General features: G+C 29.9%; 4 protein-coding genes across 5 annotated transcripts; 1 reads left to right on the top strand and 3 right to left on the bottom strand.

The window, feature by feature from the left end:
- Positions 1-5,766: 5,766 nt before the first annotated feature.
- On the bottom strand, positions 5,767-8,733 carry LOC114189981 (rho GTPase-activating protein 2-like). Its single transcript, XM_028078713.2, has 4 exons — positions 8,255-8,733; positions 7,469-7,589; positions 7,021-7,371; positions 5,767-6,605 (listed from the first exon to the last, which is right to left on the bottom strand). Exons 1-4 carry the CDS (start codon positions 8,578-8,580, stop codon positions 6,039-6,041), a joined length of 1,365 nt encoding a protein of 454 aa, XP_027934514.1. The 5' UTR covers positions 8,581-8,733; the 3' UTR covers positions 5,767-6,038.
- Positions 8,734-28,977: 20,244 nt separating this feature from the next.
- Positions 28,978-30,560, top strand: LOC114192239 (peroxidase 3-like). The gene is made up of 4 exons (XM_028081892.2): positions 28,978-29,238; positions 29,414-29,605; positions 29,786-29,951; positions 30,082-30,560. The coding sequence occupies exons 1-4, from the start codon at positions 29,041-29,043 to the stop codon at positions 30,486-30,488; spliced, it is 963 nt and encodes a 320-aa protein (XP_027937693.1). The 5' UTR covers positions 28,978-29,040; the 3' UTR covers positions 30,489-30,560.
- Positions 30,561-36,474: 5,914 nt separating this feature from the next.
- Positions 36,475-38,355, bottom strand: SWA1 (transducin family protein / WD-40 repeat family protein). The gene has a single exon (XM_028081565.2). The coding sequence runs from the start codon at positions 38,289-38,291 to the stop codon at positions 36,708-36,710; it is 1,584 nt and encodes a 527-aa protein (XP_027937366.1). The 5' UTR covers positions 38,292-38,355; the 3' UTR covers positions 36,475-36,707.
- Positions 38,356-42,857: 4,502 nt separating this feature from the next.
- Positions 42,858-55,119, bottom strand: BSL1 (BRI1 suppressor 1 (BSU1)-like 1). 2 transcript variants are annotated; one of them, XM_085675881.1, is made up of 21 exons: positions 54,384-55,119; positions 54,246-54,306; positions 54,024-54,102; positions 53,846-53,925; positions 53,645-53,739; positions 52,923-53,022; positions 52,750-52,819; positions 52,402-52,503; positions 50,178-50,259; positions 49,887-50,054; positions 47,213-47,390; positions 46,901-47,093; positions 46,658-46,825; positions 46,246-46,484; positions 45,281-45,365; positions 45,089-45,187; positions 44,819-45,018; positions 44,535-44,610; positions 43,833-43,968; positions 43,619-43,758; positions 42,858-43,342 (listed from the first exon to the last, which is right to left on the bottom strand). In XM_085675881.1, the coding sequence occupies exons 1-21, from the start codon at positions 54,583-54,585 to the stop codon at positions 43,259-43,261; spliced, it is 2,637 nt and encodes an 878-aa protein (XP_085532007.1). In that variant the 5' UTR covers positions 54,586-55,119; the 3' UTR covers positions 42,858-43,258. The 2 variants fall into 2 exon arrangements, with proteins under 2 accessions (XP_085532007.1, XP_027935869.1); XM_028080068.2 differs by having other exon boundaries at positions 46,901-47,102; positions 54,384-55,117.
- Between the last annotated feature and the right edge of the window lie 16,970 nt (positions 55,120-72,089).

Raw genomic sequence — 72,089 nt, 5'->3', positions numbered from 1 at the left:
GTGATTCTTCATAATTGATGTTTTTTATAAATGGGTATGAACCCTAATTTTAAAATTATGAATTTTTAGTGATTAAATTATCGTGAGATTTACGATTAACTATGAGGTTTTTCCGTTGTATTATGAATTGATTTCAATTCCAATTTTTTAACGTTTCCGATGTGCCACTGGAATTTAATTAGAACCATTCTAGTGTGGCATTGGCATTCAGTTAAAAACAAATTCTAAATACCGATTATTATGAGGATGTCTTGAATTGAAACGTGAAATCAAATTTCTTCGATTATAATATTCTAATCGATAAAGAGCCGATGTTACTATGTTTATATATATATATATATATATATATATATATATATATATATATATATATATATATTTATATTGTTCATGGATAATGCAGATGTCTTATTGAATATTGCATATGTATTACTAAATAATGTTAATATTATTAGCATTATTATGTTTGCGTATTAGTATCATAAAATGTTTCTTTGGTGTTTGAATTTATATTTATATTCTGTTTTATTTATTACTCAAAGTATTAATGTTAAACATGTATTAATTACAGTTCTTGTATCTTTACATCCACATGTTACGCCTGTTCCAATATTCAATAGGTTAAATTTCTTTGATTGGAGTGAACATGTTCAATTTTATTTGGGTGTGTTGGATCTTGATTTGGCTTTCCAAGTTGAAAAGCCTACTACTATTACTGATATTAGTAGCAATGAAGAGAAAGTCCATTATAGGGCTTGGGAAAAGTCAAATAGGCTTAGCCTAATGTTTATGCGAATGAGCATATCAAATAACATTAAGTTTGCCCTTCCTAATACTGAAAGTGCAAAAGAATTTATGAAGTTTGTGAAAGAGCGTTCCCAAATCGCTAATAAATCTCTTACCGAGACATTAATGAGTACTTTAACCACCATGAAATTTGATGGTTCTCGTACTATGCATGAACATGTCATCGAAATGATAAATATTGCAGCAAGACTTAAGTCTCTTGGAATAACGGTGGATGAGAATTTTCTTGTGCAATTTATTTTGAATTCGTTACCATTTGAGTATGATCCTTTCCATATGAACTACGATATCATGAAAGACAAATAGAATGTACATGAATTGCACAATATGTTAGTTCAGGAGGAAACCATACTTAAGAATCAAGAAAATCAATCCATTCATTATGTGAAAAATCAGAGAGCTGAAAAGAAAGCTTATAAGAAACACGGAAAGGGCAAAAGACCATTAGAGATTGTTAAGGCCTCTAGTAAAGTTCAAAAGAAATATGACAAAGGTCATTTATGTGGGAAGTCTGGACATTTCCAAAAGAACTGCTCATAACATAAAGTTTGGCTCGAAAAGAAAGGTGTGTGTAATGCTTATGTATGTTTTTAATAAAATTTAATCGAAGTTCCCCATAATACTTGGTGGATTAATTTTATATGTATAACTCATGTTTCTAATATGATGCAGGGATTCCTTTCAACCCCAAACTATAAACCCAAATGAGAAGTTTGTCTTCATTGGGAATAGAGTGAAGGTTCTAGTTGAAGTTGTTAGGGCTTATCGCTTGATCCTTGACACTAAATTTCATTTGAACTTGATTGATACTTGTTGTGTACCTAGTATTACCAGGCATTTAGTTTATTTGTCTAAACTTAATGTTGTTGGATACTCTTTTACATTTGGGAATATGATTGTTTTGATTTATATAAATGTACTTGTATGATTGAATCTGATACACTTTAGATTGATTTATATAAATTGAATCTTGACAATTATATGTTGAAACTCTTATGACCTTGCACCATAATGTTGACATTAAACATAGTTTGATGAATAAACTATTTGCTTACTTATGGAATAAACATTTCAGACATATTTCCAAAGAAATAATGAAAATATTAGTAAAGAATGAAATCATTTTAGATCAATTTTGTTAATCTAAATGTATGTGTGGGTTGAATTAAAGGCAAATAAACAAAACACATAGAGAAAGGAGTCACGAGAAGCATACTTCTTGAAATTATGCACAATGTATGTGTGGATCATTTGATGCAAATTCTTTCAATAAAAAGAAATATGTTATCAATTTTAATGATGATTTTTCATGTTATATGTGTGTCTATGTACTAATGAGAAATCTCAAACATTGAATGCCTTGAAAACTTATATAAATGAAATGGAAAGATAATCAGATAGAAAGGTGAAAATTTTCAGGTTAGATAAAAGTAGTGAGTATTATGGAAAATATAATGAAAGTAGATAACACCCTAGTACTTTTGCCATGTTTCTAGAGAAATGTTATTTTTATGCTTAATACACAATGTCAAGCACACCATAACAATATGTTGTGTTAGAAAGGCATAATTGTACCTTAATAGATATGGTTAAAAGCATGTTACATAATTCATCTTTACATATATCAATGTGGATGTATACTTTAAAATCTATCCTATATTGAGCAGGGGTTCCTAGTAAAATCATTCAAAAGACACATTTTAGGTTATAGACAAGTAGGGAACCCAGTTTGGGACACCTTCATGTTTGGGGTTGTCAAGAAAAAATTAGAATATATAATCTGTAAGAAAAGAAACTAAATGTAAGAACAATTAATGGATATTCCACTAGTCATCTAGAATAATTAAAAGGGTATATATTCTACTATCATACCCATAATATAAGATTTATTGAAACTAGAAATGTTTAGTTCATTAAGAATCGTGAAACCAATAGGAGTGAAGTTTCACAAAATGTAGAGATTAAGGAAGATAAAGTACAAGTTCTATTAATTAGTAGTTTTTCTTCAAGAATTGGTGTTCCTCATGTTTTTGAACAACAATAGAAAAGAACAACAAATTAATAATGTTAAGGTTAACAACGAGCCTATAGTAGAACAACCACAAAAATACTATTAAAAATATCCCACAGAGAAAGAAAACCTACTATTTCAATTGATTATGTGATTTATCTATAAGAGTTAAAAAATAACTTAGGGATTGATAATGATCCAAATTCATTTTAAGAAAACATTAATGGTGATAATTTTTATAACTTGTTAGATGCCATGAAAGATGAGAGTAAATCAATGGCATAAAATGATGTATGTGACCTTGTGGAATTGCTAAAAGGATGCGAAAGAGTTGATTGTAAATGAATATTTAAGACTAAGAGTGACTCTCATGGAAATATAAAATGTTATAAGGCTCAACTTGTTTACTAAAAAATATGGCATTGACTATAAGAAAGCATTTTTCACCTCTTTCTAAGAAAGATTCTTTTGAATTATCATGACATTAGTAACTTGTTACGATCTTAAGTTGCATCAAAAAAATGCTAAAGTCGTCTTTTTGAATGAAAAATTAAAAGAGAATATTTGTATGGACCAACTAGTAGGATTCATTGAAGAAATCAATAAATGGACTTAAGCAAGTTCTCGGTAATGGTACTTAAGTTCAATTATCCTATTATGTCCTTTTGATGTAAGGAAAATATTATTGATCAGTGTTATATATCTAAGGATCAGTAGGAGCATGCAATTAATGATCTTGGTCTATTAAGTGAGACTAAGAAGTTTCTCTTTAACAATTTTGAAATGAAAGATATGGGTGAGACATACCATGTGATAGGTATATGAGTATTTTGTGATAGATTACAAAGACTGCCAGGTTTGTCTTAAAAAGCATATATTAATAAAGTTTTAAATAGATTCAGAATACATAAATATTCAACATTTCCCATTCCAATACAACAAGGAGACAAATTTAATCTTATGTAATGTCCAAAGAAAGATATGGGTGAGGCATACCATGTGATAGCTATATAAGTATTTTGTGATAGACTATAAGGACTATTAGGCTTGTCTTAAAAAGCATATATTAATAAAGTTTTAAAGAGATTTAGAATAGATAAATGTTCAACATTTCCCATTCAATACAACAAGGCGACAAATTTAGTCTTATGGAATGTCCAAAGAATGATTTGAAACATAAACGAATGGAAAACATCCCTTATCTATAAGTTGTTGAGAGTTTGATGTATGCTCAAACATGTATAAGGCCAAAACTAGTTTTGCAGTTATTATGCTTGATAAATACTAGAGTAATTCAGGATTGGATAATTGAAAAGTTGCAAAGGAAATTTTAAGATACTTGCAAGGAACAAAGAATCACAAGCTTAAGAGATTTTATCATCTTGAGGTGATTGGGTATACAAATTCAAATTTTGCTAATTTTATGAATACAAGAAAGTTTATATTTGGTTATGTGTATCTTTTACTCGGAAGAGCGATCTCATGCAAAATTTTGAAACAATGAGTCATTGTTGCATCCATCATGGAGGCTAAATTTGTGGCATGCTTTGAGGCCACAATGTAGGCTAATTGGTTACGGGATTTTATCTTAGAACTTGGAATGGCTGACAGTATTGTCAAACTGCTAAAAATGATTGTGAAAAGTATGTAATTGTCTTTTTTTTTTAAAAATAACTAGTATTCCAAAGGAGTTAAACATGTGAAATTGAAATACTTTGTAGTTAAAGAAGAAATTCAAAAACATAATATCAATATAACATATTAGCACTGATTTTATGATTGTTGACCCTTTAACAAAAGTGTTACCTCTCTAAGTGTTTACTGACCATATAGAGAATATGGACATTATGTCTACTAATAAATGTTAAATATTTAAAGTTATTATTATTGCCTATTTAACACTTTGAGCTTAATAATAAGTTTATGAAATTTATGTTTTTTAATTTTTGTATATACATGAATAAATTATTTTATTATTAATGGTTATAATATTAAGTTTGAACTCGGTAAGGATTTGACATTTTGGAAAGGATGTTGATTTTACATATAACCATAATGAATCTTGTTATTTTTTATCTTTAATTGTGATTAATGGTGGAATCAATTTATTTATGATCTTTTAATATACATTATGATTTATGTAATTATTATACTATAAAGTATTATAGCATCATATGAGTCAAGAAGAAAAATATTAAAATTAATTAAATAATGTAACTAATGTGAAATATAATAATGGGTATATATATGATTTAATAAAATAAAATAACGAATTGTTTAGTGTAGAAAGTTATCTTATAAATTTGACGGTAACCAACTTGAAGAGATTTGGCATAATACACATAAGGTTATGACTCTGACACTGGGGTTACTTGCTATTATAAAGAGTGAGAGAAAGAAAGGTCAAAAGTTGACGTAAAAAAAATAATAGTTATTGACATTAGAGTTATTTGTTATTTTAGAGTGAGAAAAATAAAGAAAGGTAAAGAAGAGACAAATTGGAAAAAAAAAATGTAAGAATTTATTTTCATGAATCAAGATATAATTTATTTGGGAATCATAGATTTTAAAATCCTTATGATTTAGAGTAGTATTAATGACTTAAGAATGTATGAAAACTACAACTTATAACAAGTTAAGCAAGTTAAGGACAAAAAAGTGCATTTGAACCAAATATTAAAGAAGAAAATGAAACATTTTCAGGAGTATACGGTGAAGGTAGATTTACTTGTCTGTTACAAAGTAAGAGTTGGCCTTCTTCTCGAATTGATTTCGTAATGATGGCCACTTTGATAGCCAACCAAACTTGTCAATGTGTTCCCGCTGATGTTCCAAAGAACAACACATATGATAGCAGTAGCAAGAATTCCAATCTTTCTACCATGTGATAGGTATTCAATATAGAATCGAGAATTCATCAAATTGTGATCATACCAAAAGCATTCATGTCAAGCTAAATTAATCTTCCTATTCTGCAGGAATTCACTGGTTTCACCTTAGCCTGTTCTTTCATCCATTTGGCATGGTTAGAATTGTCTAGTACAAGAACATACAGAATCAGGTAAAATTCAGCCCTAAACTGAACATAACCTGTCCACAATACACAACAAGAAAACGGTTCCTACTCCATCTATTAATTTACACAAGCAAACCTGCTGCTTGTAGAGACAAAATCAGGAAAACATTGTACTAAAAATCTCGTAGAAAACAAAACCAGTTCTTAGCTAGAAGCAAGGAGTGGTACAGGTGAAATAGAATCAGAATACTTATCGACCATCTCCACATCTTTGGTACTTGTACATCCTATTGATGAAGTACTTGTGTCAACACTTGAGGCCAAACCTGTCAGTGTTGTCCTCAAACAGGAATTCCCAGCTTTGTTATCAGTAACAGAGATAGAAGGTTCCATGCTATAGGCAGAGTAACTTATGGTGCTAACGTACTTGTCCAAATGAACAGCAGGTTCTTGTGAGAATCCCTTTGTGTTGTCATCCAACTGCTTCAATAAGCACTCCTCTATCTCGCTTAATGATTCAGCTTCCCCTTCACTGCTGTGGCCATAGTGAGCATCATAATCTGATTTGGTGCCTCTCAATTCACCGCTAGTGTCCATTTCTCGCTGACTGTCATATTCATCCTCTGAGTGGCGTCCCGATGAATGAAAAGACATGGGAGAATACCCACCTGTTGTTGTTTCTTCACGTTCTCGAAGTGTCTTCATGATTAGTGTCTTGAGGAAGTTCATCACTTGAACCGCATGCATCAGGGCAGTTAGAGGATCAGACATCTGCTCCAGAAAACAAAGACGAATTAAAACATGGCAGCTTGTTTTGGTAACGAAACTTAAGGTTTTCTTATGTGATTGAAGACAACATGTCTGTGTAATCTAGGATTTAAAACTGTTGTATTCCTAAATATCTGCGGTTTGAAAATGAATGCTTTGATTTTTAAGAATTTATGTAATGCTTAAACATTATTATGTTATTTATGTTTTTCTGGTGTCACGGATACTATTCAAGAGATCTATTTAAGGGGTTGATCCCTTTCGACAAATATTCTTTCACACAAACAGACAACCTTTCACCACATGCTCAAGGAACATGGTAAATATAGTTCGATTTTAGAGCTGGAATGTTGTTCCTATTTGAATGTGTTACACTTTAGCCCATAAATAAAAGTTCAATAAACTACTCTCTGCATACCTGAGTCATGTTTGGTGCAAAAACCATTGCAATATTTCTTGCATTCATTTTGTTAAATTCCTCCTCTTCTACAACATCGGCCATGAGATCAATGGCCCAGCTGAGTAAGGCAGACTCAGTTGGCTTTAGCTGCTTCACAAGATCAACAGATTCTTCTTCTGTGTTGCATTGAAGAACTTGCTCAGGGGAAAGTCCATCTAGCACTCCTGAAGGAAGTTCTCGGAACCAGGCTTTAATTAGTCCCGCTAAGCAGTGCACATCAATGTCATCAGGCACAATGCCCCTATTCAACTGGTCCCTCACATGCTCCTCTTGACTATTTTCTGGGTTTATGCGAAATATACCCTCAGCCTGCAAAGAAAAAACAAAAACAAAGTTAATCTGAAACTCACTGGTTGCAAGAGCTTGCTGTTACAAAAAAAAAAAAAACACATCATACACGCAGTACCTTTAAGCCTCTCTGTGAGTATAGCCGGTCCTGCATTAGCAGGAGAATAGTGGGGACACTGTTTCCTTTAGAATCATAAGAACACTGCATAGATTCTGCTGAGACGCCGAACACACTTACACTGCAAGCATTGGTGACAAGAAATCGCAAGTTAAAATGATGCTACAAACATAGCAAAAGACGGAAAAAAGAAAAACCCTGCTAAATTAAGTTCACCGAAGAATTAGAGTAAGAAAACAAGGCTGGATTATAACTTGTGAAAAATGAAATAGCAACAACATACCAAAATAAGAAACTCTAAACAAGATTGAACATTTCATTCTGTGGCTAACCAGGAACTTGTACAAGGAATTTCGTGTCCTAACATGTGCCCCAATCTCTATTCATCCCGTGCCTAACGAAGCATTTAACCAACATGTGCCCCAAATCCCAAACAATGAGAAGTTCCCCATTTTGCAGCTATTTATACAAGTACAAGACTCTACAGGATCAGAACCAAAGTGAAGCCAATAACGAACAACCCGAATGCACTAGTTTGAAACATTCTTGTGTTAACGAACTAGCAAATACGCATAGAAGTTCTGGCCACATTCTTCACTGCCCTTCATGAAAGTCTAACCCTTTCTTTTTCTTCCACATATACACACCAAAAGCTCGTCCAACAAAAAAAAAAATAAAAGCAAAAGAAAAAAAAAATCTTGATAGCATTTCAAAGAAAACCCATTTGAAATCTAACAAAAAGAATAGTCCCCATTTAGAAAGAAGAAGAGAAGCGGTAGTGGTTACCTAGCACTGGGGACCCTAGCAGGGATCTCAACTTGGAACTCGTAAGGAAGACCGAGGAAACCGTTGAAGCGGTCGAAGGTGACATGAGTGATGTGCTGAACGTTGGTAGGCCATCCGATCTCCATGTTGTGGACGGTGGAGATTACATCGTCCGGCGGGTCCACCCTGCACGAAACCATCGATTTTCTGATGGCCGCCAAGAGAAACGCCACGAGAGAGAGCTGGTTCTGCTGCTCCTCTTCTTCCTCGGCGGTTCGCGCCGCCCTCGACCGCTTCCCACCGCCGCCGCATCTACCACCCTTGGTAACCATGACCACTCCGGTCATTCTCTCTCTCTCTCTCTCTTTTGCCTTGGAGATGTGAGAGTTTTTCAAAAATTTGAGGATGAATGAAACAATGAACTGGAGTTAATGGGTTTTGTTGGGTTGCATTGAATTTGGTTTTGTTTTGATGCTCTCTATGTTTAAAGTTCAAACTTCAAACGGCCATTCTTTTCTCTTTCTTCACTTTATGAATCTACTCTACCCTCTCTTTCTTACCTCCATGTTTGCATTAATTACCACTCATGCCACTCTGCTTTATTAATTAATTAATTAATAACTTCTTTCCAATCCAAACATCAAATAACGTTAACGCCACCTGCACAAGATGTCACATTATTATCTTTTAATTACAGTAACTACTTGTACTTGTCCATCATACTTAATAACTATCCACATATGCTTTCACTTTCCAAATCCATACTTTCAACTAATTCATACACATTCAAAATGTTAGTTGATTTAGTTAGTAGTCATAAAATTCATACTCAAGTTTAAGGATAATGCTAACCGATCCTCGTAGTGGTTAAGATATGATTAATAAATATTAATTTTTATAAAAATTATTAATTATAATATTAAATGAATTATGATTGTAATAAATATTAGTCCAATTTTATTTTATTCAGAAGATAAAATTATTCATAAATATTATACATTTATATTTAATCATTTATTTATGTAAGAAAATATTAAAAATAAACAAATAATATAATAATTATATTTTAATGTTATTAAAAATTAAAAAAAATGTAAAAAAAATATAATTAAAAGAAAAGAAATTATTTTTTATCTTCTTTATTAAAATAATAAATAATATTTTATTTTTTATTAATTTTTTTCTTTTATGTTTAATTATATTTTAATTTTAAATAATATTAAAATATAATCATTTTATTTTTTATTTTTATTTTAACTTTATTAGGGTAAAATAAATAAATTATCTACTTATGAACAATTTTATCATTTAAATAAAATAAAATTTCATTAATAATTATTAAGATTTAATATTATATTTAAATAATTCAAAATTCATTAATTACACCTTAAAAATAATGTCTCAAAACATTGGTCGATAGACTCCTTTATTTAATTATTTTTACCTAATTAATAATTAACGTCTACTAGTTATAATAATTAAAGCAGTTAGAGATATTTTGACAAAAATAATTGATCCAAAAGATAATTTAAAAAATCTTTTGGCAAAGATAATTTCAATCTAAAATAAAACCAGTATTGAAACCCGTATTATATTTTAATATCCAAGTTTTTGGGTTTACATTGAAATTAGAATATAAATAAATGAAAACAGTTGAAGTGATAAATTTAATCAAAATGAATAAATATTAGAATATTTTATAAGTTATATCAGGAGAATTTTTTATGCTTATTATTTGGAATTGGATTTATCATTGTTATTGGAGAAGTTTGAGAGGGAATCACACAGTTTAAAAAATTTAGTTAGTAATTTTCAGTACAGATATGGATTTAAGGATTTTAAGTAACAGAAAATCGACAGAAAACTAATTTTAACAAATTGTAAAAGTAAAAATGAAGAGATCAAAATGCAAATATCATAATTTAAAAAAATAAAACTATTTTAATATATAGTGAAGGGATTAGGTTGTTTACTGCTTTAGGTGGATACACATCATAATTTTGTTTGTTTGATGAAAGGCTTAAGGATTTGGAAGAAGGGAATCCTTCAATTCCAAGTTGTTAATGATTTGCTTCCTAAAACACCATGACAGTTATTAATCATTCAGATAAAGGTTGGACTTTCTTTATGCATTATTGCATCTTTTGGATTAGATGATCATTAATTTCCATGATTACAAAAATAAACAATTCACTTCTTAAATTGAGTCATCATCCACTTAGGGGTTTCATTTGTCCATCCACGTAGTGCTAGGATTTAGATTCATGAAACTTAAAAAAATTAAAAAAATATTAAAACTCAATTGAATTAAGAAAATATAGAGATCAAAGGTAAATTACAAAATTACATAGGAATTAAATTAATAATTAAGCTAAAAGTCATCTCTCTTTTTATTCTAGATAATTTTTTTTCTAAATTGTCAATTTGTTTATTATCTATAGAATTCTCTCTTAAAGTAATTTTTTATCTTTTATTCTCAAAGTTGATTACATGTTTTTTTTTCAAGTTTCGTCAAATGCTTTTTTTTTCACATTAGAAAATTCAAATCTCAATTTCATCTAATCGAATAGTCAAAAAAAATTATTATTTTCACTCATTTTTTATATTTTATTTATTATTTATTTTTTCACATGAAAAAAATTTAATTTTTAATTTTAAGTATACAAAACCTTTAAAATTCTCATTGGATATATTTATACGGTTTCTTGATAGTTGTTATTGAATGAGAAGAAAATATATAATATTTTATAATATAATATTTTTTTACTATAAATATGTTAATAGAAATTATTTAATTAATTTTTAGAACAATAAGAGAGAGTACATGCACATGTTAAAATATTCAGGTTCAATAAAACTAATATTTTCTTAATATAAAAATAAAATTAATTTTTATTCATCGTCGTCCTTTACCTAAAGAGAAATAAAGTGTCATTTAGTAAAAGAATACTTATTTTGGAGTAGTCTATTCTACCCCTTCCTTCCAAAAAAATTTATGTTAACTTAATAATTTTATTATAAAATAAAGCTAATAATAGAGATAATGAGAGAAAAAATAATAGAGTACAACTTTTATGTTTGTCTTATTACTTATAGGAAAAGTCTTATCTATAAATACACACACATGGTAACTAGAGATGGCAAATAAACCCGTGCCCGTGGGTATCACCCGAACCCGTCCCCGTTTTGACGGAGAATTCCCGCTTTGACTGGGTATGGATATGGGTATGGGTAATACTCGAAATTTTCAACTTGGGATGAGGATATATATATACCCGCCCAAATACTCGTCCCCGCTTAAATTACTAAACTATTTATAATTTATTAAATAATCTAAAAAATATATATAAATAAATAATATATTTACACATAAAATATAATATAATATAATATAATATAATATAATATAGTATATATACATATAAATAAAATATACTTATATATATATATATTTACACATATACATGTAATATAATATAATATAATATAATATAATATAATATAATATAATATAATATACATATAATATATATACATAATAATATAATATAATATATATAATATATACGTATAAAACAAATTAATCATTTAACTAGTGAGATATTTTATAAACAAATTTATAACATGACAAATTTATAAAAATTTAAAAGAAATATATATATATATATATATATATATATATATATATATATATATATATATAAAAGCATAAAATATCTACGTATATACATATAATATATATACATAATAATATAATATATATTATTATATTTATATTATTATATAATATAATATAATATATACTTAAAATAAATATATATCTATAAAAATATATATATATATATATATATATATATATATATATATAAACATAAAATATCCACACATATAATATATATACATAGTAATAATAATATAATATATAATATAATATAATATATAAATAATTATATATATATATATATATAAACATAAGATATCCACACATATAATATATATACATAGTAATATAATATATAATATAATATATATATATATATATATATATATATATATATATATAACATATTTCTCATTCTCTTTGTTTTTTGTTATACACTTTGTTTACTCTCTCAATTGTCTGGTTTGTTTTTCAAGATTTAGTTTTGAAGGTAATTTTTCTTCTTCTTATTATATAATTTTTACTCTCTGTACATGGTTATGTTCAAATAGGTGTTCCTCAATTTCATTCTATGAAATAATTTTTAGGTTACATATTTGATTATCTTTATTTATTTATTTATTTTCATGAAAATGTTTCACTCTTATTTTGTAGCTCTTCTTTTTGTTACTTTGGTTATACACTTTTTTACTCTCTTTTAATTGTTTGGCTTGTTCTTTAAGGTTTAAGCAGATCTTCAAGGTACTTTTCCTTTTATCATAATCTTAATTATACATTTTTTTTTCCGTTATGTTATGTTCAAATGGATATTCTCAAATTTGGGTCACACATTTAATTATCTTTACTCCTTTATGATAATTTTATTTATTATTTATTTTTTGTTTCATGATAATGTTTAATTATTTACTATAGAGGCTTTGATATGTACAAGAAGTTGGATATGGAACTCAAACCATCTAGGTAAGTTACTCAAATTTATTAATATTTTTTGTTAGTATTTTTTGTGAATTCTCATCTAATATTCTACATTTGGTGTTTGTAGGTGTTAAAAAATTAAAAGGAAAAGATGTTCTCATGAGTGAAAATGAATCTGATGAAGAAGGTACATTATATTCTAGTAATTAAAATTTTCAATTTCAATTATTATATCATATCTAATTTTTCATTTTTTTTCTATGTGTAGGTGGATCGAATGCAAATGAAACCACTGATCATTTGTAAAATTAATAAATATTTTGGTTATTATAAAATTTTAGTAATGTGTAATTTTTTAGCTTTTATATAATTATTTGAATTTTATTTAGTTGTTATTTGATACTTTAATTTGAGATTTATACTATTATAATATTTTTCTTAATATTTGACATCATGAAAATCAAAAAGAGTATGTTATTTTAATATTGAATATTTTGATAGTATCATGATTCCGTTGGTGTGATTTTTAAATTTTTTTTATAAAAAATATTTAATTGATATATGGAACAATAAAAAAATGGGTATGGGTATGGGTATAAGAAAATACCCGTTACCCGGTGGGGATGGGGATGGGTCAAAAGTTGTATACCCGTTGGGTTTGGGGATGGGGATGGGGATGAATTTTTATTATGGGGATGGGGATGGGATCATGATACCCGTACCCGCCCCGCCCCGTTGCCATCCCTAATGGTAACTCATAAAGGATACAAATCAAATAGTTAATAACATATGAGTATTAATCATATCAATCATATGAGTAACTGTATTAAAATAATGGACGACCATTAATTCATAACACACCTCCTTGTGTGTCCGTTGATAAGAGAATGTGACTCGTTAAAACCTTACTAGGAAAAATCCTTTAGGATAAAAATCTAGTGAAGGAAAAATATTACATCATTTTATACAATATTGTTCTTTACATCTTTTATTTCTCCCCCTCATGCAAACTTACATCATTAAGATGACAGAGTCCAATCTTGTGAACCAATTGCTCAAAAATTCTCATTGCAAAGACTTTGTAAATAAATCAGCTAGATTTTCACATGAAAGAATATTTTGGATCTCTAAATCATCCTTTCACAGCAAATGCAATATCATGTAAAGTATAATTAGCAAGATACATTAGTGCTCTTATAACACTAAAATATGGTACTTTTGGATAAAAAAGATCTTCATCATTTTCTTGAGGTTTAAGAAGAGTCTTTATCAACATCTAACGACCTCACAACTATTAGAGTACATAATAGATGTGACTTGTCCATTTAGAACATTTTACGCACCTTAATCATATAAGTCTCTTGATGTATAAAAACACTTTTATTTAAATACTCGATTTCTAATCTTAAACAAAACTTTGCTCTTCAAAGATCCTTCTTCTCAAATTCTTTCTTTAAACAATCAATTGCATTTGTGAGCTCATTAGGAGTTCCAACGATGTTTATGTCATCTACATAAACATCAATTATGACAAATTCACTTTTCGAATCTTTTCATATTAATACAAGGACAAATATGATCATTTTTGTACCCTTTCTTTAACAAGTACTCAATAAGACGGTTATACCATACACGTCTTGAATGCTTTAATCAATAAAAGGACTTGTTCAATTTTATTGAATAACCCTCTTTAGAATTTGCCTTGTTGGGCAAATAAAATCCTCTAGGGATTTTCGTATAAATATCATTCTCAAGATAACCGTACAAATAGGTTGTAACATCATCCATTAGATATAAATGCAAACCTTGTTGTACAACTAAGATAATCAAATATTGCAACGTTGTTGCATCCAATACTAATGAATATGTCTTTTCACAAATCAATATCGGATTTTGTGAAAAACCTTGAGTAACCAATTGTGCTTTGTATCTAACAATTTCATCATTCTTAATTTGTTTTTGCGCAAAAATCCATATGTACCCAATAGGTTTCAAACCCTCAGGTATGTGAATTATAGGTCTAAAAACCTTTCGTTTAGCAAGCAAATCTAATTATGTTTATTTGCATATTTTCATTTTGGTCAATCATTTCTTTGTCGAAAATCTTCAATGATCATTGCTTATTGATTCTCATTGTCATTCATCGTTATATTATATGTAAAAGTTTCGTCAATGTTGACTTTATTTTGATTCCATATTATATGATTCATGACATAATTTATTGAGATCTCATCATTTTGAACAATTTTAGGTACCTAAGGTTCTTCTAGAAACAAATCATTAATTATGTCAAATGAATCTGTTGGGATTTCCACCTTTTCGATTAGGTCATCTTGCATTTTAGCTCCCTTTCTCATTCAAGAGTTTTTATCTTGTAAACCAATAGGCCTACCACGCTTAAAAGGTGTCTTTAAAACTAACAGGTCTACCATGCTTCAGCCATGTTATGAATTAATATCAATTATCCTCAGAGCATTAGTACCTGGTATTAGTTACCCTTTTTCTGTCAGTAAAACATAAGGTAATTGATTGACTAATTTTGTAAATGAATTATTTTTTGAACTTCTATTTCACATTTTTTCTGTACGAGGATCAAGTAGAGATAATGATAATTCATTCCAACCACTATCTTTTTCCAATTGTTTTCTTTCTCCCTTAGTGTTGGAAAAACTTATTCATCAAAGTGACAATCGAAAAATCCAACTATAAATAAGTTTCTTGTTGGTAGTTCAAGATATTTTATTATTAAGGGAGAATCATATCCAATATACATTCTCAATTGGCTTTGAAGACCCATCATAGTCCCTTTTGGTAGGGAAATTATATACACAACACCCAAAAGTTCTTACATGAGAATATTAGGTCATTGACCAAAAACCAACTACATAATAGAGTATTTGTGATAACTTGTTGGTTTGATGCGAATCAATAATGCAACATGCAAAATTGTATATCCCCAAGTAGTCATTAGAAGATTAACTCTCATAAGTAATAGTCTTGCAACCAATTTTAGATATTTTAGTAATGATTTCGCAAGTCTATTTTGAGTATGAACATGTGCTACTGAATACTCAACTTCAATTCATATTGATATACAATACTCATGAAAAGCATGACATGTAATTTCACTAGTATTATCAAAACAAATTTTCTTAATCGGATAATTTGGGAAGTGAGCTCTTAATTGTACTAATAACTTTACAAATACATGATTGCAATTTGATAATAAACAAATATGTGATCATCTAGTTGATGCTTCAATTAAAACCATGAAATATATAAATGATCACATGGTGGGTGTATCAGACCACAAATATCACCTTGTATTTATTCTGAAAATGAGATTGACTCATTTCTAATTTATGGTGATGGTCTTATTATCAACTTTTGTGAACGTATAATACATGAGAACTCATTGGTCTGAAGAAGTTTTTTGACTCTTAAGTGGGTGTCCATACGAATTTCTCAACTTTTTTTTCCGCATCATATTAACTGATCATGCCAAACAAGGAATTTATTCTGATTCATAAACTTCTGGTTTACCATGAGATGGATTTTAATTGTACTAATATATGTGTAGTACAAATCATCCAACTGATCATGTCAAACAAGACATTCATTTTGATTCGTAAACTCCTAGTTTACCATGACATGCATCTCAATTGTCCTAATATATGTGTAAACCATAAGAGAAGTTTGATACTTTCTCCAATATACATATTTTTTTTCAACTCAATCATAGAGATATAAAGATATTTTATATCTTTTACATTGTTTGTCTCAATATGATATCCATTTAGACAAATGTCCTTGAAACTTAATAAGTTTCTATTCAACTTCTTAGTAGAAGTATAATAGCTCTTTCAGGCCCTTCAAATATATTTGTACTACTATAAATGATACTAACATTGATATCCCGCATTACCAAACAAGAGAAAAATTTATTACTCTTGAGAATTATAAAAGTTGTTGCACTATAATAAGACACATAGTCCCTTTTGGTAGGGAAATTATATACACAACACCCAAAAGTTCTTACATGAGAATATTAGGTCATTGACCAAAAACCAACTACATAATAGAGTATTTGTGATAACTTGTTGGTTTGATGCGAATCAATAATGCAACATGCAAAATTGTATATCCCCAAGTAGCCATTAGAAGATTAGCTCTCATAAGTAATGGTCTTACAACCAATTTTAGATATTTTAGTAATGATTTCGCAAGTCTATTTTGAGTATGAACATGTGCTACTGAATACTCAACTTCAATTCATATTGATATACAATACTCATGAAAAGCATGACATGTAATTTCACTAGTATTATCAAAACAAATTTTCTTAATCGGATAATTTGGGAAGTGAGCTCTTAATTATACTAATAACTTTACAAATACATGATTGCAATTTGATAATAAACAAATATGTGATCATCTAGTTGATGCTTCAATTAAAACCATGAAATATATAAATGATCACATGGTGGGTGTATCAGACCACAAATATCACCTTGTATTTATTCTGAAAATGAGATTGACTCATTTCTAATTTATGGTGATGGTCTTATTATCAACTTTTGTGAACGTATAATACATGAGAACTCATTGGTCTGAAGAAGTTTTTTGACTCTTAAGTGGGTGTCCATACGAATTTCTCAACTTTTTTTTCTGCATCATATTAACTAATCATGCCAAACAAGGAATTTATTCTGATTCATAAACTTCTAGTTTACCATGAGATGGATTTTAATTGTACTAATATATGTGTAGTACAAATCATCCAACTGATCATGTCAAACAAGACATTCATTTTGATTCGTAAACTCCTAGTTTACCATGAAATGCATATCAATTGTCCTAATATATGTGTAAACCATAAGAGAAGTTTGATACTCTCTCCAATATACATATTTTTTTTCAACTCAATCATAGAGATATAAAGATATTTTATATCTTTTTCATTGTTTGTCTCAATATGATATCCATTTAGACAAATGTCCTTGAAACTTAATAAGTTTCTATTCAACTTCTTAGTAGAAGTATAATAGCTCTTTCAGGCCCTTCAAATATATTTGTAGTACTATAAATGATACTAACATTGATATCTCGCATTACCAAACAAGAGAAAAATTTATTACTCTTGAGAATTGTATAAGTTGTTGCACTATCAATAAGACACATATCCTCATCATTGATGTTAGTGCCAACATTCATTCTTCATATAAACATAAATATCAATAGTAGAAAATATTGATATCAACAACAGAGCTCTTCCTTGCTCACGCATGCAAACCAGAAAAGCAGTACCAAACAACATTTTAACCATTTCCAAGCAACCACAACAATGAGCAAACATCATAAACATGTTTTAAAACTGGAAAAACATGCAATAATCATAAAAAAATTTAAACCCTAGCTTCCCTTACCTCGAAACTGAGAACTAACTCAAGAGATCCTTAAAAGAGAAGCACTAGGACGTGGAATAAATTTAAGAAGCTGTAAAACAAACCATAAGAGACAAGAATGGGACCACGAATGAGACTCACGTGGAACTAAAGCTACCAAATAGATAAGAACGAAGGGATAGAGTTTTAGAGCTCAACTTACGTGATGAAAGATGGTTTACACTAACTAGAAGGGGGACTTTGCAGCTGCCCTAACACAGCTCTTACTTCAGCACTAAGAGGAAGAGTGAGAATTGTTTTTAGTGAATGAGACATAATGGGAAGCATATGGGCAATTGAGGGGATCCTGAAAAATAAGATGGGATGCCCTTAAGCCTTTTTACCAAAGTTGGCCCAACCCTTTAACACAGGAAATGAGATCTATCTTACCTAAAAATACATCTCGTTACTCATCAAGTATATATAAAAAATTACTCACAAGTTTTTTTATCTCACAAATATATATATATATATATATATATATTAGATTTTAAATAAAATTATTAAAAAATTAATCCTTTTAAAAATAATTTTAATTTAATAAGCTTAAATAAGAAATAAAAATATATGAAGTGAAATTTTAAAAAATTATTCAATAATTAATATTTTTTCACTAATAATTTTATTTAATAATTTGAATTTAAAAATATAAAAAATAAAATTCATTAGTAATTATTATCCACAAAAATATATTAAAAAAATAATTATTATCTATCCTATCAGCAAATAAGTAATTAAATATGTATACTCATTATCTTGTATTTATTAAAGATATTATTTAGTATTCATCATGGATTTTATTTTAAGATATTCATCACTATGAAGTTTTTTGTTGGTCCTAATTATTATTAAGAGATTACTGATTAACTTACTTTCAACCCAACTTAAATCAATTTAATTTACAAATTAAATAAATTGGATTCAATTTAATCCACATTTAAAAAAAATAAATAAATTACTTTCAACCCAAATCTATTTAAACACGTGAAAAACAAACTAACTTACCAATTTGAACCTGTTTAGACATCTTTATCTCACCTTAAAAATAAGTATAAATTGTTATTTTAAAATAAAAAATAAAAAAATGATGCTTACAGGTGGTGCAAGAAAATTCCAATTTTCAAGAAATTCAGAAGGAAGACATACTGCATCCGTACTTTGAACAGAGGAATTCGAATTTTTGGAAGACCGTTGCAAAAAGCTTCTTTTGTTTATGGGGTCAGAGAGGAGAGGGTCATTACATTATTTTTCTTTTATTATTCATCTTATTATTATTATTATTATTGGAGAGACAAGTTTTGTATTTCCAACAACTATGGTTTCTTTTTATGTGATTGGCGTGATTAAAGGAAATGAAGAGCTATAACCTTTCATTTTTGTTTTGGTTACCAAAAACTATTTGTCATCTTTTGTCATAGTTATTTGGTTCCTATGGACAGTGTCTTCTTTTCACGGCACGGACATGCTTGCTACTTCAAATTATGTGTCTTTTTCGTCTCATTCATTTTCACAACCACCATCACGCAAAGTCAAACATGTCGAGTTTGGTAAGCTAATATTCAACTATTCTTTTGCTTAATTAAAACAAACAAAAAATAAATAAAACAGAAGAGACACCACTTTCTTCACGTGTCTTGAAAAAATGTAGCATTAAAATAAAAGTAATAAAAAAATCTGTCTTTCTTTACATTACACTTGTTTTCAATATATAAATAATTGGTTTAAGAATTTTTGTTTTCGAGTGATGGCAGAATGCAAAGAAATGGTTGATTTCTAGTTTTTCTTTTTTCTTTTCTTTTACTTTCAATATAAATAAAACTTTATAAACCAAATATAAAGGTTAGTTTAATTTGTTTCGAAAGTTTGTAACATTTTTGTTTAAAAGGTATTTTAGGTGATTAAAATACTTAAGTTGAAGATTTTTAGCTCGTTTTTTATAACAAGATTATTCTTATGTGATCTAAATGAGTAAAATATGAAAAATTAATATTTACATTAAACAAATGGCTATGTCTTTATATTCTTTCATGTTGTTTATTATAAAAGAAAGTTTCATTTAAAATAGTAAGCATTAAATGGAAAAATAGATGTAACTCGACAAATTAGGCTATTTTATTTACAATGTTTCATAATAGTTGTTTTTAACTTGCAAACCTTAAAACCTCTTAATTATACTCTTTCGTATTATATCTTATAAAAGAACGTTTTATTTAAAATAGTAAACGCTTAAAGAAAAACAGATAAATTCAACATAGTTAAGTTATTTCGTTTAAAATGTTTCATAATATATGTTTTAACTTTAAACACTTACCATATCTAACTTATACTCTATCCTATAAATTATGTAAATTATAATATATTACAAAAGAAAGTTTCATTTAAAATAGTAAACATTTAACAAAAATCAGATGCAACTTAACAAAATTATGCTATTTCATTTAAAATGTTTTGTAACAAATATTTTAACTTGAAAAACATAAAACGTCTTAGTTTCATAATCTTTTTAATGATGACAAAGTCTAATATGAAAGTCTCATTTTCTTCTTTTAAAATTTACCACATTAAAATATACTTAAACTTTAATCTTGTGTTAGGATAAGAAACTTAAAAATTCTAAAAAATTGAAAGGTACGGTATTTGAATTACTTACAATTGAAATATCTTCATTTCTTAAATAATTTGTTTGCATGGAATAATTGAAATATTTTGAATTTCAATTTTCTTATTCAGATAAAACAAATTAATTTCTCTTTTAATGCAACATGTTATTTTAAAAATATCTAATTCCACCTTTACATCAGACTGATTCAACTCAACTTAAGCCGATTCGTTTTGACTTTCTACCCAAGTCAACTCGTCTAGATCCTCACCCGTGATCGACTTTGTTCATCCTTCGCCTCGAGCTGAATTGACTTGACCTTTGGTGTAAAGGTTGAGTTAAGCCGATATGAGGCAAAGGGTCAAGCTAAGTTAACTAGGATTGAAGGTCGAGTCAAGTCGACTTGACCTGAAGGTCTAACTGAGTCGCTCTAGCCAAAGGTCAATACTAGTCGGTCATGACCAAAGGTCGAGACTAGTCGACCTTAGCTAGAGGTTGAGACTCGTCGACTTTAGTCGAAGGTTGATAAGAGTCAACCATGACTGAAGGTTGAGACAAGTTGGTCTTGACAAAAGATGAAAACGATTCAACCATCAAGATGAGTTGGACTCAGACAAAATTTGACCTAAGTAGGTTCGAGCTAAAGGTTGTACCAAGTCATTCAGACTGGAAGGTCGAGCCATGTCAATCTAGGTTGAAGGTTGAGTCTAGACGGCCAAAGCTGAAGGGTCAAACTGAGTTGACTTGGGTGGAAAGATAAGCTGAGTTAGCCTGACTGAAGGTCAAGACTAGTTAGCGCAGGCCAAAGGTTGAGACAAGTTGGCATTATTCGAAAGTCAAGTTAAGTCGAGACGAGTCAACCCTAGTTGAAGTTTGAGATGATTTGAAATTAGTTGATGGTCGAGTCAAGTAGGCCAAAGATTGAGCTAGTAGAGCCAAGTCACCTAAGGTAAAGGTCTAAGTTAACTAGGCTGAATTGAAGAGTCAAGTTGAGTTGACCAAACAAAAAGTCAAGACGAGTCGTTCCTGACCATAGATAGAAACGAGTCGGCTTTGGCTAAAAGTTAAGTCAAATCAGATCGACTTATAATCGAGCCAAATCAACCCGAACTTGATGTTGAGATGATTTGATCGGAGCTAAAGGTTGACAGTATGAGTCGACTTTGTGGACCTATGAACTTTTTTTCATCCTGACCAATGAAAATTTCACAACTTGTGAAATTTTAATTTCTTTCTTTTTTAAGTAATTTTCAAATTCTATTATTTTAGTTATTTGAGACATCTCCTTAAAATTTTTCAATTTTAATTTCTTTTTAATTTCCTCAAATTATTATACTTAAAAAAAATAAATTTCCTAATGTTTTATTCCAACACAACATTAGAGTACAAATACTCTTTCAATTATTACTTACATGTTCCCTTGAAGCAATATCATCGATCCACATAAAATACTTGATCCATATTTCAATCTCGTGAATAACAACATGACACTTATAAATTCTAAAGAAAAAAAATAGTGATATCGCTAATCAAAAAATTGATCAACTCATCTATTCCGGTCATACTTAATATCTTGTCCTTCAACTTTTGCAATTGCATTTTAATTTTTTTTATGATGGATCTTAAGTATTCAATTTCACAACCCTTTTAAAGATCCACACTTCAAAATAATTGAGAAGCAAAGAACCTCTAATATAATTCTGAAAGAGATTTATATGTTTAATAAGTTGGTTGAAAAGTTAAAAAGAAGCACAGAAATAACTCTTTTATTTAATTTGTTCTTTTTTTAACGAAGTATATTTATCTTTCTATTTTTATTTACACGATTTATCTTTCCCCACCATCACAGAAATAACAAATTATATAGTCTTAAAGTAGTAGTTTACACCATCATAGGCAAAATTATCAGAATTTATTCAAACAAAAATGACATTTAATATAATTCATTTATTTTATTGAAAAAAAAGTAGAAATATTTTACTACAATGTCGAGGTACGGTCACTCTTAAATTATTAATTTGAAAAACACATGTTTATAGAGTGCTAAAATCAGAACTCCACGCTTCAATTTATAGTGACCATAATACCACAACTGAAAATAAACCAAGATCACCAACGAAGTTCAATGAGATTCAATAGATACATGAATATTAAATACAAAAAAAAAAAAAACTGAAAAAGTGGAAATAACAAAATGGGTTGCAGTTTGAAAAATAGAGAATCCAAGGGAAAAAGGGCCAACTGGGCCAGGGCTGTGGAATGGAGACAAGGAGCGGAAGAATTTGAGTGATTGTCGACCCAACATGGATCATTATGGTGGGACCCATAAATCTCATACCTGTATCTTTGCATTACTCAGATTCATTTTCTACCTATATATATATATATAAAAGTTGTTATATAGCCCACTCAGATTCATTTAAGAATCTGAGACACACATTACTCCCTCCCTCCAAAACCCAATATTCAAATTTCAAAAAATAAAATAAAAAATTGTGGGACACTATTTTATTTGTATAAATTAATTATGAATTTCATTGGATATTTTGTTGTGCATCTTCTGCCATCTTCTTCTTGTTTTTCTACTTTCTGTGTCTCTGAGGACACATAGCTATTGCTATTGCTGCTACTAGTGTTTGTGTCATTGTTTGTGGTACCTATATATATATATATATATATATATATATATATATATATATATATATATATATATATATATATATTCAAATTTTCATTCTCAATCAACCCTCATAACTTTTTAATTTATCCTTGTTATAAGGGCTTTCTTTGTATTAAAAGAATAGGATATGGAAACGAAAGTGAAAAAGAAGACTGTTTAGGTTTTAAAAAAATAAGAACAAAAAATTAGAATGATCGTAATTCGTGTGATAGAAGATGTAAATTAATAGAAAAATTATAACAGTTATCTAAAAGATGTAAAATTATTTTGAGTGTTCTAACTCATAATAGAAAGTTAATTTCTTAGACTAAATTATGTTTTACCTTTCTTAACATTTTTTTTGTTTATAATAAATAATTTTACTTTTTATGCTTAAAGTGAAAAAAATACATCTAACCTAAGTATTTTAGGAAAATATTTGTATAAATTAAAAGTTTTTTTATAATATTTTTTAAATAAGCATAGTTAGATACACATGTGGATCTAAACCATTAATTTTGGGAGAGTCAAATTAATATTTTAAAATTTAAATATTTTTTCACTATAACAAAAATAAATATATAATATATAATTTAATTATAATTATAAAAGAAATCACATATATCTAATAAAATTTTCTTTGTACTTTTAAATTATTGAACACATCAATGATTAAGCCAAAACATACACTAGTAACAAAACATATGTTTCCTATTAGTTTTATTTTGAAATTTTTTTCATAAGAAATACTTACACATTTTGTTATGAAAAATAATTTGAAAAAAAATTGATACCAATTTTTTAGTAAAATATTTAAGGTTTCACAAAAAAAACTTGTAAGAAATACTTGCAAATTTTATAAATGACATAAAAAATATTTTCTTGCAAAATTTTATAAAAAGATTACAAAAAAAAATCTATTGAAATATGAAGAATTCTAATAGTAATAAATTTTCGGTCATACTTTTTTGCAATGTGAATAATTATAATATGTATCTTCTATTTTATTTCACAATCTTGTTTAAAAAAAATCTTTTTTTTAAGTAAAATATTTTTTTATTCTTGTTAAAGATTGTTATAGTTCAAAGATGAATGATAAATTTTTTAAATTTGAATAATTAAGAATAAGCTTAAATGCCTTTTTGGTCCTCATTTTCGTAGTGTTTGTTGCGGATGATTCTCATTTTGACAGAATATTTAAAATGGTCCTCAATTTTACCGAATGTTTTAAATGATCCTCATTTTCGCAATTCGTATTTTATTTGGTCCTTTTCTGTAACGCCGTTTAAATCATTAACGGAGCATTGTACAAGTGGCACGGTTTGTATTAGGATATGTTACGTGTACTGTATAGGTGTGGTAATTAGATATTTGGAGATAAATAAGTGAGCTAGGGTTTTGGTAAGGAATGTTTGGGCAGTTGGTGAATTTTGGCAATCTTGTTCCTCCATTCTCAATTGGTGTTGCTGCAATCTTCTTCTTCTTCCTGCAATCCCATTATATAGGTATGTTACGGTGGTCCCAATCTTTCTTCCTTTACCTCTTGTTGTAATCGTTGGAGGCAACCGTGTTGTATCACTTCGTGCACTGTTGGTGGTTCAACGAGAAATGGATTAACCCCGATTTGTAGCTGCAGAGAGATGGCAACTTTAAGGATGGCAAGAACTCCAAAGAATATTTGTAGAAAATTTTTGGTACAATGTGTTTTTATTTTTGTGTTAATAATAAATTGGTTTTAATTTTTGGTTTATTGATTTACAAAGTGGTGGTTCCAATAATGTGGGTTGCAACTTTTTTCAAATGGTGGTGTTGATGAAAAGGATCTCATCATCATAACACAAATGAGGCAGATTAATGATTTGGAGAAGTCATTGAAGGTTGCTAAGAAGAGGTTGCAATTAGTAATAGGGTTCACTTGTGTTGTTATTGTATTATTCGTACTGTTATTGTGTGTAATCTTTTAAAGTCCAATCTGTTTTGTACGTACTATTGTTAAATGAAGAAATGAATTAGTTTGATTATGTTGATATTAGTCCCAACATGTTCAAAATGACATCTTAATCTGAGCGTTGAAGTAAGTGATATTGATCTAAGCTTGGGAAGAATTAAATTGATCTAAGTCTGGAAGAAGTTAAATTCATAACATTAATTTATCCTCATCAAAATGCACTACATCAATGATTGGTATGAAGTCCTCAGCATTGACATTGATGAAATTCATTGCTGCAATAGCATGGCAGCAAAGGATAGCAGTCAGAAGTCATTTCCTACAACTGCAATATTGAGCATCCACATTCACTGTGCTCCTAACAGCCTTCCACATGAGTATCTTTAATTTTTTTCCAGAGAATCTTTTTCTGAAATTTGCATATAGATGCCTCATGCAAAACCTGTGTTCAACCGTGGGTCATAGGTCCTGAATGGCAGGCACTAATCCCTGTGCAATGATAAGATTATTAGTACTTACAACATTAAACAAAAATTAATAAATTGAACATATATTAAACATATCTTTTGTTGGTTAGACATAAAGGTCATTGTCCCACACACGTCAATACCCCCAAGATCACCATTAAGCAATTTCAAGAACCATGTCCAAGTTTCTTTGTTTTCAACTTCCACAACCAATAACATACGTTAAGGGCAGTAATTGATCATTAGCATCTCTACCCACAACACTCAACAACTCACCTCCGTATTTTACTTTTAAAAAACAACCATCATGTAAGTAATTTAGAAACCATGCAGAACATCACAACAGTCGAAAGACAAACAAACCCCAAACTAGAATTACGAAAACCCTAACCCACGAGCAAACACAATCCAGAAAACCCACAACCCACTTACCTCATTGATGATGATTAACTGGAAAATTGAAATGAAGAGCGCAACTGCAATCCAATGATGAAATGACAAGTATTAGCTGCTTCCTCTGCAAATCCGAGCTCAAGAAAGATGAAGATGAAGAAATTTCCCTAATTGCAAAATTTTCCCTTAATTGAAAAATTAGTACACGTAACACAACTTAATACAAATAGTGCCACCTATACAATGCTCCGTTAATGATTTAAACGGCGTTACAGAAAAGGACCAAATAAAACACGAATTGCGAAAATGAGGACCATTTTAAATATTCGGTAAAAATGAGGACCATTTTAAACATTCTGCCAAAATGAGGATCATCCGCAACAAACACTACAAAAATGAGGACCAAAAAGGTATTTAAGCCATTAAGAATATTAACAATAAAATAGTAAAGTTAAAATTTTAAATTAATTTCCTATTAAACATGATATTAGCAATTTAGTTATGAAATTATTAATTAATAGTAAATGAATAAGTAAAATGATGATAATAAACATTTTAATTCTTTTTAAATTCATTAAATAATTAAATTTTACCTATAATTAAATTAATTTTTTAAAATATTATAAATATATTACAAATTTTAATTACTAACTTATAAAAAAATATTGGAAAGGGGACTATGTCCCTGGGGACCAACTAAGATCTGTCCCTGTTTACATATATACTTTCTATAATTGAAAGTTGAAAATTTAATATATATTTTACTAAAATATTTTTTAAATTTCAATATACTTTTCTATTGGATTTTTTAATTTTTAATATGTTAAATTGTAAAGGAAAGTACAAAATACTAATGAATGTATTTTCTTTTTATTGAAGAAATCCCCACTCTAAATCTAAAATTCACGTTCACAATTTTACTTTATTTTTGTTTTAAATTATACTTATATCTCTTATAAGTTTAATATCCTCTCCAAATCTTTTTTTTAATTACTTTATTTTTCTAGTTTTTAGAAGTTTGATTTTCTATTGCTTAGAACAGTGTTTAATTAAAGAGATTTTGTTTTTATCATTACATAAATTGTTTTAGTTATGCCTAAAAGTAAGTGTTCTATTTGTGTTGGATTCTAACTTTATTTGAAGAGAATATGAATAACAAGCATGCATTTATTTGTTAATTATTTTATGCTCTCACAACAACAAGTACCCGTAAACTCTTCTATGAAACATATGCTTCACATCTGCACAAAACATTTTGTTCTCAAATATATAGATTTATTTTTAGAAACATTTAAACAAAATAAAAAATTTTCAACTGAAGGTATTCCCAACTAATAATTTTTTTTTTAAATAGAAAATGAAGATAAGAAAATATTAAAATCATATTACAGGCCTTAACAACCCATTTTTAGTGCAAGGTTCCTTCCTAAACACATTCTTTTTATGGAACCAAATAGAGGTAACACCGCCAATTTCTGCAAAGTCTGATAATGGAATTAGATATATCATTAACAAAAATAAATAACAAATAACGCTCAAGATATTAAAAAATGTTTATATCACAAACATGCCGTTGATATAAAACCTATAATAATATGAACCTCTGGCAGAACATTGACTTTTATGTGAATATAATTAAGGTCAAACTTGTTGTTTTGTGATTTTTACACTAGTTTACTGCTTATAGTTCAATCGTGCAAGAACGAGATACATAAGTGCTTATAGAGAGAAGTGAAATGAATATACTCTAACCATTTGTGTCTAAAGACAAGACGCAGAGCAACCATGTGCAGAGGTGGCTAGAAGACAAACACGAAAACCATGAACAGATAAGCACTGACTTTGGTTATCGAAATTTCTTTTTCCCCCTTAATTAATCCTTCCTTGTAATGCAAATAATTTGAGTTGTTATCTTCTAACACAAGAAACAACAGAACTATGTCTGCAACTATTTAGCATATATCTACATATTAGATAATATAAAAGACTTTATTTAAAGGGATTGGATGATACGTGTTCATACTTTGATAATTGAACTCAAAAGTGTGAAAATTTCTGATATAATTAATCTGTTTATATATAATGGGAATCAGTCCCGAATTGTTCTTTCTTTGGCAAAATAATGGATGTTAATGCTTCAAAACGACTCAATCTAAATATTAAAACGCATATGTTGTGTTCTAAACTAAAAACTTTAAGATATATTCTGTCTGTATTTGCATTTCACTGTGACTCGTTTGATATATATGTTAAGGAACGTGCATAATTCAGAGAGTTATAACTATACAAGAAACTTAGAAAGGGTTGACCTGAGAAGATTATGACAAAAAGGAATACAATTATACAAGGCTGGCATGTTCTAACCACTACAGAATTGAAATTATTCTTTGGGTTTATATTCTATTAATTTCAAAACCGTGTCGTCACTGTTCATTGGTTGGTGCATGTTTGAATGAAACTATAGCTAATAACTATGCCCTATATGCATGCATATTGCGTCCAATGATTGAAGAGATCCATGCAATTATATTTGCACAAGGACACTGGCCAGTTATAACTAGAACTAATCTCTCCCACACAATTATAAAATATACATAATATATACTTTAGAAGGATAACTTATAAGGCCTATAAAATGGAGCAAGGTCCTTCTACCTAAGCATTCCATTTCTCAAGCTAATTAAAACTATATACTTACTATAAGAAGGGTTGCATTTGAATATGAAGATCGGAATTTTGCTATGTGTTGCACTTTTCATTGGGGTTTGTGAAGGAGGTAGTCTGAGAAAAAATTTCTACCGCGATTCCTGCCCTCAAGCCGAGGAAATCATTAAGAACCAAACACAACAACATGTGTTAGCTAATCCGAATTTGCCAGCCAAGTTGCTTAGATTGCATTTTCATGATTGTTTTGTCAGGGTATACAAACATATATCACTGTCAATTCCATTGTTTTACGTATTGATGTTTTCTTTTGAGGGATATTTGATACACAAATTTTATCGTGGCATATATTACAACATGCAAAAGTGCTAACAATGATCATGATGTGTATATAGCATAACATGGTTTCACTGCAAAACCAACATTTCAGGGTTGTGACGGGTCGGTTTTGTTGAACTCTACTGCGAATAACACGGCAGAGAGGGATGCTATTCCAAATCTTTCTTTGGCTGGCTTTGATGTCATAGATGCCATAAAAAGTGCAGTGGAAGAAAAATGTCCCAAAACTGTATCTTGTGCTGACATATTGGCATTGTCAGCAAGAGACGCTGTTTCTGTCCAAGTAAGCTAACTCTTCTTATGTCCCCTCTAATTCTACTACATACATGTTGAATTTGTTTCAACACACATATATTCTTATTATCAATTAGGTTATTACTTTCTTGCATGTTTTCCTGACATAAGTGGGAAAACCTATGTTTTCCTGACATATCAAAACATGTGTTTTCCTGACACTTTGCAGTTTAATAAACCTATGTGGGAAGTTCTCACTGGTAGAAGAGATGGCACGGTATCGATAAGTAACGAAGCCTTGGCAAATATCCCATCACCTTTCTTCAACCTCACCCAACTCAGACAGAGTTTTTCTAGCAAAGGTCTCACTTTGCACGATCTGGTTGTATTATCAGGTATGGTTCATAGACTTATTTGCCAATAAAAGCCAAAAAGCTTTTTTTTTTTTTTTCTGCATGGAGTTATGTACATAGTACACATTAATTAATTAACATATATATATATATATATATGATTTTCATATAGGGGCACACACAATTGGAGTTGGGCATTGCAACTTGTTCAGTAATAGGCTTTATAATTTCACTGGGAAAGGTGATCAAGACCCTTCTTTGAATGCGAGCTATGCTGCATTCTTGAAGAGCAAGTGCCAGAGTCTGAGTGACAGAACCACAACGGTGGAAATGGACCCTGGAAGCTCTACGACTTTCGATAGTGACTATTATCCTAACCTTCTCCAGAAGAAGGGTCTGTTCCAGTCAGATGCTGCACTTCTAACACTGGATCAGTCAGCAGATAAAGCTGGAGAGTTGGTGAAGGAAGAGAAGTTCTTCACAGAGTTTGCACAATCAATGAAGAGAATGGGAAACATTGAGGTCCTCACTGACTCTGCTGGACAAATACGGAACAAGTGTTCTGTTGTCAACTCATAAACAAGTTCAGCACCAGTTTATAGCTGTTTTGTGCTCTTAATTTCCTACATCTATATCATCTGCCAGTTGTTATTTTGAGTTGTCAAATGCTTTAGATGTGTTTTTAAACATAAAAGAACGTGTTTGAATGCTTTAAAAAATGACACATCATCTAATAATCAAAATATCATTGATCTTTTCTTATTTTCTTGCTGTTATAAATCTATTAGTGCCTTAAAAATATTAGTGCCTTTTAAGATTTAACAAAAACAAACTAACGAAGTAAGGAAATTCATACTAAATAGCTAATTTAAATAGTTATTTTTTTTTAATAAAAACAAATTCTTTACTAAAATATATTTCTTAGAGATTAACATAATAAATATTGAAAGTTTTTACTCAAGTAGTTTATCTTTTGGACAAAAGATAAATATTCTCTGCAGGAAATTAGCAATATATTGCATGATTTTAATAACATGAAATGAGATGTAACATGTGAGGAACACAAAAACTTCCTCTATATTATATATTTTGGTTAAATTATTATAATAAATTAAAGTGTACTTTAGACCAACTTATGTATAATAATGAAAAATTATACTATGTAAATATTAGTTGTCTCGATCTTTGATTAATTGGAAGGATCAAATAAATTCAAATTTTATATATATTTAATCATTATTAATAATATAATTAACAAAAGTACATGAGTTCCTCTCTAACTAAATAATTAAACCACTAATATCATACTCTATCAATAGATGAATAAAATGAATTTGTGTTGTTTTTATATTCGGTATAATTTTTATTTTATCATTTTTATTCTTAATTAAAATACTTATTAAAAAATTAATAAAATAAACTACCAAAATCAAAAACACTTAATAAAACACACACCAACTATTTTTCCTTTTATATTCATAAAAAATTATTATAAAAAAATTCATACGATACAAAAAATATAATATTATAGAAATAATATTTCATCATCAAGTTAGATAAGAAAAAGTTACATTTTTTTCTTTACTAATGAAAAATAAAATATCAGACACGAAAACAAAAAATAATAATTTTTTGTTTAATTTTTTCTTTTCTTCGAAAACAAAACAAAAAGACAAAATAGAACATATGAGAGAGTGAAAAAAACTAAAACAAACACTAAATCTATAACAATATATAAAAAAGATTTTCTATTTTGTGTTCACATTTTATAATACCAATTTTATTCTTTACAATATAATTCTTTATTAAATTTTTTAAAATTAATGATTATTTTTACTTATTTTCTATAAAAAAATTATTTTTTTCTTTTTTTTATTCATCAACAATTAATTTCTCTATTCATTTCACTTTATTTTTAACAAATATAAATTTATTTTATATATTAATTTAATAACATTACTCTATTATCATCTATTAACATACAATCATTCATATATAAAAAATGTGTACACACAGGCATGATAGCACATGTGTGGACGCTAGTATCAAAAGGTAAAGTGAAAAAAAAAATATCTTAATAATTTTATTTTTTATTATATTTAATTTTATATTTTACTATTTATTAACATCAAATATCATGTTTTATAAAAGAAATATAAATTTATTTAATTTAATTTTTATTATAATATATAAAATTTAAAAAGTTTGGGAGGCCGGACTTTTGACTCCCATGATTTTTTCCGTCCATCAATATAAGATAAATGGATTTTATTTTGTTATAGGTAGTATAAAATTATAAAACTATAAACAATATTAATATAGTTATGCAATATATCGGCGGGAATAACAATAATTTTATAAGAATTATTATTTTTAATTACGGGAAAAATCAATTTCAAATAATAAAAACTCAAATAAAAGATATTTAAAAAAAATCTATTATGTATAATAATTTTAAAGTTTGTATTAGATATAGACTTATTTTTTATAAATATCATTATGAACGAGAAAAAAAATCATAGACTAAAATTAGTTTATATACAAGTTATTTTGTAGAATTTTTTTCATATCGTTTCTCTAAATTATTATTCTTAATATGTACACAAGTTATTAATTATAATTTAGGTTTAATTGTTCTTTTAGTTCTTTATTTTGGTCAAAAGTGTCAAATTAGTCCTATAATTTTTTTAAATTTTAATATGATCTTGATTTTTAAAAATTTGATACAATTTGGTAATTTTGGTAAAAAGCGAATCAATAATTTTTTATCAAAATTGGCACTATGATTATGTTAATTACATTAATAAAACAAATTATCATTATTAACAACTTTAATTTTGATGAAAAATCCATGATCCTTTTAAAAATATTTAACGAAAAGACCAAATTATATCAATTTTTAAAAAATCGAGACTAAATTGAGACTTGAAAAAACTGGAAGACCAATTTGACTTTTAAACAAAATGAGAGACTAAAAGAATAATTAAACCTATAATTTATAAAGAAATTCTTCTTATTTTCTTTCTATAAGAACACTTATAGAAAAACTTGTCCAAGTAGTGTCATACTGTATTTAACATTTTTGTCATTTTAGCCTATATTGTGATTGTACGTAAATATTTTTAATTTTGAATAAAATTAAAAATCTAAATAAGAGAGAAAAAAAATATGAAATTATTGATTAATATAATATTCAGATTGTTATAAATTTCTAGTATTTATACAAATAGTTTCATTTATATTATTACTCAATGGTTATATCAACAAATGTTTATCCAACGCCAAATATGCATATGATTTCGCGGACATGAAGACTAATAGTGTGTTTAGATCGCAGTTAAAAAACAAAAAAGTTTCTTTGAATTATACGAAAAAGTCTCGTTGAACTGAAAAATATTGTAACATTGCTTTAAAATCAACCAACATGATCCCTTAAAATCAACCAACGTGATTATATTGTAATATTGCTTTAAAAGAAAAATATCAAATGTTTGGTGTGACTTTATATGAATAAGTGTTGGGGTTCTGAAACGTGAAAACAAACAACACACCATAAAGCGTCTGTTTTTAATTCAAAAAGTTTGTTCACAAAAGCATTTGCGGACTTGATTTTACTTCGCCATTTCTCTTGCTTGCTAACGTTCAGAGGACATTAAGTGATCTAACATGAAAACTTAAAAACTAAGCCTCAAATAAAACAGGAAGCTGCATAACAAAAATAATTAGATAAACAATACCATAAAAGTCCTTCAAGATTCTTATTTGTTCTACTGAATGGATAGAGATAAAAAACATCAATAGGAACAGCTGGGTAAGAGGGTCACAAAGTTGATTCAGTCGTGTCCATGCCTATATTCACCCTACAATAACATTATAGCATATTTGAATCCAAAAACTGAATCAATTCTATGTTTCAGCATCCACATTCTTTCACTGCACTCGATACAAAATTTGAATGTGTATTTATGCCAATAGCTCGGTCGTTTCCACGTATAAAGTGAGCATTTTCAGGATATTCAAATTACATAGACACAAGAATGTCAGACAAATAATATCAAAATTAAACAGTAGGCTGCCTTAACACTTGAAAGAGCAAGTAGCAAGTAATGATGTCCAAGCTGTGCTGTTTTCCAACATAATCTCCCAAACCAGGATCAGATATACATGAAACATTAAACGCAATACCTAATTCCAAAATGTTCCCGCCTATGAAAGAACATAACACGAGAAAAATGCTTTAGGAAAATATCACTCGGGTTTACTAGAGTAAATGTATTATTTACACAGAACAAGAACAAAACAGACCAAGTGTAAGATGGATCCCCAAAAAAACTGAATAGTGTCCAGTTTTAAAATCTTACATTCATCAATGCTCTAGCTATATATATTAAAACTAGAATTATTAAATATAAAGACTAAGTGAGGGTTGAGACTAATTGGAGAGGATCCTACTCCGTGTAAGATTAACCAGTCTTGTTAAAGAACACACGGGGACATATTAACTCCAACCATCAGTACATTTTGCTTCAAATTGCAACAAAGTTGTAGATAAACATTTCTAGACATGGTTTTTCATGGGAAAACAACAGACAAATTGTAAGGGTAATTAAATACAACAAACCATTCACAAAATGTTAAATCGACAAACAAAGGCAAGCACCCCAAAAGCTTAAGACTCCCAGTTAGTGGCGTCAAGGGAAAATAAATGTAAGCAATCTTACCCCCAGCAAGCAGAGAACTGTCACCAAGATTTAAATCTGTAAACCTCTGGATCACTAAGCAGCAACCTTACCAAGGGTTCATCGGAAAGGTATATTTTTAAGAGCACACTTAGACTGAATTCAAAATAATGAACTATCATTGCCAAGTGCAGAATAATATCCCTCGAGACCTCAACCGTAGCAAACATATGAACTTCATAATGTTATACTAACATATACTCCTAAAAACAAATTTGCTGATCTTCTGGCAAAGGAGAAACTATTATTTAACAGTTTAAGAATATGGATGTTGATATTCCACACCATGTTAGTTCATGATGAGAGAGATGGAACTAAGTTCTAATGACAGCAAAAAATAAAAAGATAGAGGATTATACGATATAAGACATCACATTAAAACGGGGGCAGAGAAGAGTTAATCGATATGCTAAACATAAGCCATTTTGATATATGGGCAATGTTAATCTACAAATGCATACATGTAACAGACTTACGTTATGTCTCCTGCAGAAGAAGGAAATCCATGTACATCAAATCACCACTGACCCAGAAGATCACCAAATACTTTAGACAGGAGCTTTCAGCTGAACAATGGTTGGTTCAAGCGTAAAAATTTGCATGGCAAATACCAACCAAAATCAATATTTCAAAAGATAATATATGAATAGCTATGGGATAACAAATATTCTTTTGCATGGGCTGTATAGTATTACTTTATGTTTAAATGGTTTCAATTTCCTTTGCCTGGCTTGTAATCAGGGTCTGTGGTCATTAAGCCAGTAGCTTTGTTAAAATCAATAACACAAACAGAATAATAAAGTACCAAAATCAACTGTAAGAACTCATTACCTAACTCAGCAAATCTGAAAGCTAGAAAATAATTACTAATTAACGCTAACATTATATAGCAAAAAATAGAACCCAGCTTCAGATATCCCCTCCAATTAGACACAAAAAGATGACCACATAGACTTGAGCTTTCAACCACAAATTCAGGTTTGTATCTACGATATAATGCTGGAGGGCAATAGCTTCCAAAGAAGATAAGACCTAGAGATCAAACAAGAGAAGTAACAGCCAACAGTGTGTAGTTCTATAGCTATTGCAGCATCAGCATTCAAATATTCCTTCAGAAATCCTCCTATCATCACTCAGGCACAGCAGAGAAGTAAATACTAGACACTATTGAAGCCAGAAACTCGTAAGCCCGAAGGCTTAGATTCTCAATGTAAAGCTTTAAAACATCCCTTGCAGTATTTTCCATGCTTTAAAGTTTAATTTGAGTTGACTATGATAATTGCTAAATCATTGGATCAATCCATGTACATTATTTATAGCTAAATCATTGATCCACCTAGCTTGAAAACTTATCTGACTTCTAATTGAATATATAAAATAAATTTGTACTGTCAACTTAATGATTAAATAAAATCACCATGAGTTCATTACCAACTTGCCTTATTAAGTCTATCTAAACATTCATATGCATATGAGCAACCCTTTTAAGAAAGGAGTAATGCTTGCAAACTTAAGGAGCATAGCAAAGAAGCATTTTCACGACTCATTTGGCCAAATTTAGTAAATCGTTAACAAATTCGATGTACTGTAACCACCGCAGTTCAAGGTTCAATGATTTAATACAATAGCATGTTACATATTTATCTAACAGTAGGCTGCTAGAAAATTTGGATACCTGCACAAAAGAGCTCTAATTTAATAGCACTCAATCCAATTCTGGGATCCTATACCTTTTTGCTCAAGGAAGAATAGAAATATGAGAAACACAGCAATATTATGCACAATACACAGCCTACTAGAAGATACGCATGTTCCGAGGACCATCATACCAAACAAAATTATATAAATTAGATGATAGATGGAAATGCATGTTGAATCCCTTCAACACAGCTGGCAACAATTAAAACATTTCCTGATGCTTTCCAAGGATCAAATTTACCAACAAAATTCTAGAGAACCTGACATTGCTTGAACAAAATTTCCGGAATAAAGAATACATTCTTAAATAAAAAAAAAGATAGACTAACAAAATCAGCTCATAGATGAGAAACCCAAAATTTCATCTTCCAGCAATCTTCAACAAAGGAGAAATTATACCCTGTATCTCTTGCAATGACTGTTGCACCCGAATCTCCTCATCAACAGACCTCTTGAGATTTCTCACATGACTCTTGAGGGCTTGAGAAGCTATAATATCATCCGCCCTCATTTCAAGAACTTTCTTAGACAATCCCATCAGCAAACTGGAATATCTAGGCATGGTACAATACTTATGCAAGAACACCATGAGGAGTTCCAGCTTCTCCACACCCAAGTTGGAGACACACTTGAGCAACTTCTTTCTAGCCACCAATTCCTCCATCACAGCCAACACATTCTCGGGGTTCTTACTCTCCAACACAGACACCAGAGCCTCAGCGTGCTCAAACTTATTCAACAATTTGTCATGCTCAGCCAACTTCACCTTCTTGGGCTTCATAACCAAGTAATCCCCTGCAGACGGTTTCTCTCCCTGCCCTCTGTGGAAATACCTAAAATGTGAAGGCCTCATCACACTCTTCTCGGTGCGCTCCACCGGCGCAACTCTCCAAAACGAACTGGACTCAATCTCCTTTTCCTGTTCCCTCTCCTTCACTTTCCTCTTGCTAGCATAGATCACCCCATTGGAGGTCCCAATGACTCGCGTAGAACAATCCGGCGAGAAACCAACAGACAAAAGAGGCGCAGGAAACCTCATAGAATGGGTAACCTTGAACGATCCATAATCAAACACCTTCAAGTAGCCATCCAATCCCACACTCATAATCCTAAACTGATTCGATTCCTCTCCAAAATCATTCCCAATTCTACCAACACATAACGAAGTCACCGTCTTGTTGTGACTCTCCATGGAGAACAAAAGCCTCCCACCACCTATCAAGTCCCACAGCTTAACGGAATTCCCACCCGCCGTCGCAACTATCCCTCCGGACGGCAGAAAAACAGCATCCTCCACGGGCGCTCCGTGGTTGACCTGCACCGACGACTTAGAATCCCTAACCCTAACATCCCAGAGCTTGACGACGTGGTCATAGGAACCGGTAATAAAGACATCAGAGTTAACAGGGGAGGAGTCTCCGCACCGGACATAGTCCTTGTGGCCGGTGAATTCTGCAACGGAAGTCTCCTCGGCAACGTCCCAGAACTTGACAAGGGCGTCATCCCCGGCGGAGATGAGGTGGAGCTTGTCGAGGACAGGGAAGTGCACGAAGCGGACGGGGCGGGTGTGGGAGCGGAGGCGGCGGAGGGCGGTGCGGGACTTGACATCAAAGACCTGGACGAGGCCGGAAAGGTCGGAGGCGGCGAGGAGAAGGGCGTCAGAGCGGAAGGAAGCGCAGGAGACGGCGTCGGAGAAGGAGGAGATCTTAGCGGTGGGGGAGAGGGTTTGGGAGCTGAAGAGCGTGAGGGTGGCGGAGTGGGCGGCGGCGAAGGAGTGAGGATGTGTGGGAGAGAAGGTGAGGGAAGGAACGGAGATGAGGTCAGGGATTTGGCGTGTCTTGAAGGAAGACCAATACTTGGATTCAGAGGTTTGCTTTGGATTTCTCGCTTTCGATTTCAGCTTCGGCTTCACTGGGAACCTCCTCTCAACTTTTCCTTCCTCCATTCTTCCACCTCGCAGCCAACTCGGGTTTAGGGTTTAAGACTGAGTCATACACGTCTTTTTGTTTCAAACCACCAAAACCAAAACAATTTTATCATTATATCATATAATATAATATAATATAATATAATACAAACACTAATTATTTATAAACTAAAATTTTAATATAATACATACACACTAATTATTTATAAATCAAACCCTTTGTTACACGAATTTTTAATAAATCCTTTGTCTAATTTTTTTATTCGATTAAACTAGTTTATTATTGTAAACAGTCAAAAGGTTCACCAATTTCTCTCCCTTATCTCCTACTCCATTATGCAAAATAATTTAATAAATTTGATTAACAATTAATAATATATGTATAGTTTATAATGATAAAAGTTATTTTTAACAAAATAGTGGCTATTATTTATAATTGTTAATATTCAATTTGGATTAATGAATATTATTGAAATTAATACAAAATATAGTTGAGTTATAATAATTATTATTATTTATTTTAAAATTACTAGGATAAACACATCACGTATTTTATTATTAAGACTAAATATGTTTTTTTATCTATCAAAATTGAAATTAGTCATTGTACCTTTCAATCATGCTAAGTGATTAAAAGAAAATAATAAAAATTCGTTACATCATGTCAATTATGTTTTTTGCAAATCTCTTGAAGTGAATACTAATTGATGTATGCATTTGTCTCTCTAAATACATCTGTTCAGTGGTATCTTCTCAAGCAAACATAACTTTAATAAAATTAGAATACTTGATGATTCATTAATTGATTAAATAATTTTATTTTTCCGTAACTTATATTGTGTGTAATTTTTGGTGAGTTTTTGGGAGAATGAGAATACTAAATTTTTTACATTTTTTTGTTAATGTTGTTCTTTTCTTTTCTTTTAATCTTAATGAAGTAATATAAAATACAAAATCCTGAAACAAAACTAAAAAACGCATTCTCTCACACTCAAAATTAGTAATGTCTTCAAGAAAAACATAGAAATACATGAATGAAGACAATTGCAATAAAAAAATAAATAAGGGAAAGAAAGAAGAAATTCCTGCAGCCGACAACTATCAGAAGAAAGAGCTTAATACCCAAATGAAGAGATTTGTTAAAGATGATTTCCTAAAAATTTCTAAACAAAAATTCATTGACAATAATCGATATTCAAAAGAAAAAGATAAAATAAAATAAGAGAATCATCCCAAATCAAAGCACACGAAGAAAAGACAATCAACGGCGATTATAAACATTTAAGGTTAAATTATTTTAGACACTCCCATTTTTGTAACGAAATATTAAGTAGGTTTTATTCTTTTTATTTGACTAAATTGGATTTTTATTTTGAAAAATATGTTGTAATTAGGTTCTTTCTGTTAGTAGTATATTAACGGTGTTAATTATGTATCACATGTCAGCACGTGTTTTTTTTATTTTTTTATTTTTATTTTTATAATTTTTAAAAATAAAAATTGTCATGTGTCAATTTGACGTTGTGTCAATTTTTATTTGTTATTTTGTCTCAATTTGGTCTCAACTTTTTTAAAAATTAATCAATTTCAGTCCCTATACCAAATTTAATTTTTATATAAATTTTACAATGGTATTTTTATTATAAGTGATATTTTTAATAAAATTAAGTTTATTTAAATGTGTATTTTGCATTAAATTTTATTTAAATGTCACCATGATATTTTATAACAAGATTAAGTTTTAATTTTACATTGAACTTTATTAAATATTGTTTCAAATATTTATATATCAATAATTTATAGATAAATGTTGGAGTTGGTTTAAAAATAACAACTTTATAAATTAAATTGTAAAATTTAAATAAATATATTTATTTTAAATTGTTATAAAATTGTTTTAAATTTTTACAATTAAATTTATAAATTTTTTATTTTTAAACCAACTCTAACATTTATCTATAAATTATAGATATATAAATATTTAAAACAAAATTTAAATAAAATTCAATGCAAAATATACATTTAAATAAACTTAATTTTGTTAAAAATTTCAATTATAATAAAAATATCATTGTAAAATTTATATAAAAATTAAATTTGGTATAGAGATGAAATTAATTCAGTTTAAAAAAATAATGACCAAATTGAGACACAATAACAAATATAAGCATTACATTGAAACTTTTCACATCCAATAGTGACATATGATATTGTCACTGCTACATTACATTATCGGTGTCACGTGGCACAGCGTCAAATTGACACGTGGCAATTTTTATTTATGTTTTAAAATTATAAAAAAATAAATAATTAAAGAAAATAAAAAAAAAACACGTGCTGACATGTGCACATAGTTAACACGGTTAGTGTACTACTAACGAAAGGACCTAATTGCAACGAATTTTCCAAAATAGAAACCCAATTGAGTCAAATAAAAATAAGGAAACCTACTTAAAATTTTGTTACAAAAATGGGAACCTTTGGAATGATTTAACCAATATTTAAACATAAAATTTCAATTCAATCTTAAAATTTTAAACATGAATGTTAAAATGTTTCCTAAATAAGTTCATTTATTAAATTAATCAATTGTTAGAAAAAATTTTGGTAATGAAATTTAGAAATTTAAATTAATGTTATTAGTATGAATTTAATATTGAAAGTAATAGTGTAATAGATGTATGATTTTGATCAATAAAAAATAATTAAAAAGTTGTATTTCGCATAATAATCAATCAAAAGCATCATTTTATGTCTTACCCTTCATTCTCCTTCTTCTCTTCTACTCAAGAATGCGATTTTTGGAATATATTGGTACAATTCTATTTTGATATTATAAAAGTGGTGTAAAATTTGAAAAAAAAATTGATCAAGTGTAAATCGTGGAAAGTTGAGACGATTTCATTGTAAAAAAGTCATATCGGTCAAAGACGACTTAACTTAAAATAAGTTGAAGTCTTACCAAATCAAAGAAATTTTCTTACAAAAATAAAATTTTTTATATAATCAAACGACTTTAATTAAGTTTCCTAAGTAAAGTTGTGCCATTATGACACAACTTCAGAGATGATCGTAAAATTAAAGAAGTCATATCTTTACCTAACGACTTTTATGTGCACATGAAGCAATTATGAAATTATATGAAGAAAACCCAAAAAGGAAAAGTATTAATCTATAACACTTTTTATATTAGAAAAAAAAAAGTAAAATAAAAAGGAACATAAAAATTGGTTAAACAATGATATGGCTTCTTTATTTTTGCAATCTTTACGAAAGTCTTGCCATAATGGTACGACTTTGTTTAGGAAACTTAATTAAAGTCATCTTGTTATATGACAATTTCCATTTTTACATGAACGTTTTTTTGTTTTTGCACGACTTCAACTCATTTTAAATGAAATTACCTTTGACTAATATGACTTTTTTATAATGAAGTTATTCCAATTTCCCACGACTTCTCTTTAATAAAAAAATTTCAAAATTTGCACCACTTTTATAATATCGTAATGGAATTGCACCAATACGATACACTTCTTGAGCAAACTTGCATGAACAGTTAAAGCTCAAGAGATGGAGCAATGATGGAAGAAAAGAGATTTATGAATAACGGCATTTGATAAACTAGAGACGTGGTGGAACTAAAATGCGAAAAGGTTGACAGGAGACTAGAGAAGAAAAAAATGTTATGTAGTGTTATGAATTATATAATCTGTAATATAAATTTTATAATAAATTTGAGATTGCATAAATCAAAAGATAAAATTTTATATTATTCCGAATTGTATAATAAAAGATACAAAGTTTACATTACATTTCGGATTGTAAAATTTAAAATACATTCAAATATAATTTAGAATATAAAAATAATATATATATATATATATATATATATATATATATATATATATATATTTGTTCCAAAATGCATAATTAGAAAGATTTACACATTTACAATCTGAAACTTAAATTGAAAAAAATGAGAAACATCATTTTTATTTATTTTATTAAATATATAAATGATATTTCTAAAACTAGGGGGTGGTACAAGAAATACAGGAAACAATAGCCCTTCAGGTGAAAACATGCACCTACATGCAAGTCCAAACACATAAGATGAAGAGGACAATCTTGTAGAGGCAGCTTGGTTTTGCACCTCCATATATTCTTCCTACACCCCCATATAAATAAAATTTCAGTTTAACCCTTCCGGTGTGTATAATTTAAAAACTTTTTTTTAAAACAAACTTTCAGATTACACAATCTAAAAATAAAAAATAATTTTTACATTGTACCAAAATTAGTCATGCTTTACTTACTGAAAATAAATTTTGACTTCCAAATTATATAATTCGAAAGTTAATAATTTTCAGAAAAAGTATAAAATGAAAGCAAAAATTACATGAGAATGTTGAAACAAAATGGAGGTGCAAGAAGAAACTTCTCTTTTTGAAAGGAATATTGCCTTTTTATTTTTTGTGGAGGCCTTTCCCTTTTAGTTTTTAGACCGGGGATACTTTTATAAACATCTGAAGCACCCACTTTGAAGCATGTGAAATACTAAAAATTCAGAGACTTGAGAAACGATTGATCCAAAGGTTATGAACATTTATATAAAGAGGAAAAAATATTTCTATATGATACAATATATACTAATCAACGGTATTCCCTCACTAAGTCATACATCCCATGTTGAAGGGGAGCTGACACTAACATCTCTTCCACTTTATCCATGTCCCAAGCCTTATAAACCCAATCTCCACAACACAATCATTCTCTAATTGGCTAACATAAAATAATGCACTCTCTCAAGCTATTTGCATGCTAATGAGAGTTTGCTTTTCTGCAACTACAGAAGAAATACAGTACAAACTATGTATTCAGTCAACAACGGCAAGTATACATATCAGAAAATTTGGTGGCAGGATATCAAGCGATAATGAGAAATCCCCAATGTGCACTATTTATTTCATGTCCTGAACTGTGTCTCATATATATGCTAGTGACCCACGGTCAAGGTCTGGTTGAGGTCTACCCCGAGTAGGAGTTGGTGGCCTCTGAATATTAAGCTCCTGACAAAAGCAATTATAACAAGTCCAGTTCAGTAAATTTTAAATATAATTTTGGAGAGAAAAAAAAAAAAAGATTTTCTACTGGATTTTATGTATTGGTCTTCTGCTGTGTTTGTTTTCAAAATACACTGAAGAACGCCGATTCTGAAATTTTAAAATATATTAAAACATTTTTAAGTATCAACATCAATGTATTTTTAATGTTCAGCAGAGGATAATACCAACAAATTCAGCAGAGAATCTGGACTCAGAAAATTACTGCATAAAGGGGCTCACCTGCATCCATGTCTCATCCATACCACGCTCAGGAGAAGTTTCAGGAGACTGAAGGGGAGGTGGTAAAGGATGAATTAATTTTGGAACCACAACCAAACCCCTGCCAACTACCAGTATAGCTCCCGCATTGTTTGCAGTTCCTAAACAACACACATCATTAGGATAGAAATGCTGTAAGATGCAAACTAGAAAGCACCTGAGAAATTATACTTACCACAATAGTTAGTAGCAGAAAAAAGGGTGATTAGTTGTCCCTGGGCAAATCGTTCAAAACCATCCATGACGCACTCATGGGCCCTTATAATGAGCTGTAATTTATTTTTCTTACAGAAGTCTGTGACGCGATCAGGCTGCATAAAATAAGAAAAGCAATAGGTCAGCTTCCCATTTAAATAGCAAGAACTTTGAGGCATACCCACCATTGCATGATATTCCTTTGTGAAAAAATATGATTTTTGAATTGGGTCCAAAACAATAGCTAATAATTCATAATACTTTTGCATATCAAATGGTGTCTTAATTACTAATATAAATGGAAAGTAATATTATAATTAGTTTCCAGAGATGCAACAAATCAATAGGCCCTAGGGCTAGGTAATCAAATGGTGGAAATTGAAATTCAAAAGAATAACGCTCAAAATACAACAAAGCTTCTGTTTATTGATTTTTGACAGATATAAATGGGGAGGGGGGAAGGGAAGATGAAACAATGGTTCTTCCAACACGGAATGTGGATGACATGCATAATAACAAGATAAATCATCAACTAGGACCACACCATTCATACAGTAGTTTGTAATCTTAGCTGTAAACATGAGGATACATGTTCATATATCATAACCTAAGGGAGGTGAGATTCGAAAATTGACCAATAGAAAGGTCCATTTACAATGAAAGATAACATATATATACTTACACCAAAAGTGACAAGCCCTGGGCCTCTGGCATTTGGTCTCAAACCCTCTACACTGTCATTTTCTGTGGGATCAGACCTACACAAACCCATAGAAATTGTAACAAAAACGGAACAGAAAAAGGTGACCCAAGGCACATCACGCCCAACAAGAGGGGTTGGGGGAGGGTAAACGTTCCCTTACTGGTGCATTAAGGATCACACTCAATGATAAGATTGGGAGGGGAGTTGCAAATATAATAACAAGAAGCCAAATGACAAAAATAGATGGATAAACAAAGAGGTACCATAGAAGGTCCATTAAAATAATAGATCCTGCGTCCATTGTTATGGGTCTTTCAAGCTTCTCTATTTGTTCTACTGAATTGATAGACCTTCCAATGCCACCGTGCATACAGATAATTTTCTTTTCAATAAGAGCTGCTAACGGAAGATAATTAAAAAGTTGATTGAATCGTGTCCATGCCCATATACCATCATTTTCACCCTGCAAGAACGTAGTTAGTTGCAGAGTTAAATCAAAAGGTTGAATGAATACAAGTTGTTTATGTCTCTACCATTCTTTCAATGCACTCAATACGAAAACCAAATAATGCATTTATGTCAGCAGCTTCGTGATTTCCTCGTATCAAGTGAACATTCTCTGGATATTCAATCTACATAATAAGAAGAACGTCAGTAGTCAAATACAAACACAAAGAAAGAAAATACAATAATACAAGACAATGTAAAATTAAATGGTAGCCTGCCTTGAGAGCAAGTAGTAAGGTAATGGTTTCCAAGCTGTGTTGTCCTCGATCAACGTAATCCCCCAAAAACAGGTAGTCAATATAACTGAAACCTCGCACTGGTTAGCTAATTCCAAAATATTTGTACGAAAAAGCATAGCATGAGAAAAATGTCTTTGAAAAAATCTAACTTGGGTATTCACTAAAAGAAATGTATTATTAACACAGAACAAAACCAAAACAGAGAAGGTGCCAGATTAACCTATTCTTTTGAGCACATTTTAACTCCCAACCATCAGTTGGCACATTTTACTTCAAATCACAACAAATTGAAAGTATACATGTCTGAACATGGTTTTTGGACTTAAACAGTGCAGAGTAAAAGTAAATACAACAAACTATTAAGAAGAAAAAAAATCCACAAGCAAAGAAAGACAGCCCAAAGTTCAAGGCTCCCACTTAATGAGTGGGGCCACGGGAGAATAAATGTCAACAATCTTATCCCAATAAGCAGATAAATTGTACCAAGATTTGAAACCATGACCTCCACATAACAAAAAGCAACCTTACCAACACACAGGGTATGTTTTTAAGAGTTAATTTGTCTTAAACTGAATTCAAAAGAATTAACCACCGATAAAAGTGCAGAATATTATCCCTCAATACCACAACTGTAACTAACATATAAACTTCAAAAATAATTTACACACAATAACAAATACTCTTAAAAAAGAATGTGGTGATGTGCTTGCCAACCACAATCCATTATTTTAAAACTTAATATGGATGGTTGACCTTCACAATAAGCTAGTTCATTATCAGAATGATGGGGCTAAGTTTCAATGACTGCAAAGTAATAAGATCAGGGATTTCATGATAGATATCACAGGAAGTGGGCCAGAGAGTTGGTTTATACTGTATATATACTTTGCTATTTTGATACATGAGCAATGTCAATCTACCATGTATATTTGTAACAAACTTACGTGATGTCTCCTGCAGTAGAAGGAAATCCATATTCATCAAATAGCCGCATCAAATCACCAAACTGACCATGAAGATCACCAAATACTTTAACAGGAGCTTTAAGCTGAAGAACAGTTGGTTCATGCATAAATATTTGCTCGGCAGCATAGCAAAGTTCACCCACTTCATAAGAATCCAAGAAAAACCGCCTGTTAGCAGGAGCTTTCCAGTTGCGAGGCCTAAGCAGAGTTGAAATTATCTGGCAAGAAGACAGCGGAAATAAGAAATTGTCCTTTTTTTATTTTTTTTATCGGTGATAATAAGAGATTGTCTAATATAGCAATATGGTAATTAAGTGGGTAGACAATAGGCAATTTATGTCAAGCACTGATAATATAAACAAAGCAGAATAAAAAATCAAATAATTCTTACCTTTTTATGTAATCCCTGAGGAGATTTCTGCCTGGTGAACTTCTTTGTAGGATATGGCAAATCATTATTTATGGGAATCATGCGTCTGCTTTCATTTTCAAATTGATCTAGCGATAATTGCCTCACCATTCCACCCAGGTTACCAACAGCCTCCTTGGCAACTACAACCTGTAACAAACGTACATGATTTTGCATGCTTGAGAGGAACATTATCAGATTTAAACAAGGATTCCAAGCACATACAGCTCTAGGATGAAGGCGAACATCTCCCTCTGTGTCACTTCCATCTGAAACAGTTTCGGCAGCTTGTGAGTTCTCATCTGATGCAGATGTTTCTTCAGCAGGACTACTGGATATGGCCTGCACAGCTTGCCATACAGCAGTCGCCGCCTCAGCTTCAGCAGCTGATGCTTCCCTAAGTTTCTCCAAGGAATTCCTGTCCATGCTGATAAAATGAACACATATCAAGTTGTCATAAAACTGAAATAGTCTGGGCATAAAGACAGTGAAGTACAAGTGTCGAGCTTCTAAAGAAGGAAGCAACAAATGATATACCCGGAGCCACTAGATGAAAGAATGTCTGATCCACCATCCAACTTCGCGGTCGTTACATTATAATTTAAGTTAGATTGACTTGGTTTGGAGGTTGTAACAGATGAAGCTCTCTCAGCAGAATTAATGTCAGACTGCAATGGTGAATTTTCAGCAACTAAGAAATCATCTAGTAATATATCTGCACAGGATAACATGTTTCTATTAGTGTTGATAAAAAAGAAACAAAATTTTGATATATATAAGAAACATCAGTTTAAGACAAATAAATTGTAAAATGATCACAACACTTGCAGTCCATAATACAAATTGGAAAATATAGTAACACATTAGCTACTTCAATAGGCATTTTATTTGCTTCTGCCTAACTATTGATAACTGACAATTAATCAAGTCAAGGCATTATAATGCGTAGCCCAAATGTCAACAATGCAATCAGAATATTTCCAGAAAAATGGTATAAAAGAGCAAGTGAGAAACAACGACTAAAACATAATTATGGTGCAATATATTCAAAAGAAAACAATCATTTTTCAGCAAACCAGCACAAATGCATGACATGTGAAAACCTAGAGTTTGATGGCAAAATATAAGACCATAGACAAACTATTTTTCTTGCTATGATAATAATATGGAAATCAAAAATAGTTGTATACTAAAGTCATTGAACATAGACTAGAAACTCGGTTAAACAAATTTGCATCAATTTAATTACAGCCAAACAGGCAGGACTTAAAGTGACAAGAGGGTCCTACATATTTCTTGCTAAGAAAGCATAAAGAGCTAGAGTCCACAAATCAGCCAATAACCCTTAAAGGGATGATTGATGCCATTTAATTTTAAATATAATATATATATATATATATATATATATATATATATATATAATACGTATATTAGTACAAAATGCTTTGATGATGTTAGATTTCATCTTAAAATCAATGTTGTAAAATAGCCGTCATAATAACAGCACTATTGCGCTACAGAATTCCTTGGATCCACAATCACAACTGTGCTGCAGTTGTCTGGCACCAAAACGATTATTGTGGCCTCTATGGGTTTAATAGTTGCGGCTCATGATATGGTGTCACAATTTTTGAGAGATGGATGTGGGACTGCATAACTTTTTTCCCATACTCAGTCCCATTATATCACTCCCGCACTCCCTTAAAACCTTTTATACTTCTCCCATACATATACCTCTGTTCATGGCTTCATGCAAGGATAAAGGAAGGAGTCATCCACTCCTCTGTCAGCTTTTGTTCACCTCCCCGTGCAACCTCTAGTCATCTTTGGCAAGTCTCTAGCGAATAGAACATGAGTTAATATTATGTCAATATTTCTGTTTTCTATTAGCACACAACTCAATTTTTTATACATATATATATATATATATATATATTTATATGTAACATAGGTGATATTTCCTTTTTAGTCCCTCTGTTTTTTAATTTGTTAAGTTTGGTCCCTCAATTATCAAAAGGTTCAGGTCATCATCTAATTGCCAAAATATATGCAGAGGTCTTTTCTGTCCTTTTTTTCACTATGATGTAAGCTTGGCATTGATTTGCCCTTTTTCCACAAGTATGCTAACATAACTCAGACAGAACAGACCAAAAATGCCACATTCCACATGTTTTGGCAATTGTAAGACCATATTCAAACTTGAACAAATTAAAAATAGAAAAACAAAACAAAATGGAGCAACCTAGAGAGCAATAATATCATATATTATAACCACTATTTGCCTGCAATGCTACACATGGCTTTCCACCATTTGAGCAAGAAGTGAAGTTTCCAAACATGTATATAAACCCCAGCCTAATAACTGAGACAGGAGGTAATGTGGGTTCTCCAACACTACCCCACAACTACCTACTACACCATGCGAAACACAAAAAAAGTTGACAAAGATCCCCTCCACGGACCACAGAAACTGTGGCTACGGATCATGGGCCCCACAAGAAATTGTAGATTCCACATAAATTCAATTGGCAATAAGTCAATTTGAACATGAGTATATGAACCATGCCGTAACAATTGAGGTGGGTGATGTGCGACTTTCCAAAACCCCACCCCCATAGCTGCCTGTTGGACCAAGCAATACATGACAAAAGATGACAAAGATCCCCTCCACAAACCATAGAAAAAATAGAGTTGGGTTGAAGGCTCTACTATTATATTAGATTCCCTCTTAAATCCATTTAGAGTTAAGGTATATAAACGGCTCCATAAGATTGGAGGTTAGCAGTGTGGGAGATCTACAACCCCCACTCCCCTCCATAGAAAATTAGTAGATCAATTGATACAACACACAAAAAATAACAGAGATACAATCAACAAACCATGTAAACAATGGATATAAGCTCCAATTGTCCTATTAAATTTCATTTTAAAATGAATTGGCATTAAGCACAGTTGGTTGCAGGTGTATAAAACACACCCTAATAACAGAGGCAAGTAATATGGGACTTCCAACAATGGCACCTTTGTTGTGTAATTCATAAAGGCTAAATACATTGTAATAAACACAAGAAAGGCCTATCTATCCTTGTGAGCTTCACTGTTTTTGTAATAAAGAAATTGAATACGCCTCATTCAGTTTCTCAAGTCTCAATAAACTCTCAGATCTACAATTACAACAGCATCTCTCATAATGCAAGTACTTAATTCTTACCTCCTCTTAGTCCACCATAGATAAATATATGAGTACTAACAGCTGCTGCTGCATGGCGACAACGACGCATAAGCTCCAAAGAAGGGTCATAATCATGACCTTTGTTTGGGCGTGAGGAGGACACAATGCCATTTCTGTCCAACCAAACCCCAGCAGCAGTGTCCAATACTGTCAAAGCAAGAAAAAGAAAACTTAAGCATGGAATAAAGGGGGGAAATGGCAAAAAAAAAAAAAACCGTGACAAGAAATATACAATAAAATAATTGGTAATAACATAGAAAAGCAAGCTACCTGCAATGGAAGCTTCGCCTTCCACTGACCGTCCACCCCTGAGAACACCTCCCGTAACATGTAATCGTGCACCAACAAAAACCTGATAAAATGTGACGCCACATACAATCAAAGAACAATCTTCGGAGCTGTTAGACTATCCAAATGATATCTCCATATATTACGTGATTCTATCAGAATATTTTGGCCTTCAAAGAAAGATTCTTATATGATTCTTATTAATTCCACATATATTAAAATAGGATTAGGAGTCTTCTACTAGAGCTTAGTACTTTATCTTTGCTATCACATCTTTCAGAACAATATTGATTTAATGTTGGTCAGAATAATCTCTTTTTTCCTCCTTATCTACCCAGATACAGAACATTTCAACCAAAAGAAATAGGTAAGTTGGTGAAGATCAATTGACATCATTTTCGAAGTAGAGGTAAATGGCTTAAAACTTTTATTTTAGGTATTGTGTACGAAAGATAACTTTCAAGTGGTTATGAAATATAAAGCTTAGTTATCAATACTGGGTGGTGACAGAGTAGTTGCCCCCGAAACCCCCATAGCTGGATGGTCACTATTAATTTTTCATATTTAAATTAAATAACTTATATTACATATGCATGAATGCTAACAATAAAAAAGTAACCATAATTGAAGTTAGTTATATTCATAACTAAAAATTAAAAGCCATAATTTTAAGGTAAAAATAAAGAAGTCAATAACAATTGTCTAGTAATAAAAAATGACAACAATAAAGGCCAGCATAAGGTTGCATATCTGAATAAAAGAATGAGAAAAGGAATATAAAACAAAACATAAAATCTTCTTTCATGTGAACAGAACAGAGCCCAAAGGATATGAATAGTGTAGAGACCAGAGAATGGTGCGCAAAAGTCTTGACAACGACAACTTCAGTAGAGCATCAAGCATTTGAACAAAGAAGTTGGAGAAGGAGTTTGGAGAGTTCAGAAATAAAATCTCTAACAAAAATGAGAAGCTATGTTTTAAATTAGGTTGGAAATTCTAAAATTTTCTAGAAGCTTCTAGAATGTTCTAGAACAAGGAGTTTAAATGTCATAAACTAATTCCAACAACTAGTAGTTTGATGTTGGTTCATGCATCTAACTACCTCATTATCACATGAGCCAAGGAAGTTGCAACTTCCTTAGATTCCTTGCATGTTGATTTTTTTGGCCAATTCATTTAATTGTTTGTTTTCGTTTCCCCTTTTACTTCATGAACACACCTTCTCATCCTATGCTACAAACAAAAGGCTCCTCTCATGTATTTGAAATAAATGAGAACTAGAGTTTTTGTGAGATTTTCAAGTGTCTTGAAAGTTTGGTAATCTTAGCTTAGCTTTGTATATTAAGGACTTTCTTCAAGTGGCAAATCAATAATGCACTTATCCTTTCAAGGTGATGTGTTCTTTATCCATCTTCTACCTTGTCCATTGGATCTTTTTTTACCTTTGTTTTTGTCCTTCCAAAGCTTGGCCAAGACACTACATGGCATTTCTTGGTTGAGTTGGTTCAAATCCTTCTTAGATTTAATAGATCTTATGAGTACTACATCAGTCCCATACGGTGTGGATTGGTTGGAAATTCCGCTACAATGCCATGAGCTGGCCGTAAATGCAGCTGGGATCTCTGAGTCAGATGGTTTGCATCAAAGAAAGAAGATACAGTTGTTTTTTAGCCTTCCAAACATGTGAGAGTGGGAAAATAGGGTGTGTTCTAATAAAATAAAGGGGGAGGGGAAAATCCCAAGATATCCCCCCTCTCGCAAACAGCACCAAACAACAATGTTTGAGGATCCTAAAGGGGGAATTTAGTCTCATGCAATAGCAATTGCAAGGCTGCGGTATCAACCATGATTCATGAAGCTCCATGCACAACAGCAAGCTGTAAAGCTCCACAAGGCCGCTATAGCACACCATTACTACTATGGTTTAAAGTGAGACCCCACAATGAAACTTGGAGCTTTTTAATCATTAGATCAAAGTAAGACCAATTCTTACCATCAGGGTATGGGGACATACATGTACACAATAAACTTTACTTCGAGAATAAGAGAAGCTTACCGTACATGAATAGTCAAGAATAAAGATTGACATTAAATCATTCAAAGTAATAATGTGAAAGAAACAAAGGAATCCTAGTGAAGGAAAAACATTATATAAGAAACTCACAGTAGACCAAATAAGAAATTTAAATAGGAATCTCTCACTTACCGCAGCATGTTGATACCTTGGTGAAGGGGAAACTCCAGGGGCAAGGGTCCATTCCCACTGGCCATTCCTATGCATGAGCAGTCCATAGGCATCTGCTAGTGGCTGCAAAAGATAAGTACAATATATACTATTACATTTCACTAAATAGGCGAGAAGAAGATTCAAAAGTCAGAACAAAACAATAACAAAGAAAACTTTTCTGCTTTCATATGACTATTTGTCACAGTACACTACAATTTTGCAATGCAAATGGAGTGTTGATAATTCAGGTATGATTGATTAGCACATTAAGTTTTCTAAAAGCAACAGAATTTGATTATCTGATTAAAACAATATGATCAATCATACAGCTCCAGAAGAGTCTCTTCCACCACAGAGTAAAAACATTCCATCTGAGCGGGCACTAGCAGTTGCATACCTATAAATTGAGGGAGAATAGAGAAAAGATTCAATACATCCATATGTGTAGAAACAATGCAGACAGTTAAGGCTTCTTTAGCAAGGACAACAGAAAGACTTACATTCTTGCAGAAGGTCTGTCACCTTCTGGATTCAATTTCTGCCACACATAAGGTTTTTGAGCAGTATCCAAAACCCAAGCATCAGATACAACTCTTTTCCCTGCCACATGGTATAAAAAATTAAACTATTTATCATGTAGCGCAACACAGCAACACAACAAGCTCATTCTATACTCAGACAGAAATAAGTAGCATATGAGTGCCAAAGGAAAACAACTTAAAGAAATATCCACTAGCAGTTCAGCTGCATTTATTTTCAAAATTTTGAATTAAAATAAGATGAAGTTATTATGTAATAAGAACTGGTAAAAGAGAGTCAAACTTTAAAACACCAATTATTAATAGATTATATTGTGACTTTTCTTAATTCTTTGCATACATTCAACCTATTGAAGTGTAGAAAACCTAGAAAAAGGAAATAATGCACAAGGCATTCACAATTGTGATTGGGTTCCCTTTGGGGAAGTTCCAAAACACAGTCCAGGTAAGCTTGTCTCGGGAAGTTTTCGCCCAAAACACGTTTTGAAGGTCCCAAATATGAAATTCAAATTACAGAAAGTCAAGCTCATCATCCATGTTATGCTCTATAATTTTGCCAATTCGATTGTTCCATCAATAAAGTCTATGCTTCATATCTTGTTTTGTTTTCAACAACTAAATATTCACCACAGTTTTATTAGAAAGATTTGAAAACAGACAACCCAGTATTGAATTTGTCTTACCATCATTTCCACTGACAGTTACTAGGTATCTCTGAGCAACCAAATCCATTACATGGCCATAACGAGGTCCAGGGCCTTGCCCTTGTACCACAACCCTACAATTAAATCAAAATCAATTGCAACATTGACAAATTGCGTGATTTTGTCAAAGTTCTAGAAGTAGGAAAAAATAAAAACGTATCTATTTACAACCAATATCACCTGTGCCATTTGTATTTATCGTTGGTCAAGTCAAGCACGTAGAGATCATCAGTAGAATGCCCAGCTGGTCCTATCCCACCCTACCCAAGTGGAACCAGTCAAACAAATGTTAAGATGGCTAGACTAGTCAAGAAGATGAATCTCAATCCCCTTTATTAATCCCAATTCTGACAATCACCTGAAAAACAACCATGGTACCAACTGCAGCAGCTGCATGAGCAGCTCTAGGAGAAGGCGGCTCCCCGGCTGGTTTAAGACTAAACACTCCCAGCATAAAAATCATTACTTTAGTACCAATTCATCAATCATTAATCTAATTTAAAAAAGAAAACTGAAAAACACACAGATGAGCTGAATTCAGAAAAAAATTAAGAATTGTGAAATTGTGGAATCAACCCACCTAGTCCATTTTCTAGTTTGCACGTCATATGAATGAACCGTATTTGTGACTCCAGCTAACCCTGCAAGGGTAAAGCACGGAAATTCAGCCACCAAAATCGGAAAAGAAAGCAAATAGAGTGTTTATAAAGGAACTTACTAATGCCAGGAGCGGAGGAAGATCCTCCTTCAATGGCGGTGGCGCCGCCAAACAGGATCAAGCGGGGACCCTGCGTCTTGGTGGCAGCAACTGCAGTGAGGGTGTGCCCACAACGAGGACCAGGCGCGTCCTCGTCGGTATCCCAGAAAGTTTCCAAAGTTCTATAGGTAGAGGCAGGGTAGAGCCACGGTTTCGACCCCATCAATTTCTCAGAAATTTTAGAATCAGAGAGAAAAAGACAAGAACCCTAAGATTCAACAACTGTGGTGGTGGGCCCGGACTTCCTCCGGACCCCTTAAACCTTATAGTATAGTACAATAGAGTACACCCTCTTCCTCTCTTCTTGACCTGTGTAACTTTTCAGATCAGAAAATTGATTACAGGTAGATACAAGAGATTGTGAATTTGATTAATTGGAAACAGAGAGATTAGAATGAGGGTTTTGGTTTGGGGAGTAAAGGAGTTACAGAGCAGGAAGAGAGGTGATGGTAATTTATGTTATTCCAATTCCACACAAACATAAACACAAACACAAAGAAGGCCTTATGAAGGAATAAGGAGGGGAAGACACATGGCACAAGTCAAAATAAGGTTACAGGCTGTCATTTGTGAAATGGAAAGTGAATGTCAAAATGCTTGACCATGACACCCCAAACTTCCCCAATTGTGGATACATACCCATTTGTGTTTGTATTGTACTAATACTACTACTGACTCATCCTCTGACAAAGGATATGTTTTCTCATGGTTCAGACATGGAAGTTAGTTTCTTTCGGGTTTATCACATGATGCACTTTGCTTTAAGATATTTTTTCCTCATTATTTTAACTCCTTTTCATCTTGAAAAGGACTTGCATTGCAGCTTCAATGTCCTCTCCCTTGTTTCAGGAAAATTAGATTCTCTTTGATTAGTATTATGTTATTATTATTATTTTTCCTTTTTATTTTTTCTCCTTCTTTAGATTCTTCTGAAGTTCTATGACAATGATATATACACATCTTTATTTGATATACATCTGTTAAAATTTATTTTCCTTTTTGTTCTTATCTCTCCTTTTATCATATTATATATATCTTATAAATTAATAAGGTGTTGATAAATATATAGGGTCTACATCAATGATTTTCCGCTAGATGTGTTTTGCCCAAGTCTAGGAAGAATATTATATAATATATTATTAATGTAGAAGTAAAGTAGGATAAGTGTTTTTTTTCATATACGGTACATTATAACAAAAATTATTTTTTCTTAAAAAGTGCATTACTATTTAGTTTTATCAATTTGTTTTCATCGTCATTCCTGAAAATTTAAGTATAAATTTAAGTTTTATACGGGATAAAATTAAAAAAATTAAATATCAAACAATGATATTTATCTTTCAAAAAAATGTTTAGTTAAAATATAATTTGAATAGAAGTGTTTAACTCATGAACGGATTTTAGTACTAGGAGCAATATGATATTAAAGATTTATTACATGTGAAAAGTTTTATATTAACTTTTTTGAAATTTATTGTATGAGAACATTCTCAAATATAAAAATATTTAATAAGTAAAAGTATGGAATCAGAAAAACTTATTTAAAATGACTTTCATATAAAATACAACTACAAAACTATACAAAAAGAAATTAATATTAAATTATATATATTTTTGTTACATTAATAACAATAATTAAATAATAAATTATAAATATATTATTTTAGTCATCAAAAAATTTTGATCAAAATCCATCACTAATATAAATATAACTTAATGTGATATTAATCGAGAAAATCATAATATCATTTAACATATGATAGTGTATCTATTATTCTACTTTCATCAAAATTTCTTGATATAATAAATAATGTGAGATTTGAAAGACGGTCAAATTACTTTTGTGGTGACATGATAATTTATATTTAAAAAAAGGAAATTATAATTTAATGTTAAAGATTTAAAATTTTACTTCTTTAAAAAGTAATCAAATTAGTTTTTTTTATGAAGTAAAATTTGCTTAGTATGTGTTCCTTGTAAGTGTCAAATTTCAACGACATTTTAAATCATTTATAATTTAAAAAAGTTACTCTAGTATATCCTTCATCCCGCAATTAAAATTGTATTTCTTTAAAAGTGTAATATTATGACTTTATAACATAATAGCCTTGGAACTTTCTACCAAGTATAATATCAATATTACCATTAGATTTGTAATTCCCATTTTTCTGTCTTAAGCTTAATGGGCCTAGCTCTAGTGAGTAAGGGAGGGCCTAAGGTTAGCCCATCAGCCTTTGTCCAAAGGCAGAAAAACCCCTCAGTTATGTTTTTCACTCATCCATTCTCTCTTTTTCCCTCTCTCACTAAAACGTTGTTCTAACTCTTGTTCTCCTGTGAACCAGAAGCTTTGTTTGGGCACAAGAACCTTTTTGGAGCTACTCGAACTCTTCCTCCGTGTAAGTTGAGCTCGAACCTCCTTTTCTCCTTTCTAACTCTGCTGCATTGGTTTTGTCTAGGGTTCATCTTCGTAACTAGAGATGGCAAATAAACCCGTACCCGTGGGTATCATCCGAACCCGTCCCCGTTTTGACGGGGAATCCCCGCTTTGACTGGGTATGGGTATGGGTATGGGTAATACCCGAAATTTTCAACTGGGGATGGGGATGGAGATATATATATATATATACCCGCCCAAATACCCGTCCCCGCTTAAATTACTAAACTATTTATAATTTATTAAATAATCTAAAAAATATATATAAATAAATAATATATTTACACATATAATATAATATAATATAATATAGTATATATACATATAAATAAAATATACTTATTTATATATATATATATATATATATATATTTACACATATACATGTAATATAATATAATATATATAATATATACGTATAAAACAAATTAATCATTTAACTAGTGAAATCTTTTATAAACATATTTATAACATTACAAATTTACAAAAATTTAAAAGGAATATATATATATATATATATATATATATATATATATATATATATATATATATATATATAAACATAAAATATCTACACATATACATATAATATATATATATATATACATAATAATATAATATATATTATTATATAATATAATATATACTTAAAATAAATATATATCTATATATATATATATATATATAAACATAAAATATCCACACATATAATATATATTCATAGTAATATAATATATAATATAATATAATATATATACATAATTATATATATATAAACATAAGATATCCACACATATAATATATATATATATATAGTAATATAATATATAATATAATATAATATAATATATATACATAATTATATATATATATATATATATAACATATTTCTCATTCTCTTTGTTTTTTGTTATACACTTTGTTTACTCTCTCAATTGTCTGGTTTGCTTTTCAAGATTTAATTTTGAAGGTAATTTTTCTTCTTCTTATTACATAATTTTTACTCTTTATACATGGTTATGTTCAAATAGGTGTTCCTCAATTTCATTTTATGGAATAATTTTTAGGTTACACATTTGATTATCTTTATTTATTTATTTATTTTCATGAAAATGTTTGACTCTTATTTTGTAGCTCTTCTTTTTGTTACTTTGGTTATACACTTTTTTTACTCTCTTTTAATTGTCTGGCTTGTTCTTTAAGGTTTAAGCAGATCTTCAAGGTACTTTTCCTTTTATCATAATCTTAATTATACATTTTTTTTTCCGTTATGTTATGTTCAAATGGATATTCTCAAATTTGGATCACACATTTAATTATCTTTACTCCTTTATGATAATTTTATTTATTATTTATTTTTTGTTTCATAATAATGTTTGATTCTCAATTTTAAGTGCTCAATTGCATAAATCCTTAATTTAATTCAAGATCAAAAGATGAAGAATCTATGTTTAAATTTGAATTATTATTAATTTAATTTTGTTATTTGTGCTATTTCGTTTAAGTGGTATAATATAAATTTTTAATAGTATAAAAAATATTTGAAATATTTTTAAACTTGATTATTGGTTTTCCTTTTATATTTTGTTAAAAAAGAAATTAACCTTTTTACTTTGTTTATTTTTTTTTGTTACCTATGTTAGTTTCTAGAGAAAATGAGCACAGGAGATCAAGATTTGCAGGTACCAAGTCCACCACAGTGTTCACAACAACCAACTCCTTTTCAAAGTTCCAATAATGACAGTCAATCTCCATTGAATCCATCTACGCAAACACCTTCAGAAGTTCATGATGAAATACATTCAACAACACAAGTAGAGCCTGAGAAAGGGAAGTTGAAAAGTGTTGTGTGGGAACACTTTGAAAAGATAAAAGTTGATGAAAAATACAAAGCTAAATGTAACTATTGCAAGAAACTGCTTGGAGGAGAAACAAAGAATGGAACAAAGCACTTGCACCATCATACAAACATATGTATTCAAAAGAAGGCTTTAGCAAAAGGAAAAGGGGGACAAAAAACACTTTTTTCTAAGATTTCAAGTGGCAAAAAGGAATTGGCTTGTGGAGCTTATAATGAAGAAAATGCCAAGAGGGAACTTGCTACAATGATTATATTGCATGAATATCCATTGTCAATAGTGGACCATATTGGTTTTATTAGATTCGTGACAACAATTCAACCATTATTTCAACTTCCTTCACGAAATACGATAAAGAAAGAGATACTCGACATCTATGAACATGAAAAACAAGTTGTTATGAAGTTGATAGATACAAATAAAGGAAGAATAGCAATTACATCGGATATGTGGACTGCAAGCGATCAAAAAAAAGGGTATATGTCTATCACAGCTCACTATATTGATGACAATTGGACATTGCAAAATATAATTTTGAGGTACACCTTTTTTAATTTATAAATTTTCCAGTAATTTTTTTTATGCACCTCTAGAAAGATTATATGTCTTACAAAATATTGCTTAATTTATAGGTTCATTTATGTTCCCGCACCTCACACAGCTGATCGACTTTGCAATGTATTAGTTGATTGTTTGTTCGATTGGAATATTGATACAAAATTGTCTACTATCACTTTGGACAACTGTAGCACAAATGATAGCATGATTGAAAAAATTAAGGATAAGTTGAAGTTGGACACACTCATTAAGAAAGGGTCTTTGCTTCATATGCGTTGTTCAGCACATATCCTTAATTTGATTGTGAAAGAAGGGTTAGCCGTCCTAAAAGAAGGGGTGGAAAAAATTCGAGAAAGTGTAGCATATTGGACAACAACTCCTAAAAGAATGGAAAAATTTGAGGAAACAGCTAGACAATTGCGAATTTCTTTCACTAAAAAGTTAAGTTTGGATTGCCCAACTAGATGGAATTCTACTTACAAGATGCTTGATATTGCCATATGTTATAAGGATGTGTTTGTTAGGTTAAAGCAACGTGAAGCTCAATACACTTCTTTGCCAACTGATATGCAGTGGGAATTTGCAAAGGATGTTTGTCGAAGGCTAAAATTGTTTAATGACATCACAGAAATCATTTCTGGCTCCAAATACCCAACTGCCAACATCTTTTTCCCAAAGATTTGTGAGATCAAGATTGCAATAAATGATTGGGTTAAATCTCCTGAGATAACCATTCAAAATATGGCAATACAAATGTTAAAGAAATTTGAAAGTTACTGGAGTGTTATTCATGATATATTGGCAATTGCTTCAGTTTTAGATCCAAGGTACAAGATGGACATGTTAGAATATTATTTTTATAAATTGTATGGTAATGATTTTGATCTGAAACTTAGTAGGATTCGTCAAATGTGCTATGATTTGGTTTTGGAATATCAATCAAAAAAGAATGAAACTTCTTCTTATAGAGCTACATTGTTGGAGTTGGGAAAGGATGTTGATAATGATGCAAATGAATTTTTAGAGTTTATGGCAAAAAAGAAAAAATCTAGAACTACAGTTATGAAAACAGAGTTGGATTATTACTTGGAAGAAGATAATTTGCCGGTTACACAAGAATTTGATATCCTATCATGGTGGAAAACAAATGGGTTAAAGTTTCCAACCCTTCAAGCAATTGCAAGGGATGTTTTAGCTATTCCAATAACAACTGTAGCTTCTGAATCTGCTTTTAGTACTGGTGGTCAGATATTAACTTCTCACCGTAGTCGACTTCATCATATTACTATAGAGGCTTTGATGTGTACAAGAAGTTGGATATGGAACTCAAACCATCTAGGTAAGTTACTCAAATTTATTAATATTTTTTGTTAGTATTTTTTGTGAATTCTCATCTAATATTCTACATTTGGTGTTTGTAGGTGTTAAAAAATTAAAAGGAAAAGATGTTCTCATGAGTGAAAATGAATCTGATGAAGAAGGTACATTATATTCTAGTAATTAAAATTTTCAATTTCAATTATTATATCATATCTAATTTTTCATTTTTTTTTCTATGTGTAGGTGGATCGAATGCAAATGAAACCACTGATCATTTGTAAAATTAATAAATATTTTGGTTATTATAAAATTTTAGTAATGTGTAATTTTTTAGCTTTTATATAATTATTTGAATTTTATTTAGTTGTTATTTGATACTTTAATTTGAGATTTATACTATTATAATATTTTTCATAATATTTGACATCATGAAAATAAAAAAGAGTATGTTATTTTAATATTGAATATTTTGATAGTATCATGATTCCGTTGGTGTGATTTTTAAATTTTTTTTATAAAAATTATTTAATTGATATATGGAACAATAAAAAAATGGGTATGGGTATGGGTATAAGAAAATACCCGTTACCCGGTGGGGATGGGGATGGGTCAAAAGTTGTATACCCGTTGGGTTTGGGGATGGGGATGGGGATTAATTTTTATTATGGGGATGGGGATGGGATCATGATACCCGTACCCGCCCCGCCCCGTTGCCATCCCTATTCGTAACCCCTGTTTTCGTTCTAGTGTCCATATTTTCAGCTCATTAATTTGTTCCTAGAGTTGTGGTGCTCATTTGTTGGGTGCCTGTGTTGTTTGCTAGCATTTGTCCAGGTAAGGAAAGTTAGGATTTTCATGTTTTCTTTGTGTCTTCCTGTTTTTAGTTTTGTTTCATGTTTATAATGTTTGTGTGCAATTGTGGTTGCTTGGAAAACATTGAAATGTTGTTTGGTTTTGAATGTTCGGTTATTGCATGCGTGAACAATGGCGAGAACTGGTATTTTCGCCTAAGCGAGCATGTCTCGCCTAGGCGAGAATAGCAAAAGCTCGCCTTGGTTTCTACTCGAACTCTCGCTCAAGCGGCAAGCTTCCGTTTTAAGTGACGAGTCATCTCGCTCAAGCGAGAACACGTAGAAACCTGTGGTTTTCATTTTTGAACCCTCGCCTAGGCAAGATGGGCCCGCTTGAGCGAGAGAATCTTTTTCATATGAGCGAGGACCTCTAGCTTGGGCGACACTCATGTAAGAAACATTGTACTAGCTGAAATTGCCCTATGATTGTTTTATTTACGGTTCAAGCTCGAAGTATGTGACCATGCCTGTTTTGTATGCTTTAATGAGACTGAAATGGATGTGTTGGTATGAAATGAGACATGACTTGGTTGGTTGGTTGTGCATTGGCATGAGAATATAATGCTTGAGATGACATGTGGAATGTTGTTAGTAAAAGAGTTTCATGGGAAACTCTTGGTGATGGTGTGGTTAGTGTATACCTTGATATAGGAGATGTCTAGATAAAGGAAGGTATCCTGAACTCTAATAGTCGTTCACGCTCATATAAAGTATAATGATTTATGTGGTGAGAGTGGTAGGAGGTCCCAATCTTTGGCAGTATAATGGCCTTACATGATCATGGGATTAACCTTGGGGTGTGGTTGGGTGATAACCCCTTGTGTCTAGACTCTGCAGAGTTTAGAAACCAGCACATGTGCATACTTCCTTTAGAACTTTATATCAAGAGTATAATTTGGATAATTGAGTCAGAAGGTCTTGCATTTGTTTCTTATTACATGGTTTGGGTGCCTACTACTTGGTATGTTTATAACCTGATTTAATATTTACTTGCTTAATAACATGATAAAAATATTTTACTCTAGCTTACCCTTTTCGTTTGGTGTATGTTTCCTTATTTGACTTTTCCTTTTTGCAATAATCACCAAATTAATTGGTGTGAGCAAATGTGAAAACCCCTGGTGGTCGACAGGATGATGGGAATGCAGCAGTCTAGTGGTCCATGAGTTGGTTTTGGGCTCACTGATGAGTTCCTTTTGTTGCATTGTTACATTTTAAATTAATTGATCTGTGAGCAAATCTTATTTTGATTGTTGCTCTTTTTATGTTCTATTATTGACATTGTGTGTGCCTTAACTTCTCCTGTCATTATTTTATGGATGACTGTAATGGTTGATACATATACACTTTTGGTTGCGTGCTCTATTTTATTCATAATTATGCGATGTTTTATTTAATAGAATTATTCTATTTAAATAGGATGTCACAAGATTTAAAGTTAAAAGAAAAAAAATGCAAAATTTATACTATTTGTAAGTTAATTGATATTTATCATTTAGAATGTAGATAAACATTGAATATTATATTACTCATTTATAAATCTTTAACTATATCTCATGTATGTCATCGTGATAATATAACGAAGATCCTAAGTTTTAATAACACTCTACTTGTAGAAACATTATTACAAGTGTCACCCTAGAATATTCATCGATGGTAAAGATATAACAATCTGATGAGAAATATAACATAAAAGTAATTGCAACATGAAAGTAACAATGTATTATAGTCTATCTGTTAGATATCATATTTACAAAAAAGTAGTAATTCGTAATTCAAATAAGAGATACAAAAACAAGAGCAGAACTAATCATCGACAACAATAAAATTTTACAAAGTTGAAAGTTTTTTATAATTTATTCCAACGTATTTCAAATAAGAGATAAAAAAACAAACTAATTATTGACAAAAATAAAATTTTACTAGATTTACTATAATTTATTTCAAATTCTACAAGGAAACAATAACATACTCCCGATTAAAGATAAGATAATATAACTCATATGATCTTAATCTCTTATTGGATATGGTGTTATATGTAATTATGAAATGCATAACCATGATAAAGAAATCAAGGCCTTAGAAATTAATAAAACTTAGGACATCACAAATTTTCCTACTAACAAAATACCAATTGGATGCAAGTGGGTATAAGACAAAGTAAATGACTGAAGACAGTATAGAAAGGTACAAGGCAAGACTTGTAGCCAAAGACTACATCTAGTTGGAGAGCATTGATTATCTTGATACATTCTCATCAACAGCTAAACGAAAATTATAAGACTTCTCATTACCCTTGGTGTTGTTAAACAATGACATTCACATCAATTAGATGTTGACAGTGTCTTTCTTCATGGAGATCTTAATGAATAAGTATATATGATACCTCTTTCGAGCTTGAATAATATGAAAAACAATCAAGTTTGTAAGCTTACCAAATCTCTTTATGTTTTAAAACAAGCAAGTTGACAATGGTTTGTTAAACTATCATCTTCTCTTATCTCTAATAATTTTATTCGATCTAAATCTGACTATTATCTTTTACTAAGAAAACCAATACTACTTTTGTTGCTCCTTATGCATGTTCATGACATGTCCTTGTAGGGAGTTCTCTAGAAAAGATCGAGAAAGCTAAGATTTTTAAAAAGTAAACTAATATTTGTAAAATTAACATTTAAATATAAAATGTTTTAGATTTTAATATCTAAAATGCAATACAAATATTAAATATTTTAAATTTAAATTTAAATGTGAATTTTACAAATGTTAATATATATTTTTAAAATTTTAATAATTATATTTTAATAATATTTAAATAATTATATTCTATTTAACAACTGAATCTAAGAATTATATTTAATTTATAATTAAATATTATAATTTATACTTGAATTTAAAAAATAACTAATAATAATGTCAATTATAAAAATTAAATGGTTCTATTTTAACAAAATTTGAGACTAAATTAAACAAAAATAACGAATATAAGGAATGAATTGAACAAAAATAACGAATATCGAGACTAAATTGAACAAAAAGAAATAATACAACCACAAATTGACATGTGGCATTAGTATTGACACGTGGACAATTTTTTTTTTAAATTAAAAAAATAAAATAAAATTGAAAAAATTGAAAAAAAAAACTAAAAAAAATAAAGGAATTGACACGTGGCATGTACTGTTCAAAAACGTTAATTATTTAAACACCTTTTGTGAAAATGACCAAATTGATCCTAATTTGATGAAAATGAGGACCTAATTGAACACAAAACGAAAATATAGACCAAATTAAATAAAAATAACAAAAATAGGAACCAAATGTATATTTAAGCCTATATATATTAAACATTTGCTAAATTCATATTTGGAAATGAAATATTTTCGGATCAATAATTTTGTAACTTTATTTTCAGAAAAAAAAAAATTCATGTAAAGTCATTTAACTTTATATTTTGTTTATATATATATATATATATATATATATATATATATATATATATATATATATATATATATATATATATATATATATATATAGAGAGAGAGAGAGAGAGAGAGAGAGAAAGAGAGTGAGAGAGAGAGAGAAAAAGAAATAAAGTATATGAATAAAATAAAATAACATGTTCTTTTTGTAACATATATTTTATATTTATGATATATCTTATATCTCTCATATTTTTACAATTTTTACAAATTTTTAAAACTTAGAATATTCTATATTGTAATTATATGACCTATAATATTTCATATTGTAATATAACTCTTAAAATTTTACAAAGTCTACATCCCAATTAAATCTGTATCAAATTCTCAAGATCAAGATGTGGACGTAAGTGAATGTTTATTTTATATATATATATATATATATATATATATATATATATATATATATATATATATATATAATTACTATAATAACCAATTGATTAACTTTGATATTTATGTTTCATTATTATTGTATTTTTAATGTATATTAAATAACTTATATAATTTTTCTAATATCATTTATATAAGAAAGTAAAATTTAGATTTAGTTTACCATACAAGATGCACACTACCTTATCACAAATGTCAAAATTATTTTCATAAGAACATTTAAAATTTATTTTGGTAAATCTTTTTTTTTTGTAAAAGTTAAACTAATTTTTATGTAATTAATATAGTTTAATTACTTATATAAAATCATTTTTTTATATAAACTAAAAGGTTAAAATACCTTTTTGTCCCCATTTTCGTCAACTTTTTTCAAATAGGTCCCAATTTTCGTGGGGTGCTCAAATAGGTCATAATTTTTGTCAATTTGGTTCAACTAGGTCCTAACTGGGTAACGCCGTTTAAATTGATAACGTTTTACTGTACAGTTGACTATTATTTGCTACGTGTCCAAATACTAATCCTACGTGTCAGTTTTTCTTTATGATCAGGTGATTAATTAGGTGGTTAAACACATTAAGGTTTTAATTAACAATATTTAACGAAAAAAAAGTAAAAGAAAGGAAAATAAAAAAGATATTTGAACGCAGATTAAAAAGTAAAAGGGGTTAAACGTGTCTAGGGGAAAGAAAGAAAAGCAAATTTGGGGATTTAGGTTACCTGTGCTCGAATTTGGGGGAAAGAAAGAAAAGCAATTTTGCTTCGTTTGGGTTGTGCAATTGTTACGGGATCATCATCAATTCATCGCAGATATCGAATCCAGGTTAGATTTTCTATTGCGTTAGAGCTTTCGCTTTCGTTTTTCGGTGATTGGTTGTTTGCGATTTTGGTTTTGCTCGTTTGCGATTGGGTTGGTGTGATTTTCGAAAGCGGTTCTGTTTGTTTTATTATGCGTTTGTGTTGTCATTGTCCTCAGAACTGTAGCTTCCCCACAATCACAAATGGGTCTTAAAGCTTGGGTGCGAGAAGAGGGAACACTACGCTGCACACAGTTATTACAATATGAAGAAGATGATTGGGTTCGAGACATAGCTGCAACAAAGCTTCAACGTTCCAAGCATGACCAAGTTCACACATGAGATGGCTTCTTCGACTTTTTATAAATCCTAACACTTTATTTTTTAAATTTTCATTATTTGCATTTAATTAAAAACTTAATGTGTTTAACCCACTAATTAACCACCTCATTGTAAAGAAACACAGACACGTAGGATTAGTATTTGGACACGTAGCAAAGAATAACCAACTGTACAGTGAAACGTTATCAATTTAAACGGCGTTACCCAATTAGGACCTAATTGAACCAAAGTAACAAAAATTAAGACCTATTTGAGCACCCCGCGAAAATTGGGACTTATTTGAAAAAAGTTGACGAAAATTGGGACCAAAAATGTATTTTAACCAAACTAAAACATATAGTTACTTTTACCAATAAAATAAATAAAATAAAACATGTTATTTTATCAATTTTTATATAAACTAAAACACATAGTTACTTTTACCTAAAAAAGTAAAAAATAAAACATGTTATTTTATCAATTGCTTGATGTAAAGAAATTGTTTAAAACATAAATGGTTAGAATTTTAATTTTACCAACTTGCAGTGGGTGCAAGGCTAATACTATTTTTTAATTAAACATCATCATAATATTATATGATTAAATTTTGTCTCACTGATTTTAAAAAAATAAACATATTTACCATATTTATTAATATTCGAATTAGGTAATTAATAATATTAATTTATATTATTATAAATAAATTTATCATAATTTCTTGTTATTATTCTAAATAAATATCACATAAATTTTATTATTTTTATATATAATAAAATATATTGTTATAAATATTCGATAAATTTTTATTTCAATAAAACTGCCGCACCGGTCAAAAACCAGTAGAAATAAGGGTCTGTTAGTTGTATAATGTTAAAATAAGAAGAGGAATTCGTTTTTGTATTTTTCTGTTTTCTTCTACCTATCTATTTTCTTCCAACAGTAAGTAGTGGTAATAAAATAAGAAAAATGTATATATCTAGAAATTCGTTAAGTAAAAAATAATAATGTTTGACCTACGCAAACCTAGTTATTGCTTTTTCTTGAATAATGTTATAGTATCTACAAATTTTCGTATTAGGTTGATAAACTATTAACAAAAATGTAAATATATTATAACCCCATTTACAATACAATAGCAATACTGGTAAAAATCGACACAACTTCAGAAAAATGTATGTATAGCAATACTGGTAAAAAAAAGCAAGATAATTAATTTACTACGACCTTAACAATAATTTATTTAGAGAACTATCTTACCCAAACTAAGCAAAATATTATATCACATTTTTATAAACTTACTTCACATGTTTAAAAATAAATTAATATTTTATCAAGAATATCCTACAGTTGTTGTCTATAAGTAAGCATTTAATAGATGAGTTCCTTAAATTGTGGATCTTCCTTAATCAGTAACTATTAATAATATCTTAAATTAGTATTTATATCATCATTCAAAATTGATGGCAAAAAGCTTCGATGAAAGTGATTTGTATCCAAAAAGGAAATAGAAAATTATGTAGTGCCTATATTTAGAAAATATCATTGGCTTTCAAATAAACTTTTATAGAAGCAATTTTGATAACTTGCATGGCCTCACATTAATTGAAATTTTTAAGGGAAAGTTCATGAATTACAAAATAAGTTAATATTTTTCAGATTTTTATATTTAAATATTTTGTTGTTGAAAATTTAAATATAAATATAAGTCTTACATCGATTAAAAAAAGATAAAATTGACTATTATATAAAATAAAAATCCTTAAATTTATTGTTTTCAAATTTTGTGTTAAAATCCATGTAATTCCTTTTATACATAAGTCGGAGTCATATCTCATTAATATTATATATCTTCATGATATTTTTTCAAAAAATCTATCATTTTATAAATTATTTTTTCTAGAATTAACATAAATAACAGAGAGATCTAATCCAAATACAAAAATCAACACTACCTTTAACAAAAACTTACAAATTTATAGACAATGATTTATGAATAAATTTATAAATCTTTATCAACTTAAATTTATTACTTTTACTCAATATAAAAGAGTTAAACTCACTTAAATTATCAACAAATACAAGATTCACTATAGTCAAATGAACTCTGTGATTCGGTCAAATTCAATCACAAGGAAAACTAAATAAAGTTGTTGGAAAAAGCAAAACCTAAAGAAAAGTAACATTTATAAGTATTGACTATGTAACAATGAAAAGTTGTTTTACTTGAATAGGTCATATGTTGTTTTAGTATGTCCTTTGAATAGGGACAAAGCAAATTTTAGTTCTTGGCATTTGATCGTTATTTATTCTTTTTTTTTTTATTCCCATGACTTGTTTTACAATCTTTGGACTTAAGCATTTCATACTCAACAATGCTATAAAGTTGAATAAAAATATTCTGAAAATATGAATAAATAATTTTAAAAAGTGGTTTTTGGGGATAACTTAATAAGAAGCCCACGTCAAAATGATTAATATGCCCATCTGTCTCTTTCATTAGAGGAGAATAAATGAATTGGTGGCGACATTTATGATCAATAAGAGAACTCTAGAAAATCTGAGTGTCAATTTTTTATTTAAGGTAGAAAACTAATTTGAAAATTATGTGATTTTGTGGAAGTTCTGTGCGCAGTCATGTGTAGAAATTATGAGATACAAGATTAACTTTATACGCAAGTTTTATTTTAGTAGAATCATTATTTTTTTATATTCTGTATTAATTATAGTATTATTTCTCTAACTTTTTGTATTTGAATTTTTTTAATATTTTAATTTTAATGTCTAAAATAACAATTTTATTAATATAGTTTTTGTAAGAATCAATTTTCTGACTATTAAATGAGAAAATTTGAAATAAATAAGAAACGGTATAATAATTTGGTTAAGTTTTGAAAAGTTATAAAGAGAAAAATAAAGAGGTAACTTTATATTTCTTAAAAGTTTTTATTTATCTAAATTTTTATTCTGACATCTAAGTTTTCTGGATTTTTTTTTTCGGATTCTTTTTTTTCTTTCAGAATTCACAAATGGAAACTGAATCAATTTTGGTTAATTTTAACTCATTTATTTTTATCCACAATATTGTTGTTAAAATTATATAAGTGGAGAGTTCAATTTACAACTTCTTCTATCTTCCTTTCTAACCCACTAAGTTAATTTTATAATTTTTAAGTGTCAAGGGGAATTATTTAAATATTTTTAAATTGCACAATTGAAAAAATGTAATGATTTAGAAAAATGAAGTTTTGATTTTATTTTATTTTAGTTTGAGTTGTTTATCTTGGTTGAATGTTTGATGATTAAGTTATGTCTTAAAAATTGTTGTTCTTTGTTGCTTGAAGTTGTTTTTAAAAATTTACATATTGAATTTGATATCGGATGTAATAATAACTTATTTTGAAAAAATTAAAATGAATTTTGGTGGTGTTATATATATATATATATATATATATATATATATATATATATATATATATATATATATAGAGAGAGAGAGAGAGAGAGAGAGAGAGAGAGAGAGAGAGAGAGAGAGAGAGAGAGAGAGAGAGAGAGAGAGAGAGAGAGAGAGAGAGAGAGAGAGAGAGAGAGAGAGAGAGAGAGAGAGAGAGAGAGAGAGAGAGAGAGAGAGAGAGAGAGAGAGAGAGAGAGAGAGAGAGAGATGTAGAGAGAGGAAAAAAGAATATGTGAATAAAATAAAATAATAAGTTTCTCCTATCACATATCTCTTGTTTTCACAATCCTCGCCGGTCGAGATTAGGTCGAGATGAGGCTGGGATGAGGTTGAGATGAGGCGGGGATGAAGTCGAGATTAGGTCCAGATTCTCTCCAAAGTCTTGGCTAGTTTGAACCATTTCTCCATTTAACAAGGTGATGCTCCCCTCTTTATATTTGACCTTTGTTCGACTTGATTTCAACCTCCTCTAAATTCGTGGAAGAAATGAGTCTTAATAGGTTGACGTGATCTCGATCTTTGTTGTTTCTCATAGTCGTTGCCTAGGAAATGTGAGGTGACTTTCATGATGTAGTAAATAATTAGACCTAGGTCAAATACGTAAGTCATCCAGACTCCGAGTACGCCAAAGAGGTACAATTTAAAATATATATATATATATATATATATATATTGTTAAAAATATTTTAATATAATTTTAAAAATAAATAATTAAAATAAAAATTCTATTGTTACTCATGTTTTTATAGACCTTTAATTTATGGGTTAATGTTTTTTATGGCTAACGGCTATATTCTTATTACTATTTACTTATTTGTCTTCCTTTACTACCTATAAATACCACCTAGGTGCATGAGGAAAGACACAACAACAGGGACAACAAACACTAGAGTTTTTCTCCAAAAGTGTTCTTCTTTTCTTATCTATATTATCTTTAAGACAGTGGTGTTCATAAGGTTCGGAGATCCTTCGCTGCACTCGATCGATCTGACGGGTTGTTGTATCTTGAGAGAGAAACGCATATGATTTGAAACACATATGAGTGTGTATTTGTTTAGCCCTGTGCAGTAGGGGAGTTTTCTCTCTAAGGATAGCGCTATGCGTGCCTCAACCTAAGATATTTCTACTCCTTACCTTTTATCTTTTATTTATTATTGTTATTATAATTGTTGATCTTTGATTAATATTAATTGATTTATATTATGTCTTAGTATTATTATTGATTTAATAATTATTATTATTATTATATCATTTTATATTTTTATTATTATTAGTGTTATTTGAGTAATCATTTTCTAACATTCTTAGAGAGAAATTTTTTTTTTGTTATTTCTATTTTTGATTACTCATCTGCATTCATTTCTAAAATTAAAAACAATATAGAGTTGAAGATTGAAAACACATTTTGTGAACTAATGTGTTTCTTATGGTTATAATTAAATCAGTTTCAACTAAGCCTAAAAATTGAGGTGTATAATTGTTTCTATTTATATTGGTAACAATAAATGAAATTATGGATAAATGAAATTCCTTCTCATTGAACAATTTTTTGTGATGTCTAAAACTAATGTTTATGTTGTTATATTATTTTATGCTTTAATATTGTCTATTCTTACCATCGATAAAGATGTTATATATCATGTTATATATTGAGAAATTTTGGTTAGATACCATTCAAATTATAAAATTTTGAGGTACAAAATTAATTAAATAGAGAAGTGATGATACATGTCTTTATAAATGAGTGTTTTTATGTGAAATTCATGGTATTATTCATTAAGTAACATTTTCATATAGTGTTAATCTAATGATGCAGCGAAAGAAAGAAACAAAAAAATGTTCTGATATGGTAAATGTTATTCTACAAGTCTAGCTTGTCTTTGCCTATAAAATCATATAGGGTGAAACTTTATATTCAGCTTACCATATTTTGAACACAAAATATTGTGATAAAACTTGTTATGAGTTATGAAAGAAAAAAGAACCACATTAAAAATATTTCAAAGTGTGGAGGTGTCTTGTAAAAGAATATACCTTTTAATGAGAAAAAAATCTTTGGTTATTTATTCTGATCAATTTCTTGAGATTATTGAATGATATATATTAATGTAAATTGGATATTGATTCTGGTGGCACAATATCAACTATTGGTTATGGTTATGTTTTAACATTGGATGAAGGTGTCCTATCATGGAAATATGT

Source organism: Vigna unguiculata, chromosome 7, assembly GCF_037176805.1.
Source record: "Vigna unguiculata cultivar grain cowpea cultivar isolate G323 ecotype 2 chromosome 7, ASM3717680v1, whole genome shotgun sequence".
Lineage (NCBI taxonomy): Eukaryota > Viridiplantae > Streptophyta > Magnoliopsida > Fabales > Fabaceae > Vigna > Vigna unguiculata.
The sequence above is the reverse complement of the archived record's forward strand: the minus strand, read 5'-3'. Positions and strand labels throughout refer to the sequence as shown.

What these genes read in the sequence shown, in the direction of transcription:
- SWA1 (XM_028081565.2), bottom strand. Translation starts at nt 38,291, where the DNA reads ATGGAGGAAGGAAAAGTTGAGAGGAGGTTCCCAGTGAAGCCGAAGCTG.
- LOC114192239 (XM_028081892.2), top strand. Translation starts at nt 29,041, where the DNA reads ATGAAGATCGGAATTTTGCTATGTGTTGCACTTTTCATTGGGGTTTGT. An exon ending in TTCATGATTGTTTTGTCAGG is followed by an intron (nt 29,239 to 29,413) that starts GTATACAAACAT and finishes CCAACATTTCAG; the next exon opens with GGTTGTGACGGGTCGGTTTT. An exon ending in GAGACGCTGTTTCTGTCCAA is followed by an intron (nt 29,606 to 29,785) that starts GTAAGCTAACTC and finishes GACACTTTGCAG; the next exon opens with TTTAATAAACCTATGTGGGA.
- BSL1 (XM_028080068.2), bottom strand. Translation starts at nt 54,585, where the DNA reads ATGGGGTCGAAACCGTGGCTCTACCCTGCCTCTACCTATAGAACTTTG. An exon ending in CAAACTAGAAAATGGACTAG is followed by an intron (nt 54,103 to 54,245) that starts GTGGGTTGATTC and finishes GGGAGTGTTTAG; the next exon opens with TCTTAAACCAGCCGGGGAGC. An exon ending in GAAGAGACTCTTCTGGAGCT is followed by an intron (nt 52,504 to 52,749) that starts GTATGATTGATC and finishes TATCTTTTGCAG; the next exon opens with CCACTAGCAGATGCCTATGG.
- LOC114189981 (XM_028078713.2), bottom strand. Translation starts at nt 8,580, where the DNA reads ATGACCGGAGTGGTCATGGTTACCAAGGGTGGTAGATGCGGCGGCGGT. An exon ending in GCTAGGGTCCCCAGTGCTAG is followed by an intron (nt 7,590 to 8,254) that starts GTAACCACTACC and finishes CAATGCTTGCAG; the next exon opens with TGTAAGTGTGTTCGGCGTCT. An exon ending in ACTCACAGAGAGGCTTAAAG is followed by an intron (nt 7,372 to 7,468) that starts GTACTGCGTGTA and finishes TTTTCTTTGCAG; the next exon opens with GCTGAGGGTATATTTCGCAT.